A 67,787-nucleotide genomic window follows, 5' to 3' on the forward strand; every position below is an offset into this window, starting at 1 on the left:
CAGAAAGATACAGACGTAATCCAGATAGCTTGGATAAACGACAAGCCTCCGTGCCACTGGAGATTTGCACCCAGTTAGAACCAGAGGTAGAGGTCCCGCTTGCATGGAAAGGGGGCCTGTAAGCCTCATGGAGAAGGCAGGTGGTCTTGTCCGCTTACGTTTTCTGGTATTTTGTCATGAGAATTCCCAAACGTGTAGGGGAGTTGGAAGAGCTTCCCAGTGAACACTACCACCCAGGTCCTAAAGTCGGCAGGTTGCTTTCACGTGATGTCTCCAACTGGTTTCACTAGGCCTCTGCCCCACCGTGCCTGTGACACCACAGTCGGTAGTGACCGTGGACATGGCCCAGCGGCAAGAACTCGCGTGAAAGGAGTCAGAGGTCAAGGCGGGACTGTGCAGGGGGGCATATGCAGGAAGGCACAGCTCTGCTCCTGCCACGTTTGGGCAGACCTCACGGTGCTTGTACGCACCTGCGAGCTTTCCCAGAGCCCTCTGCGGTCAGCGGGGCCTACTGAACCTTCTCACCTAATCCAAGCGAGGGCCTGCCCGCGAGGTGCCGTGGGTGGGATGTAGTAGCACAGGGCGAGCGGCCAGCATGTCCCGTACGTCCTCGCCCTTCCCGAGGAGCAGGAGTCTGACGAGTGACCAGCTTCTCAGACACTTGGTCGTGTGTTACGGGGCTCGTTGCATGCAGCTTCCCAAACACATGCATCTGGTCTCCATTTCGACCGTGATTTCCTTATTTTTCTTTAAATCGATCGACTTTTTTTAATCGATCAACTTTTTAAAAAGCATGGTTGCCTCACAAAATGAGTCACTGCCGTAAATTTAAGGGAGGAAATTGCATATATGGAAAACTTATCTTTTGTCCAAAGTTAGAAAGTAACCGTAAACATTAACACACTGAAAATGAGGCAATAGAAACAAGCTCCTAAATAAAACAGCAGAAGTTAAAACTGTACCACCTAATTGGCATCTTCGAGGGACAAAATACCTCCCTGGAAAATTCTGCAAACGGGACCTTATCCCGTACGTTCACATACAGGAACCTCCCAGCCATTTTTGGAGTCACTTGGGAAGTCAGTTTTTTTCATTCAACCAAAACGTGATTTTCCCTTGAAGGCGGTGCTCCGTGAGAAATGAGCCAAACGCGTCAGGAACATAGAAGTTGGCATTTTCCAGATTATATCACAGTCCCTTCGATGGTTGTGACATGACCATGGGTTGTTGCTGCTTGTGTTTTTGTAATGGAATTGCAAGACCGCATTAAAATATGTCTTCTGTACTGCACTACCTCACACGCAGTAATCGTGCTACCATTATGTGTGCGTGTGTGTATGTGTCTACACATATCTATGTCATCGATGTTAATCACGTCCTGGACTGGGATTTTTCTCCATTACCTCCTACGTAATTGAGGACAAGTAGCGCTGCCATGAGTACCAGTCATAAGTGTTCCCTTGCATCTGCCCCCAAATGGGAGAGGGATACTGACTATAACAGGACGTTTGAAATACCCGCATCACATTGTACGTACTTTATTCTGTTTGTTTTAAGATTTTATTTATTTATTCATGAGAGGCAGAGACACAGGCAGAGGGAGAAGCAGGCTCCCTGCGGGATCCCGATGTGGGACTCGATCCCAGGACTCCTGGATCACGCCCTGGACCGAAGGCAGGCACTCAACCGCTGAGCCACCCAGGCGTCCCAACATTGTACACACTTAACATGGACTGCCTGCCTCCAAATCCCTGCTCTGGGGCCTTGAGTGTGTGATTGGTACTTCTCAGCCCCAGGGACCTCATCTGTATAACGGGAGACATTAAAAACAGCATTCCCAGGACGCCTGGGATGCTCAGCATTTCAGTGTCTGTCTGCCTTTGGCTCAGGGCATGATCCCAGGGTCCTGGGATCGAGTCCCACATTGGGCTCCCTGCAGGGAGCCTGCTTCTCCCTCTGCCTGTGTCTCTCATGAATAAATAAATAAAATCTTAACACACACAAAACCAGCATTCCCAAAGGATTGGTGGGAGTATTCAGAGTTAAAGCCTGCAGAGTGCTTCCGTGGCTGGCCCATAGTAAGTGCTAGCTCTATGGCCTTGTGGTGACCTCACGCCTGTTGTGATAGAAACTCAAAAATAAAAACAAAAACCACCTCTCAAAACTACAGCCCCATGGTTCTCCTGCCTCCTCCCACCTGGTGCTCGAGCTCTAGGCCATCAGGGTACCTGCACATGCCTCAGTGTGCAGGGTGTCCCGCCGCTGAGCGGTGCAACGCTGGCCGCCTCTGGGCCTCCACCCGGCCCCCGTCAAGGGAACAGGATGCTGTTCTAGCTCCTAGTGCTACTTCCAGGTGGGATGACATCCGTGGGAAGTGGCCAAAATGTCCCCAGACTGGGCTGTCCCCGGACCCCCGGGGGGTCTGTAGGAGGCTTCCCGCAGCCCTGAGGCGGTTTCCAGGCCGCCAGCAGATGGCGCCCGCGCCCCCAGTGCCAGGCCTGGGACCGTGTTCTGGGTGCTACTCCGCCGACTTGCGCTTGTTCAAAGGAGTGCGGGCTCTCCACCTGGTGGTGTTACTAAGCTTGTAAGGTAGTCGGGATTATTCATCCTGCTGGAAGAATATCCTCTGACATTATACACTTTTATCTTTACAAGGATTGATGGCCTCCTTAGGAAATACTGAAGTCAAATCATTTTTCAGAGGTCAGGTTCCTGATTTTTCTACTTAAAATTTAATCCTCCCCCCCCCACCCCCACCCCGCAGTGTCCTTATGGGACATTGAAGTTTTGTTGCCCGTGGTGTGGGCAACTCTGAGTGCCCACTCACCCTCTGGCATTATCTCTGCCCTGCTTTGGGGAGGAAAGAGTAGGAAATGCAAATCTCCATCCCAGATGGGTGCTGGTGGCCAACAGGGCCGCCTTGAGACTAATCTTAGTAACTCTGAATGCTCTAGACCTACGCGTGCTAGTCGGTGGGAAATCCATCCTGGCTGCAGGGCGGAGGAGGCGGTTTCAGCGTGAGCATCCTGTTCCCTTGACGGGGGCCGGGTGGAGGCCCAGAGGCGGCCAGCGTTGCACCGCTCAACGGCGGGACACCCTGCACACGAGGCATGTGCAGGTACCCTGATGGCCTAGAGCTCGAGCACCAGGTGGGAGGAGGTGGGAGAAGGCAGGAGAACCATGGGGATGTAGTTTTGAGAGGTGGTTTTTGTTTTTGTTTTTGGGTTTTTATCACAACAGGCGTGAGGTCCCCACAAGGCCCGTAGATGCTGAGCAACTCATCTTAGAGCCTGTTGTAACTAAGTCTGTCGTGAATTTTGCATCAATATTCAGAGAACTACTAAGGTGAGGGCTGTTTCCAAAGCAAATAAAAGCCTGTTGCTTACTTGCTTAAAACGTGAGTCAGCCCCTAAAGAGAGCTGGCAGGCGAGCTTATCCTTGGAGTTTCCCCCTGGGGTGGGGGGTGAGGAGGGGGGTGGATGGAAGTGCTGAGAAGCAGCTCAGCCACCAGCACCCCGCGTGCCAAACCCACACTGCCCTTCGGGTCATCCAGGCACTGGCAATGCTGCTTCCTGCAGGACGGGTCGGAAACTTGGGGCCCTTCGGCCCCTGGTAGCGGGGTGGGCAGTGTCACCATCACCCCAAGGCCTGGAGGGGCTGGCTGAGACTCTCTGCACCCCAGGGCCTTCCCCAGCAGGGCTGAGCCCCACCCTTCCTGACCTTGGGCCTCCTCCAGCTCCAGGTAGGCCATCATTTCCATTCTGGATCTTTCCGACACTGGGCTTGACCTTTAAAGCAAAAGTGCAGTAGATGATGAGTTTTAGTGAGGGAATTTTTTGAGGCATGTGTTCCCCACTGTCTTTAGGTTCAAGGCATGTCCCGTGATGCCGGGGGTCTCCATCTCATGTGGGACCTCGTGCAACATGACCCCAGTCCTTGGCCGCCTCCTGGGGACTTTGCAGGAGGGGCCCCTTGACCAGCATGGGAGGCCCCAAGCACAATTCTGAGTTGCCTGCAAAAGCGAGGTAGGTATACAGTATGGACTGAATTGTGTCCCCCCCGCCAAAATTCCTGTGGTGAGTCCCAACCCCCAATGCATCAGAGTGTGACCACACTGGGAGTCGGGGTCGTTACAGGGGTGATTAAATTCAGTGAGGTCATCACTATGGCTTCTAAGAAGAGATCAGGACACAGACACACAGGAAAGACCACGTGAGGACACGGGGAGGACAGTCACCTGCAAGCCAAGGACAGGGGCCTCATAAAAAACCAACCCTGCCAATACCTTCATCTTGACTTCTGACCTGTGAGGAAGTAATTTCTGTCTTTAACCCCCGCAGTGTGTGGTCTTCACAGCAGCCCAAGCTGACCAGGACAGTGTTCCCAGGTAGCCATTCGCTTCTCAACTGTGTGACATGGTGTCCCCCACCCCAACACGGACCCCGGGTCCACGCCGTACCTGCAGGCACCTTCACCAGCACACTCCTGGGCTCCCTGGGGACCAGGCCGGCACCCTCACTCCCATGGCACAGACAGGATCGGCCTCTGCCTGGCCTTGGTCTCACGGAGTTCTCGAAGCCACATACACGCCGGGCTGAGGAGCTTCCCAGCACACCCGCTAACCTGTAGAGTGCCAGAAAGTGTGCGGCCTTCAGCAGGGGAATCGCCGGGGAGTGGATCCACGTTTTCAGATCAGCACTGGTCACCTTTCTAGGGTTCACCGAGGCGGTGCCCTGCCCTGGGATGTCCACCGAGGAAACCCCACCGTCAGCTCCAAAGGGGGCCACTGCTCTCCGTGCTGCCCACATGGCAAAGGGTCGTCGCAGAGGTGAGTAAGGCTCCGGACCTTGAGACAGGGAGATCACCTTCCACTTAGCAAGGGAAGCAGGAGGCAGAGGGAGAGAGCGTCCGGGTGGTGTGGCCTGAGACAGACCCCGGGCAGCTGGCCCTGAAGTTGGGGGCAGGGCCCCTGAGCCACGAACCCAGCAGCCTCCAGAAGCTGAGACGGGGCAGGGCTCGGATTGCCCCCCAGAGCCTCCAGAAGGAGCCAGCCCTGTCAACACCTTGACTCTATCCGGAGAGACCCCCTTTGCGACCACAGCCCCCTCACAGCCACCATCGGCTCTTGTGGCTTAATGCATCAGCAAAAGAGCACACGCCTTCCTATCTCACACGCTTATGGTTTTTTAAAAATATTTTAATAGCTGCATTTTATTATTTATTTTTTAAAAATATTTTATTTGTTTATTCATGAGAGACACAGAGAGCGAGGCAGAGACACAGGCAGAGGGAGAAGCAGGCTCCTCGCAGGGAGCCCGATGGGGGACTCGATCCCAGGACTCCAGGATCACTCCCTGAGCCAAAGGAGATGCTCAACCCCTGAGCCACCCAGGCGTCCCTAATAGCTGCATTTTAATGTGATTATTTTCCTTTGCATCTCTAGCCACTTTGCTGTTTGACACCATCGTCGGAGGAGGGGCCTTAGGCCTCAGCTGACTGCCCAGGGTCCCCGAGAGGGGACGTGGCCTGCAAGGGCAGGATGGGCTTTTCCAGCTGGCTGGGGGCAGGAGGCCATCTCCAACAGCGGGATTTGGGACTGCATCCCCCAGGCAATGGGAAGGCCTGAAGGAGCCTGCGTGGGAGGGGCTGGCACGGCCCCACCTCCCCACCTGGCCCCAGGCTGCTGTGTAGGCTGGAGCCGAGGCGTGCTGGAAAAAAACCGAAAATTGCAGGAGTCTGCATTTACTGAGTTCCCACTCAGTGTGAGGATGACCTCAGCACTTTCTGTGTTTTCCTCCTGCAGCTTCCCATGGGCCCCTGTGACGAAGCTGCTACCATTACACCCATTTTAGAGCTGAAGAGACTGAGGCCTGGGGACGTGGCTGTCACCGGCAGACGTGTGATGTGTGCAGGACACGAACGTAGGGCTGTCTGGCCTTGGCCTGCCCTCTCTCTCCCCGCCTGGCCCCCCACAGCCTGCAAAGAAAGTGGCTTTCATCACCTGTTGAGGGGGGCCGAAATAGGCCAATCGGGCTTAAGGGATGTGTGAAAGTCGCTGGCCAGCGGAGGTCCCCCTCGCTTCCTCTTTTTGTTTGTCATGTTGATGTTTTATTTTGGGGTCCCCCAAGCCTCCAGTTGGGGCCGAGGTGGCAGCAGGGGACCCGCACGCTTCCACCTTGCAGCCTGGCTTTGAGGTGAATGCACCCCTGGCCTGAGTCCACAGAAACCCCGAGTCACTCGGGCCTCCATGAAGATAAGCAGGCTTTGGGGATCCCTCTGCATGCCCCCTGCTCCCCACCTTCTGGCTGTGCTCCGTGCCCCCCTCCACACACCTCTCCTGAGTGTTTTCCTCGCGCCTGGCACCCTTGGATCCCCACCTTCCCCAGCTGAGCAGGAAGGCTGGGAGCGGAGCTGCCTCCCACGCCTGAGTCCTGGGAGGACACTGGGGGGCCCGCCCCTCCCCCCAAGGCCCTGATGGCGCTTCCCCATCCCAAGAGTGACAGGCTGTGGGATTCCATCTGCTGGGGCTCTGCCTTGCCCGTCCCTTCAGCGCCGAGTCTTGTGGGGCTGCCCCAACGCAACCCTAGAGGCCACGAGTGCAAAGTCACGGCGTTCAGTGGGGCTGTACTCTGCAGCCGGCGCTCTCTGGCCCGTGTATCTCTCCAGCCTCTGCTCTGTTGTCACTGGTGTGTGCATCTTCACGTGGGCTTCTTGTGAGGACAACAGTCATGGTATTAGGCCCCATACTAATCCAATATGACTTTCTCTTAAATAGATTAGATTATTAAAGAAGCCCCTACATCCAAATAAGGTCACATTCATGAGGACCGGAGATTAGGATGTGAACTCATTTTGGGGGGGACACAATTCGAGCACAACAAGGGCCCTCACCCAGGCATGCTCTCAGACAAGGGCTGGCATTTGCGGAGTAGGGTCCTGAGTCTGGTCCTTCCCCCTGACTTCTGTTTCATTCTCGCTTCACTTGACATCTCTGAGGTCCCACCTGCGCAGGCTTCAACCAGAGCAGACAAGTCTTCCATTAGAGGCTGTGCGAAGAATAAATGGGACAGTGGACTGGCCACCATTTGCTGCCCTCCGTGGCCTTGGGGAAGCCACTCTGAGCCTCGCCGCCCTCCCTCTTAACACTGGGCTAGTAGTACCCACTGATGATAATGATTATTTTGAGTTTAAATCATCTAATCTGTGTAAGTCACCTAGTCAAGGACCCAGCTCCAAACAAAGGAACTTTATCATTATTGGCGGTGTGTGTGCCCAACACTCAAAAAGTGTTCTGAGCCTTTGCATTCCCTTCTCTCTGCCGTCCCCTGTCCTCCAGGGGCCCTGGCTGTCACCAATCCCACAGGCCTTCCCTGACTCTCGAGAACAGGTATCACTGTCTGCTCCTCTTCGGTGTCCCCCTTCCACCCCTGGACTAGAAAAACCTACCCAAACCTAAACCTACTATTCACCATTCTATTCATTCATGGTCTCTCCACTCCCCGGAAATGAAATGTAAGCCCTGGAGGTGGTGGTGGTGGTGGGGGGTGTCTGCTTGTTTCCTGCCCGCCCTGTCCTGAGGCCTGGAGCCCTGGCCTGACACCTGATGGGCCATTAATAGGGATGTGCTGGGGGAAGAGCTGATTCCCAAGGCGAAGTGGGAGCCCGTGGGGCCACCTGGCGCGAGGAGAGGTGGGGAATGCAGAAGCCCTACTAGGGGCCGCAGGCTGAACCGGTGAAGCCCCCTCCCGCCCCACGCACTCCAGGCACCCGCGCGCTCGGGCGCACGCGGCCCCGGGCCGGGCAGGGGCGCGAGGTGCACGCGGCCGCCCCGCCCCGCCCCGCCCGGCCCGAGCCCGTGTTCCCGCCCCGGGAGGCCCCCCCCGCCCCCCCTCCCCCGGCTGGGGAGCCCCGGACCCCGCGGCGCCAGCACGTGCTCCGCAGCCGCCGCCGCCCCGCGTGCAGCCGAGCTCCAGGCCGGCGCTCCTGCCGCGCGGGGCTTTCGCCGGGAGGGGCCCGGGGCGCGGGGGCGGGGCCGGGGCGGGGGGCGGGGCCGGGCGCGGGCGGCTCTGGGACTTGTAGGCGGAGAGTCTCGGCGGCCGGCGCCTCGGGGCCAAGGCGCAGCCCGCCCCGCCCGGGTCTGTCCGGCCAAGGCTGGGTGGCCTCCGAGAGGCCCTGTCCGCCGCGCAAGGGGAGGTTGAGGCCGGCGAAGGCACTCAGCGCGCCCCAGATCACGCGGCCGGCTGCTGGCCGCCCTCCCTGGCCTCTCGGAAAGAAGTCTGGGCCTCACTTAAAAGTTTCCAGAGGGCGCTCTGGAAAACCCCGTGCAGAGCTTGCCTCACCTCCGTTCCATCGTGCATTCACTCAACAAACACTTGCCGAGGGCCCCCTGCTTGCCAGGCCTTGCCGCTTGAGCAAGACGTCCAAGGTCCCTCCGAGCAGAAGGGGGAGGCCGTACAGGCAGGTGCAGGCAACCAGGGCTTCGGGAAAGAAGTACAGCGAAGGGGATGAGAAGGCAGGATGAAGAGCCCAAGAATGAGGCCAAGGGCCTGGAGGAGGCAGGACTGTGCCTGGGGTGTGGGAGGAACGTGAGCCGCAGGGCCGAGGCAGGAGTTAGATGGGACAGGGAGCTGCTGAAGGCGGGCGAGGAGGGCCAAGGGGCCCAGGGCCTGGACTCAGCAGGTGCCGGGTAACGCCCGAAAGACCAGGGGACGTGGTTCGCCTCCCCGCCGCGCCACCCCCAGTCCCGCAGGCCCCGGCCTGTATCCCTCGGCCCCAGAGGAGGCTCAAGGGTCACAGAGTCGGCCCGAAGGGACCCCACTTAGCGCCGCAGGTCTCCACCGTACAAGTGGGTGCACAGCTGTGCCCGGACGGACGTGCGGAGTGTTTGGGGCGCCCAGAGCCACGCTCTGCACCGCGTGGAGGTGGGATCCCCCGAGCTCAGAAGGGCCCCACGCTGGGTTTGGTATGAAATTTCTAAAAACTTGGAACAAGTTCTGTGGCCGGTCCTGCCTGGTGTGGAGCTCACAGAGGCCCTGGCATGGCCTGCTTCCGCGGCTGGGGACGGGGACGGAGGGGCCGGACTGCCGCGCGGCAGGGTCGTCCACGCAGACGGAGGAAGGAATCCCTGATGCCGGCCGGGCTGGAGAGGCCAGAGCCACCTCCTCCGGGGACCCTCCGGGATGGCGGGTCCCTGGTTTGCGTCCCTCCCGCTTGTGCACTGTGGGCTCAACGTTGCCTGGTCCGCGGAGCGAGGGTGTGGTGCCGGGCATCCAGGTGGCCCCCATCCTGCCGTGCCCGCCGCACGAGGGGCCCTGGGAGGCTTTCGTCGAATGAATCTTGCTTGTAGACGAAACCAGGGTCATCTCAGCTTTTAAATTTTTTTTTTTTATTTATTTATGATAGTCACACAGAGAGAGAGAGAGAGAGAGAGAGGCAGAGACACAGGCAGAGGGAGAAGCAGGCTCCACGCACCGGGAGCCCGACGTGGGATTCGATCCCGGGTCTCCAGGATCGCGCCCTGGGCCAAAGGCAGGCGCCAAACCGCTGCGCCACCCAGGGATCCCGCATCTCAGCTTTTAATACACGTTGCCGCATCCTGCGTGGCTCGTCCCGTTGGCTCGGGACACCTGATGCCGGTCGCCGCTTACCTCTGGTGCACCAGGCTGTGCGCGCCACGAGGGCGGGGGCCGGACTCCGGGGGGCGCGCACAGGGCAACCCCCAGCCCCGCTGCGAGCCGCGCCCCGCCCCGCCCCGCCCCGCCCCGCCGCGGGGCTCCCTGGGCCCGGCCCGGACTACGGCTCCCGGCGGCCCCTGCGCGCCCGGGGCGGGGCGGGCGGCGGCGGGGGGCGGGGCGCGGCGGCGGGGGCGGGGCCGCCTACAAAGCCCGGGGGCGGGCGGCGCGGCGCAGAGTGCCCCGAGCGCCGGCCGGAGCGCAGCGCAGCGCAGCGCAGCCAGCGCGCAGGCGGGAGCGGCCCCGCGAGCGGACGGGCCCGGGGGCCGGAGCGGCGCCGCCGCTGCCCTGCTCGCTGCTCGCTGCCCGCCGCCGCCCATGAGCGCGGCGCCGCGCGGCCCGGGTCCGTAGGCGGTGGGGCGCCCCCCATGCTGCTGCAGCCCGCGCCGTGCGCCCCGAGCGCGGGCTTCCCGCGGCCCCCGGCCGCCCCCGGCGCCATGCACGGCTCGCAGAAGGACACCACGTTCACCAAGATCTTCGTGGGCGGCCTGCCCTACCACACCACCGACGCCTCGCTCAGGAAGTACTTCGAGGGCTTCGGGGACATCGAGGAGGCCGTGGTCATCACCGACCGCCAGACGGGCAAGTCCCGCGGCTACGGCTTCGTAAGTGGCCCCGCGCCCCGCCCCGCCGCGCCCCGCCGCGCCCCGCACCTGCCGCCCCCGCCCGGGCCCCGCCGAGGTGCGCGCTCGGCCGCCCGCCGCCCTGCCCCCACCCACCCCGCTCCCGGCTTCAGAGGCGGAGCCGCTGCGTCCAATTAGCACTTGGGAGTTTGCGGGGAGCTTTTGGGGACGGTCGGACGCTGCCGGGACTTCCTGGAGCAACAAGCAAGCGGGAGCTCAGGCTTCCCCCCCCGCCCCCCCCCCCGGGCGCCCTGGAGGCCGCGAGCACCCCCTCCCTCACCGTGTCCTGGGAGTTCCGCTCAGGGCCCCAAATAAACAGCAGCTCAAGTCGGAGACGACCTGAAGACTCGTGTCCTGTTCCCCTTCTAACTAGTGCCCCCCAGGCCCCCGCAACAGGCAGGCAGGAGGGCTGCCCCGCCCCTCCCCCTTCTGGGGGAGGGGGAGGGGAGGGGAGGGGAGGGGGGAGGGTGCCGTGTCTACCCTGGGGAGCTCTGCCCTTGAAGGCAGGTTCCCCAGCGCCTGAGCTCGGAGGGAGCAGAGGAATCCAGGAGCACCTTGGTGGGAGGGCCCCGAGGGTGGGAGAGCCCCCCCCCAGGGGGAAGTGGGGGCCCCTCCCCGGAGCAGGCAGCCCTGTGCTCCTCCCAGCGCCTGAGGGAAACCCCTGATGCCCCTGTGCTCCTGCAGGTGACCATGGCCGACCGGGCGGCGGCCGAGAGAGCTTGCAAAGACCCGAACCCCAACATCGACGGCCGCAAGGCCAATGTGAACCTGGCGTATCTGGGCGCCAAGCCGAGGAGCCTCCAGACGGGTGAGAGAGCCCGTGTTCTCCTTCCCTGGCTCGCCTCGACTGCTATATTCAGTGCTGGTATCTGTGCGGTGGAGGAGGCCCCCCCGCCCGGCCCGGCCCCAGGAGTGGCTGTCAGCTATCATGTGCTTGCAGAGCCGTCACAGGGCCGCCATCCTCTAGCTCGGGAGCTGGACCCCTGCGTCTGGGCACATGGGCCGGTGGGGCAGGGGGAGGAGGGCGCATCGGCTGTCCCCGAGGGAAGGAGGAAGTTGGTCCCCGGGGCTGGAGACGAGGACCCACACCCAGAGGGTGCTGCTGCCCTGCTCCCTGGGCTCGCTTCGGCAGGGAGCTTTCCGGTGGGTGGGAGGAGGGTGGCCTGGGAGTGTAGGCAAAGCCCGTTATCTATCTCCAACTTTTGTTGGGGGGTGGGGGGGTGGATGGGTAGGGCTGTGTGTTTCTGCTCCCCTGGTGAGGCCGAGCCTCTAACTGGTGTCTGGTTTTAGGCTTTGCCATCGGCGTGCAGCAGCTGCACCCCACCTTGATCCAGCGGACTTATGGGTGAGTGGATGTGGCTGCTGGGGGCAGGGCTGGAGGAGGGGTGGCAGGCCAGCCGGGGCAGGCCATAGGCGCCCCTTGGTCCCAGGGAGTCTCACCCCAGGACCGCCAGCCCCACAGCTTTGGTTGTCATGTTCAAATCTGCCTTCCTGTGTCTGAGAACCATCCCTTTCTCTGATCTTCCAGAAATGTGATTGCGTTCTGGGGGTTGGGAGGGCGGGGGGCACTTCTCCACTCCCGACAGCCTGCCAGCCTGGTCTCAGATCCTGGCTTCCCTTTGATGAGTTGTGTGACCTCTGGTAGCTTACGTGGTGGCACGGTTCCGTGTGTGCCTCAGTGTTCTTCCCTGGGAAACGGGGGTGGTAATGGCATCTGGGAGTTGTGTGGGTGGCGCGCTTAGGATGGGCCTACTGGGGGCACGTGAGCTCTGGGAGTGTGCCCCACATTCCGTGGAACCGCGGCTGGGCTCTTGTCAGGGTGCCTGGTGACCCGCTCTGGTGGGTGACAGATGGTGGCGGCAGGTCACTGCCATCCAGGGTCTGGTGTTTATGAGAGCTGCAGCAGGTGAGACCGCACCGGGGCCAGCTGTCCAGCCCGAGTGGCCCGGCCTGTGGGCCTTGTGTCAGGCGTGCTCATCCCACCCTTCCTTCGCCGTTTTTTTTTTTTTTTTTTTTTTTTTAAACTTCTAATAAGTCTTGGCAGCTGCTCGTGGAAAGACACACACGCTTCAGGGGCACAAAGGAGCCTGCCATGCGGTGTGACTTCCCGGCCCCATGATTGATGTCGGCTGTGTGCCCCAGTACCGGGAGCAGGTTGATTGTTGGGGGTGGGGGGCGGGGGTGATGAGGGCAGTTATAAAACAGGTGGCCCCTGTTAGGACACTAGCACTTGAGCTGTCAGAGACCACATCCCAGCCTCTAGGTCGTGTGCTTCAAGTTGTGTGAGTGTGTGTGTCTGCAGGAGTGTGTGTCTGCCCTGGAAAGAGGAGCAACCTGGCTCACTGGCAGGGGTGGGAGCTGGGCTGGGGTGGGTGGGGACACGGAGCGGGTCAGACAGATGGCCGGGGAGTTGCTACATGCCTCTGATTTGGGGGTGCTGGCCCAGACAGGCAGCATCTGTGTCTGCGTGGTGGCCTTGGCGTGGATTGGCGTGTGTGGGAGCTCAGCTCTTGGTCTGTTCTCCGGAGACGGAGCCCGGGGGCGGCTGGGAGCAGGTGGTTCTGGGTTTCCTTCTGGCCCCGGGATCAGCTTCATCAGTGTCTGGAGCCGTCTTGGAAGGTATTTGGGGACACCTGCCATCACCCTAGGTCCTTCCTCTTTGGAGTTTAGGTCACAGGGGGAGGGCGTTCCTCATTTTCTGTAGCCTTGGCTCTGTTCCCCAGGTCCATCCCCGGCGCCTGGGGTGGGGTGGGGCGGGTGCTGGCCCCACAGAGCTGGGGCACAGGCCTGGAGCACCTGCAGCTCTGTTGCTTCAAATGCAGCAGAGCCTTCCCCTCCCAAGTTCTAGGTCGTCACTGGTCCTCTGAGCCTGTCTCTAAGGCTCCAGTAACTGTCAGGACTCGGCCTCTGGAGTCTGCAGACCTGGGTTCAAATCCTGGTTCCCTCTGGGGCTGTTGGGCCTTCTGGAGCCTCCAGGTGCCTCGTCTGTTGTTCCCCCAACCGAAACCAAGTGCGTCCCATGGTGCGAGCGTGGGGCTCCGTGCCCCTGCCCCCCCTTCCCTCCTGCCCTCACAGCAGCCTTCTGAGGTCAGGACTGACGTGGTCCTCACTCCGTAGATGAGGAAGCTGAGACAGGTTTGCAGACCGCCAGGGTGCCCTGAGTGGCGCGATCTGAAACCGGGCTGGCTGGCTCCGAGGCCACACTGCACCGCCGCTCTCTGGGGTGGGCGGGTAGGAAGGGTGCCCCGGCCTTGCCCTCATGGTGCCCCCAGTGCCACCCACGTGAGGTTGGGGCGGGGGTCAACCCGGCTTTTGCCGCGGCGTCTTCCCGACTTCAGGTGACGGTGTTTTGTAACTAGATCTCTGGCTGGCACCGGATACCCGTGACGAGGAGGCGGCCAGTTCTGTTTGCTGGTTGCCAAGGGGCGGGGACCCAACCGGCACAAGGGGTCAGAGGGACCGTCCAGCTCCTCGTTGCCAGCGGCCAGCGGACCGAAGCCTCTCCGGGTCACGCCGCCTCCCACCAGGCCTTAGTCTGGGTGGCAGGGTGGCGGGTGGGGCCCTGGGGGTGCTGGCCCGGGGGTTGGGGCCGGGCGGCCCGGGGTCAGCTGTCCTCCCCGCAGCGCCCCTCAGCTGGGAGAGTTGGGCCGTCAGCGTCCCTTTTGTCTTTTGTCTTTGCGGAACAAGAACAATCGGGCGGGAGCGCGGCCGGCCTGACTCAGCAGTCGGCGTGGTGCGCTGCGGGCTGGTGGCGGGGCAGGCCTGTCGCTGGCCAGGGCGCCGTGGGACCCGGGGGCACGGTGGGAGCTGGCGCCCGTTAACCCCTCTCCTGCCCGGCTGGACTTCCCCACAGCCTTCCTGGCTCCCATCCCCTGCCTTGGGCGGCTCCAAAGAGTCCACGGCCCCACTTTGGGGCTGGGCCACGGCTGAAGCCTCGCCCGCTGGGCCGGACACCTCGGTGCGGAAGGTTCGCCCGAGACGTTTTACACGTTAGGCTTCTTGCTGGGATGCCCCTGCCCTCGGTTTTTCCAAGTGGGTCGGGGTCTTTTGGGACCTGCCCTGGGCTCTGCGTCATGGAACTATACGTGGGGGGGCCAAGGCCTGAGGCTTGCAGGGTCCTTCCTTGGCAGGTGACAAGGGACTTAATGACAGGACTCCGGCCTCCACATAGGCCTCCAGCGAACATCTCAGCTGCCCTGGTGGGACCGTCCGCAGCCTGCAGGCAGGCAGGTTCCGGGCTGTTGGGAGAGGGCGCATGTGTAGGCAGAGCTTGGGTCTGGCCTGGAAGGGACCTCCTGGCGTCAGAGGCTGTGTCCACGCCTGGGCCCGAGGCCTGCCAGGATCTGAGGTTTGTCCTGGGCCTGGCTGTACTTGGAGCCTCTCCTTGGGTTATTTTTGAAGGGCCAGCTGCTTCTCTGGGCACAGCCCCCACCCCCGTTCTTAAGGGGGCCTTGCTGAGGCCTTCGTGCCGGTTGACCACAAGCCCCGCTCTGTGCCAGGCGTGCGGCCAGGCCCCGGGTCCCACATAGCAGCGTCGCCGGGTGCTGGAGGGAGGATCCCGGGGCCTGCCTGGGCTCACCTCCCCGTCCGCGAGGTGGGGACCAGGATGCTGCAGCCACACAGGGCGGCCTTGAGCACTGAGCGGCCCCCATGGGCAGAGCCAGTTGGGGCCTGGCCTTCCCGGGATGACTCCGGGTTTGTCAGTGACCGTCTCCCGCAGCGCCCTGACAAGGCCTGTGGCGGTGGTGGGTGAGGAACCTGCCCGAGCTCACACGGTGTCGGGGGCAGGCGGGGAGGGGGGTGAATGGCTGCCTCCCCCTGGCCAGCTCCGAACAAATGGGAGCCAGGCGCCCCAGGACAGACCACTGTCCCGGAATCCTCTTGGGGGCGGCACGTGCCCTGACTTTCCGGGAGCCCTGCGCCCCTTGTGACGCCCCCACTGCCCTCGCCATCACGGGGCCACGGGTGTGTGCACGCTGAGGCAGGGGTCTGAGCCCATCCCTGGGTTACCAGGATAGGAGAGGGGCTGGGGAGTGACGGGAACGTACCAGTGTCCCCAGGAGTAAAGGGTCATTCATTTATTCATTCATTCACTCCTCATGTTGGGGGTGTTGTACGCCAGGAGCCGTGTCCAGGATGCTTTATGTAAGAGAGACACAGAGTCGGTTCCCCACTCGTGGGCGCTCCCTTTCCAGTGGGGACATCAGACTATTAAAAACTCTTCTGTGCCCCCGAGGGTCCCGAGGCGGTGCCCGGTGTCGCGGCCGGGGTGGCTGGCCGGGGGCGGTTCCCCGTCGGGGAGCGGTTCTGTGTGGTGCGTGTCGTGGTGGGCGGGCCGCCTGCACATGTGATAGAGTGTCCTGGGCTGACACCAGGACACACCAAGAAAACACCTGCCCGGGGCCCGCAGCCTAGCTAACGGCGTGCCAGCATCGGGTTCCTGGTTTTGGTAACGTGCGGGGTGATGTCACCACTCGGGGGACAGTGCAGGAGGTACACGGGACCTCCCAGCGCCGTCCTTGCAACTTCTGGGGCTTGTACCATTATTTCATAATCCGGAGGAAATAAAGGGTTGGGTGGGGAGGGAGTGGGAGAGGCTGGGGGGGTGTCAGCATCTTGGGGGTGCGGCAGGAAGTGAGGTCAGAGCCGGAGGCCGTGGGGGCTGGGAGGAAGCTGGTGCCTGCTGTGGCGTCACCTGGCTTGTTTTTACTTTCAGGGTGCCTGGGGTGGCCCTGCTCCCCACACTGTAGCTTCCTGTTTGGCAGCCACTGGAGCGAGGCGTGGGCTGGCGTGTGGCCCTCCCCCGGGGGCGGCCCGCGCGCACCTGTTGTTTGCCCCACGGCTGGAACAGAAACCAGCCCCTCGGGGCGGCTCTGGGGCTCCTGGAGGATGAGCCCTCGCTCCGACCCACTGCCCTGGCAGGAAGGGCCTTCTGCTGAGGCCCGGAGAGCCCCGACCAGCAGGCTCGGGCCGAGGCATGGGGCCTGAGCACAGACGGAGGAGGCCGAGGGGTGTCTGAGCACCCCCATGGGTGTGTCCTGGGGGGGGAGGGCTTCCCAGGGGGCCTTCTTCACAACTGGCGAGTGCGATGCCTCGTTGCCGTGACTTCTCGGGGAGCCCCAGCTTCCCTGTTGTCCGTGTGGACGTGATGAGGGCCCTGGAGGGTTGTGGGGGTCTCTGCCTTCGTGCCCCCACCCCCATGTGGTGGGAGGAGGAGGCCGGGAGTGCGTTCAGCCAGTGTGGTCAGCAGATGCTCCGTGGCAGGGCCGAGGGTGCCGTGGGGATGACGGGGAGCAGAGCCAGGTTAGGGGTGCGGAGGGGCCTGTAGCAGAGGAGTGTGTGCAGGGGGACCAGGTGGCAGCAGGCGGGGGCGGCGACTGGGCTGCAGCACCAGCGTGAGCAGCGGGAGGAAGTGGGCAGTGGGGGCCCAGGGGTGCCTTTAGATTGTTCTGAGGGCTGCGGGCCTGAGGGGGCCCCTGAGCGGAGGAGGGCTGGGTCCCTTGTGTCCTGAAAGCGCCCTCCTAGGCAGGCCCCCCGCGCCCCCCCGCAGTCCCCGTGCAAGGCCGTGGTGCTGCTGGCTCCGGCGCCAGGGTGAGCAGCTGCAGGATTCCGAGTACATTTTAAAGAATGTGTGGAAGAGGAGCCGGGAAGCTTCCAGAGCTCCGGGCTGAGCACATGGAGGGGTGGCTCGGCCTTGGGGAAGGGGGGCAGGTGAGGCTGAGGGTTTGGGGGAACGGGAGGATTTCAGGTTCGGACAAGTTGGGTGGAGATGCGAGCCAGGGCCTGGCACTGTCCCACACCTGCCGCCCCCACCTGGGCCTGCTGTCTGATGGCCCCGGGGAGCATTCGTGTCCCCTGTGGGGGTTCCTGCACGGCCCGGTTTCCTGCCTGCGCTGGTGGCCTCTTGGGGCCCCTCCCTGCGCCCCCAGCGCTGCCTGCGCGTCCAGCACGGCAGGCGAGGCAGGCGAAAACCTCCAGACGGCAGAAAAAGTGAAACGGGCTCATTTGCCTTTCTTGCTTTTATTTTTGGGGGTGGCTTTGTGTTCAGAAACGGGTCCCTCCGGGGCCCTGGCGATTCCCTCCCGAGTCTTGCTCTGAGTGTGTGGCGTGCGGCCGTTGTCCCCGGCCGTTGTCCCCGCCGCTGCTGCCCTTGGCTGCGGTCGGGTGCTGACCCCGTGTGCCCAGGCCTTCCTGGCCCTGCTGCTCGGAGCCCTGAGACCCCTGCCTTCTATGGGGGCTCCGGGGACCCAGGGCCGCTCTGTCGGGCTCAGTGCAGCCTCGGCTTACAGAGGGGGAAACAGGCCAGACGCCAGGCCTCAGACTCAGGGTTCTCGCCTCTGGACCCCGGGGCCTCCTGGGGGCCAAGTCAGCAGCGTCATTAATTGGGGTGCCACAGGCGCCAGCAGACTCACGGCCCCCGGGGGATGGGAGTGAGGCCCCGAGACCCCCATTCAGTAGGTTGCACGGGGCAGGAGCAGCCCTGGTGGGCATTGGTGACCTGACCTTTAGCTTCTGACCCTGGGCCTGACTGTCCCCCCGGCCAGTCCGCTTGTCGCTCCAGGGCTCCCGGCTGCACTCCTAGGGGCTGGTCCTCACCCTCCCTCAGGCCCCCGGACGGCTCTAGGGCACGCAGAGCCTTAAATCCTCAGGGCAGCCCCTTGGGGGGGATCCCACCCACAGAGGCAGAGCTGAGGCCGCCAGGCACAGAGCAAGCGCCAAGGCCAGCCGTGAACTGAGCCGGCAGGTCTCACCTCCCCAGAGTCCCCCAGCTGTGCCAGGCAGGGCTGCCTCTGTTGCCTTCAGAGGGTCCAGGAAACGGTCGGCAATCCTGGGGGAGGCTCCTTTGCCACCCGGGTGCCAGCAGTGCCAGGAGGGGCCCTCTGCACTCGACAGGTGATGTGCTCAGTGGTTGGGACCCAGTCCCTTTCCTCATAGGGCTTATGTTTTCATGGAGGAAACAACAGAACAAGACGGTAAATAACCAGATTTCAGGTCATAAGAAGGCAGTAGAGCTGGTGGTGCATGGGGTGTGCTGGTGTTGGCCTGGGGTTTGGTCAGGGAAGGCCTCTGAGGAGGTGAGGTTTGAGGGAAGGAGGAAGAAGCAAACGAGAGGGAATAGCAGGTGCAAAGGTCCTGGGGTAGAGGCGCTCGTTGAGTCTGGGGAACAGAAGGGAGCTGGAGGTGGCGGGAGTGAGGACACTGAGTGAGAATAATTGGGAGAAGTTGAGGCCTGGTGCCGTGGGAAGCCGTGGGGCGAACAGCTTGGTCCTGGGGGGGACCTGGTCTCCTTCATGCTCTTAAGATGATCCTCTGGCCACCAGATGGGGGCAGAGGTGGGGACAGTGGACCTGCTATGATGTGTTGTGGGTGGAGGCTTGACCTGAAGAGATGGTGGGGAAACTCGGGGGGCCAGGGTGGGAGTGAGGAGCGCCTGGCGGAGCGTGGGCAGGGCCGACAGGCCAGCCTTGGTCAGCACAGGGTGTTGTGAGGCCCGGGCCCTTTCCAGGGGCCTGAAGATGAGGCGTGTGGAGGTTGGCAGCGCCCCGAGTTTTCTGGGCAGCGAGGTGGGGCGGCAAGGAGCCGCCTGGACACTCCCGCCCTTTTCCCCCGGGTGCCCGGCGGCCAGGAGCTCGTGTGCGGGCCTGGGAGGGGCCCTCCCACCGGGAGCTCGGAGGGTTCCCCGTGGGCTGTGTGCGGCTCACCTGCACCCCTGCAGCTCCGCTTCTCCGTCTCCACCCGGGCCAGGGCATCTGGTCACGAAAGCGACAACCAGGAATGTTCCAGGATTGGAACATTGTTCCTGATGTTCTGGAGGGGCACAGTTGCCCAGGCAGAGAGGAGCCCGCTCTTGGGGTGGACGTCCCCGGCCTCCCAGTGGGCAGAGCTGAGGGTCCGTCCCCTCCTGGGGGGCTTGCGGCTTCCTCCCCCACTCACCTGTCCCGGCCTCGCTGTGTGGCAGGACCTGCCAATCCTCCTTTTCCTCTGGACCCCGGTCTGGGCGCACGCACCTGTCTTGGGCCCAGTCTCTGGAGATGCTGAGCTCCTCTCTCCAGGGGAGAGGCACTGGGGGCTGCCGGGTTGAGGACGGGCGCCGCTCTGCCCTCTGGGTGGCCTCCCGGAGACCTGGGCTGGCCCCCGAGGTGGGTCCGGGGTCGCAGGCTCCAGCCAGCAGCCCGTCCCTGGGGGCACAGGGCCCAGGCAGCTTTGCCACACCCCGGCGTGTGATCGTGCATGTCACCCGGGCCTCTCTGAGCCTCAGCTTCCATCTCTGGGAAATGGGGTAACACGGCACCTCTCGTGGCGTGAAATCTAAGTTATCGGGCTTTTTGCAGAGGGCAGGGGCGGTGGGGGCAGAGCTCTCCAGGGAAGGGGGTGAACAGATGCCAATGTGCACCGTCCCAGCGCGTCCGCGAACGGGGGCTCCCTTCCTTCCCGACCTAAACAGTATTTGCTCGCACCACGTGGCAGCGTCCCCGTGCTGGCCGGGACAGAGGTCTGGTCCTGGCAGTGGATGGTGTGGAACCTGCATCGTGTGACCACGGCCCTCCCGGCTGACCTTGGGGTCACGTGGCCAGAGACCTGGTCCTTCTGAGCGGGCGGCGGCGTGAGGCGTGGGTCTGGGCAGCGCTGCTGGCGTGAGGGTGGGCATCAGAGTCCCCGGGGGCCGCCAACTGCAGATGCCCAGATGCCATCTGACTCCTCGTCTGCAGGGGAGACACATTTTTAGCAAACGCTTGGGGGTGTCTCCGGCAGGGGTGTCCCTGCCCATGTTTGGAGAAGTTCTGGGCTTTAGGCTTCCGTGGCCTCAAACTCAGGAATGTTCATGAGGTTCCAGGAGCCAAGCAGGGGCCCTGACGGTGCCGGGGGCGTCCCGGTAGGCGCTGTACCAAGATCCGCTCCGTCGTGGCTCCGTTCTCCTTTCCTGACAGGGGCATGGGCCAGCCTCAGGTGGGGTCAGGAGGACGCCTGGGGGTGGGGACTCCAGGGAGGCAGAGGCACGTACAGACCCTGGTAGGGCGGTGTGAGCACGCAGGGTGCGTGCCGCTGGGGCGGGACAGGCCGACCTCAGAGGACAGGCTGGCAACTTGGCCTGCTCCTGCAGTGCACGCACCTGCCTCTTCCATGCTCTTCCCCTTCTGGGAATGCTGTTCCCTGCAGCCACCTCCGTCTTGTCTTCCGGGCTCTGTGCAGATGCTTCCTCCTCCGAGAGGCCTTCCCTGACCACTCTCTGCAGTCTCATCTCTGGTTCATGGGTCGGATGGTTGGGGTGTCCGTCCCCCAGGCCTCCTGACAAGCACAGCAGAGGGTGGGGCGTCGGGGGGCACAGCCTGTGGTCAGCAGGGGTGTTGCTGCCCCGGCCTGCCCCTCCCTCCCCCCAGGGCCCCGGGGCTGCAGCCCTGCCCACACCAGGCCCTGTGGGCGCTCTGGCCTTCCCGGGGGCTCACGGGTGCAGGATTCGTTCCTCTGGATCTGCCCTTGGGGGGAAGGACGGGTCCCCGAACATCCACCATCTCCAGGCACAACGTGCGCTCGCAGACGCGGGTGGACGCTGGCACGTCTTCCTCCGGACCTTGTCTCCCCAGGAGGAGCCCCGATGGCCCTTGTTCTCCGTCCCGGCCCCCTCGCAGAGCCCCCGGCGGTTAACAAACCACTCTTGCCTCGGGTTTGCAGTGCGTGCGACCTGGCTCACTGCGCTGGCGTGCGCAGCGGCCCTGCTCGTCGCGGCCTGGGCACACCCCGTTGGTGTGTCTGTGCCGCTGTGGGGGGCGCCCGCGGGGCTTCTGCTTCACGGCCCCTTTTCCTGCTTATGCCTGGGAAGTCGTGCGCCCGGTAGCAGCCGCAGGGCCCGGCAGCACCCTCCGGCGGCCTCCAGATCCCCCTGAGCGCCTGGAACACGATGCCGAGAACGTTCCATCAGCTCTTGGACCCGTAAAAGCAGGGGTTTCATCCGGGTCAGCCTCTCCTCTCTTCGCGTGGTCGCAGATACACATCTGTTGGTTTTAGCGTCCACGATGTCACGTGGAGCACGCACGTCGAGGTTTTGCAGAGGCAGCACGTCTGTTCAGCTGCTGGTTCGCTCTCCTGACGGCGTGGAGGGCGGAGGCGTGGGCTGAGCGCGGGCCGCCTGGTCGCCCCCGCCACCGTGTGCGGCGGGCCCTGGAGGGACGTGGGGTGTTGCTCGGTGGCCTCGGGGGACGCTCGGCTTTTTCTGCTTGGTCGCCGGTCCCGTGGACACTGCCGTGGCCCGCTCCGTACTTGGTGCCGGAGCGAGGGCGAGGGGGGCGCCTGAGTCCTGTCCACCTGCTCCCAAGGCCGCCCCAGGGTCCGCCCCTGCTGAGTGTCGAGCGGGAGGGAATGGCAGGAGCCTGGTCTTTCAAAACTGCTTCTCCTGGCGGGGGCGGGGGCGGGGGGCGGTGGCTGATAGGTGCTGGGAGGAGTTGGGGTTCCCTGTTGCCCCAGGTGTGGCCCTGTCCTGTGCCCCTTGTGCGGGTGTGAGGAGAGGCCGATGCTGACAGCCGCTCCATCCTGCCCGATGAGGCTGCTGGGACCTGACAGGCCGGGACGCCCAGGGAGGCCCCGCCACCCGCCCAGGGACGCCCAGCGCTGGTTGGCACAGCAGGCCCGCGCCGCGCCGATCCTGCCTTCCTGAGCGTCTCCCCGCTGGCGACGCGTGGGACCCCGTCCCTGCCTGGAAGGCTGGCGTGCACGGGTTCAGAGGGTCCCCTGTGTGGGATGGCTGTGTGGCCTTGGGAGCCCCCGAGCCCCTGAGCCCCGTCTGTCATGAGACAGGATGAGGACCCGAAGGGCAGCCTGACCGCAGGTGTCCCCACTCAGTGTGTTGAGGGTGTTTGGGGCCCAGGGCTGCCTGGGGCCTTGCTTCTAGGGTCCCTCCTGTCCTCTTTGTCTTCGTCGACACCCTCGGTGCATCGCCCTCACGTGGTGCTCACTCAGCCACGTTCGCCGTGCCCTGGGCTGGGCCCTGCTGTCAATGACCAGGTGAGGCTCCCAGGTGCGGGGCAAGGCGTGCTAGGCCGCACATCCTGCGGGTGTCACCCGGCAGGTGGCAGACACTGGGGAGACAATCGGGGACATGGAGGGGTGGGGTCCCACAGGACCCAGGCTCAGAAGCCCGTGCCGGACTCGATGTTTGCTGACACCATCTGAAAATCAGAAGTCATTTTTAAACCTGGGCCCCCTCGAAATCACATAGCTGACCCTGTGGGGGATGGTGGGAGTGTGGAGCGTTGGGTTGGGCTGGGGGTGTCTGGGAGGGGCTTTTTGAGAAGGGGAGCTCTGGACAGCCGGGGAAAGTGGGTGGCAGGCAGTGGGAACAGCCAGTGCAAAGGCCCTGGGGTAGGAGCACATCTGGTGTGTTGTTGCTGTCCCCATTTTACAGATGAGGAATAGACCGGGCGGGGGAACGGAGCCTCACCCCGCTCCCTCACTCCCCACTGGAGCCCGCTGTCCCCAGCTCTGCCGCCTGACCCTGGCCCTGACCCTCTGTGTTTGGCCCACAGGCTGACCCCCCACTACATCTATCCGCAAGCCATCGTCCAGCCCAGTGTGGTGATCCCGGCTGCCCCGGTCCCGTCGCTGTCCTCGCCCTACATCGAGTACACGCCGGCCAGCCCGGCCTACGCCCAGTACCCGCCGGCCGCCTTTGACCAGTACCCGTACGCCGCCTCGCCCGCCACGGCCGCCGGCTTCGTGGGCTACGGCTACCCGGCCGCCCTGCCCCAGGCGCTGTCGGCCGCGGCCCCCGCGGGCACCGCCTTCGTGCAGTACCAGCCTCCGCAGCTGCAGCCCGACAGGATGCAGTGAGGGACCCACACGCCGGCCGGGCGGCTGGCCAGCTGCGGGCTGCGCGGCCCCACGTGTGTCTCCGGGGACCCCGCGGGACCCCGGACGGACTGGAGACCGCTTCTTTATAAATCCAGGCCCCGCTGCGTCTCCAGGGCGGCCTTAGGGAGGAAGAACGCCTGGAAGGTCTTCGAAGATGCAACCCAGACCTCGCACACACCGCCAGCCTTCTTCCTGCACCTCTCGCCCGTCCCCGCTCCCCCCGTGCCCCCAGGCCTGTCCCCCCAGCACCCGGCCGGGCCCTCTCACCCTCCACAGACTGGCTGCCCGCTGGGCTGCGGAGACACCGCGTCCTGCTCAGAGATGCCTTAGCCCGGGGCCGCCCGAGAGCACCACGGGGGGCAGGCCGCGCCGCAGGTGCATCCACGAGCCGCCGCCGTAGGAGGTGTCGGGGGGCACCTGCCTCCGGAATCCGCATCTTCTAGACCGCAGCCCGCACCCCACCCCGCCCGGGGCTCCCGGGCACAGCAGGGCCGCTGGCGACGTCCTTTCCTGTCAAAGCTGCAACTCTTTTTCTTACCGTCGTTGTTTTGCTACTAAGATGATTTCAGAATGTCTAGTCTATTTTTTCAACCGGAACTCCCACCACCAAGAATCCAGAACCTATTTTTGACTCGGAGAGACACCTTTGTCGATGGCTCCGCCCGAGGAACCCGGTGACAGTGTTTCCGTGGGATAAAGCCTCTGCCAGCTGGGGGGCGGGCGTCTGCAGGCGACGGCAAGTCGTCTCAGAGCTTGGTCCCCTCCTTGTTCACAAAGGGCAGGAGGAGCGGGGCCCGAGGTGGTGCCGGCTGAGGGGCCGGAACGCAGCATCCTGGCCAGCGACGGGGTCCCCGAGTGCAGAACCACACGGCCGCACCTGCCCTGCCCCCCGTGTGGTGTCCCCTGCTGTATACCAGCCTGGGTGGTGGGGCTGAGCTGAGACACCCACCCCTCCCCTGGGGGCTCAGTCCTGGGTGGAGGTGAGATGTTCCGGGGGCCATCGGGGGGGGGGGCCCCGCTCAGCGGAGGAGGGGAGTGAGCCGAGGGCCAGACTGGCAGAGGGATTTGGGAGGGGCGGGCCGCAGAGTGGGGGGCACTGGGGGTATTCCTTTGGACCTACCTCAGGGAAGTGGGGGGTCTCAGGGGCTGACTGACGTGGGCAAGCACTTCGCGGCACGCCTGGTACAGAGTCAAGGCCCAGAAGTTAAAGGTAGCTAATATTATAATAATATTTTTATTAGAACGTTCTGATTATAAAAATAAAACTTGTTTTCTTTAAAGAAAAAGTTGGTCTCTGGTTTTTCTCTGTCAAGTGGGAGCCTTTAACACTGTCCCCGCCCTCTGCCACGGTGATCACGGGGGTGTTGCTCTGGGGCAAGGTCACACCTGGTGTCACAGCTTGGGGGTGGGGGGATTCCATCAGTTCCTTGAGCCCCCCCGCCCCCGCCCCGCATGGGCCTAAGGGCCTCCAGAGGGAAGGGACAGACCATCCCCCCCACCATCACCACCCACCTCATCGCTGAAGCTGGCAAGGGATGGATGCTCCCCCCACCCCGGGCGCTGCTCATCTGTGGCCCCGCTGCACATCTGGGGGAGGACTGGACACACCCCCACCCCCACCTCGGGTGCTGCTCACCCGCTGCACGTCCAGGGGAGGACTGGAGCCCCCCACCCCCACTCCGGGTGCTGCTCACCCGCTGCACGTCCAGGGGAGGACTGGAGCCCCCCACCCCCACTCCGGGTGCTGCTCACCCGCTGCACGTCCAGGGGAGGACTGACCAACTCAGTGTCCTGGGAGCGGCGGCTGGGGGCAGAGGTGGGCGTGGTGTGATGGGCGGCTCCCCAGAATCCCATGGGATGAGGGTCAGTTCCCCAAGAGGAGGGAGGGTGTTTACAAGAACCTGGGTAGCTGCCCGAGGGGTACTGAGGCAGGGGGCAAGGTCCCAGGAAGGGTGATCGTGGTCTGGGGCTGAGGGTCCGGCCCGGGGATAGTCCCGGTGTTTCACAGAACTTGGCTGGAGCCACGACTCCGTACTGGAGAAATCACGGGAGACTCACAGAGGAGGTGTTAAGGCTGGAGATACGTTCACTCCAAGAAACACGGACCAGTATAGAAGCAGAGCACTGGGGAAAGTCCTAACAGACACGATGCTGCCCATTGGGGCTTACCGTGTAGCAGGGGACCGTGACAAATGTGTATGGGGTGATCTCAGAGACTGATGGGCCCTATGAAGCAGGTATCACGGGGGATGGAGAATGACAGTTGTGGGCCGACAGCAGCAAGTGCAAAGGCCCTGGGGTAGGGTGCACGGAACAAGGAGGCCAGTGTGGCTGGAGAAAGTGGCAGGAGACAGTCAACCCTGCAGAGCAGAGCCGGGCCCCCTCCCATGCCATCTGTCCCCTTGTCCTTCCATCGCCTCCCCAGGTGTCACCTCCCTCACTGGCTGAGCCAGAGATTCGAGTTGCTCTCACCTCCGTTCTCTCCCTCACCTTCACATCTGACCCACTGCTGGGCCTGGAAGTTTCCGCCGGCTAAGCCTATGCGGAACCTGCCCCCCACCCCTTGCCAGGCACCGCCTCTTCTCTTCTGCCCCTGGCTATGGCCCCTGCCCAGCTGCTGTCCTCGTCCTGCAGTCCGTGCTCCACACGCAGACAGAGAGATCACGCCTGTCAGCTCAGAGCCCCCTGTGGCTCCCTGTGGGCCTTGAAGGAACAGCCAGTGCCATCACTGTGGACTGGGACCCACACTCACCTCCTCCCTGTCAGCTGGAATCACCAGTCCCAGCTCACCACAGGCCCTTTGCACGTGCTACGGAGTCCTCTAGCCTCCACCAGCTGAGTCCCTCCTTCAGCTCTCAGCCCAAAAGTCTGAGTTCGGGGACCCTGGAGCCTGCCAGCGTTCTGAATCTGATTCAGGGAGCGATGAGTGGGCGTCAGAGATTTGTGGCAGGGGCTTCAGGACCACCCATTCCAGGTAGAGTGTGTGGTGGGGCCGACCTGAGCCCGGAGAGGCTGGGCCAGGGGACGGAGGGAGGCACGGAGAACGTCACGGCGACGTCCGCTGGAATGGGGCAGAAGGAAGCGTGGTGAGCCCGACCCTGGAACCCGGCGGCCGTCACTGCATGTGGTCGGCTCTGGGCCGGGGAGTGAGATGGGGTCTCACTGGGGTGGGGAGGGGGCCTCCCTGGGACCCCCCAGTGACCTCCTCAGGCCTCTTCCACTTTGAGGTCTACTGATTCCCTCTTTTCTGTGGTTCAGAACCCCTGGCCTCTGCCCAGGAGGAGTCGGGGCTCCCAGGGTCAGGTCAGGTGAGGCCGGCCAGGCAGGGTGGCTTTTCTCACCAGGGACCCGGCTCTGTCCCCGTCACCCCCCCCCCGCCCCCCTCCCTGCCCGCACCGGCCAGGGGTCAGGGAGGTCAGCGTGGGGCTCCCAGCTCGGGGACACATTTGCTGCGGCTGATAAGGGCTTGGGGGCTGGGCAGGGGCTGCGGGCGCTGCCAGGGTTATCTGCGGGGCCACACGCTGCCAGCCCACTTCCTGTCGCTATCGACGTGTGGCAGCCTCGGGGACAGGCCTTGGGGCCTTGAAAACACCCGCCTGGGTCCCAGGCCCGAGGGCTCCGGGGGGTGGCACACGGAAGAGAGTTTCCAAAGTCACCGGCTCCAAGGGGAGGGCAGGGCGGCCGCGGCTGAGCCGGGGTGGTGGGGACCGCAGGGACCGTAAATAATGACGATGGGCACAGCCGCCGACCTCGGGGGGCTGCCCTGGGCCGGGCACCGTGCTGGAAGCTCTTCACGGATGGTCTCCGTTACCCTCGCAGGGAACATTCGGAGTGTCCGCGTTGCCCTGGAGGGGGGCTGCCCCGAGGGTGAGGGACCCCAGCCCCACCCAGGCCGCCAGGGAGAGCGCGGCTGCCTCCACCCCCGTCTGCCTCTCCGAGGACGCGCAGTGACTGTCCTGCAGGGGTGGCACCCCTTGTCCCTTCTTGGCCTGTGTCCCTAGCAGCCAGTGTACGGGGCCAAGGGGGCCCCAGCTCCTTCCTCAGCTGCACCTGTGCCGTCATCCTGGGTGCTAGAGGGCCAGGTGTACACACACACTCACACTCACGCTTTCTCCTTTTCTCCCCAATCCCCATACAGACACATACACGCTCAGAGATGCACACACACAGATGCACCACACAAGTCACACACTCACCCCTGCATCTCTATGCTACACACGGACACTCACACCCATATATACAGGAACAGGCCCCCGTGCACGTGTACACAGGCACGTATACGTGCACACACCCAGACACACACAGTCGCTCATGCACACAGAGCCACCTCATACACGCTCCACACACCAGACACACATGTGTGTATGTGCAGAGACAGACATACAGATGCACTGTGGACACACAAACGTGCCCACTCACAGAGGTGCGCACACATTCGCTCCCAGACACGCGTGCTGACAAGCCTGGAGCTGCCACCGTGGTCCGAGGGCCACACTAAGTGTGTCAGCAGCATCCAGGCTTGTGCAGACCTTGCAGGTCTGGCCCACCAGGGCCGCATGGCTTGGGGGTGCAGGCGGGGACAAGGGTGGTGGTGACCGGGCCTGGGCTCAGGGGACAGCAGAGCCATAAGTGTGAGTGGTGAGTTGTCCCAGCCAGCCTGGCAGGGAGGAGAGGGAGAGAAGTTGTGCCCCGGGGGCAGAAGAGGAAGGGGGGGATGCGCCCAGGTTGCGGCTGTGGACACAGGATGTGCCGGGCACCGTGTCCTCCTGGCACACCCGAGGGCCACTGGCTGCACTGCCCGCTGCCCTGCTCTCTCCCTCTGACCTCGGGGGTGGGGATGAGCCCCCAGGAGTGGCCCCAACAGGGCTGGGTGGCGGTGGGGCTGGGGTTGGGGATAGCTGGGGTGCAAGCTCCCTGGGGATGGAGCTCTGGGGGCCCGCAGCGATCACTGGCTCTGTAACACACCACATGGCCCCACTCTGTGCCCAGCTCCTTGGGGTCCTGTGCCCCGGACACGCTGCTCACGGGGGGTGCCCATCTAGCCAGCTGAGCGTGATCCTGAGCCCCACAGTGGGGGAGTCAGGGCTGTGCTGAAAATCCCCTGGGCCCCCGCTCCCCACCAATCCTTCGGCCGCTCCTGGAAGGGGGGATGTTCCTCCCCTCCCGGAGGTGGAGACAGGTGCGAGGCCCACAGGTGCAGTTCGTGCGTGGGCAGGTGTCTGAGCTGGCAGGGGGCGGGGCCAGGGCAGGATGCCCAGGCCGGGAGCGGCCCCCCTGGACTTCCAGGCTGCCACGTGAGCCATGGGGATTCCAGCCAGCAGTGGGGGGCGGGGGGGTACTTCCTTTACCAGATGGAGCCTCATTATCCCACTTTCCTGATGAGCAGACTGACGGCTAAAGAGGAGGGGAGGGCTTCCGAGACCACTGGCTTGTTGTTCGCAACCTGGGGGCATAGTCACGAGGGACTGGGCCAGGGCCGGGGCCGCACGGCGTCACCTCCACGCTGGGGTGGGGTTGGGGCCCACCAGCCCCAGGCCTCCCTGATCCTCGGCTTCTTGCACAGATGAGGTGATCCCTGGTGGCACCGGCTGGTCCTGCCTCCCAGGATTCACCCCTTCCTCACTGAACACCCCCCAGGTTTTCCTTTGAGGAGCTGGCCTACCTCCCTGATGGATGAGCCACCCCTCACTCAGCCCCACAGCTCAGACGGACCCCCCCCGCCCCCGCCGGGCCCCTGTGATTGGCTCCCAGGGATACGCATGTGACCTGGTTTGGGTCACCGAGAGTCAGTCCCGGACTTCTACTAGAACTCCTGGGGAAGGAAGCGCTTTCTGCTGGGAAGCCAGGCTGGGAGCAGATAAGCCTAGAGCCGCAGGGACCCGGTGGGGATGGGGAGGGATGATTTGTGCTTATGGAGACACTGCCTGACAAGGAAGCCAGCACAGGGGCAGGGAGAGCTGAGGAGCGGAGAAGAGAGAGGGTCTTGGTGACACCGTTGGGGGCCCCTTGATCCAGCTATGCCTGAAGCTAGATCCTGGGCTTTTCTGTTAAAAGCACTAATAATTTCCTCCTTCTGCATAAGCCTATTTAATTTTATTCTTCTGTCCCTGGCATCCAGAACTCTGGACATACACCGTCTCAACGTGCCTGCATTACTTAGAATTAGCCTGAGTGACACACAAGAGAAAACCACAAAATAACACTGGTTCTTAGCTACTTACACGTTCATTTCTTTCCCCATGTAAAAAAAAAAAAAAAAAATCTGAAGCAGGCGGTCCAGAGCTTCAGTGATGGTGCTGCAGTCATCAGGAACTCATGCTCCTTTTAACTCCCCATTAAACTATCTTACTGCGAGGCTTACTTTCTCAAGACCGTCTCATGGCACAAAATAGCTGCAGTAGCTCCAGCCCTCATGTGCAAGTTCCAGGCGGCAAAAGGAAGAAGAGGAAGGTGAAGGGAGTACCTCAAGCTGAGATGTCCCAAGGAGACTTCCCGGGCGTTGCACAGCGTGTTCCTCGTCCACCTCATCGTTCAGAACGTAGTCACTCGGCCGGAGCTAAGTGCAAGGGAGGGTGGGGAGCTTGGGCGGGCAGCGGATCAAGGCTGCCTGGAATACGGGAGGCCGGACTATTCCCAAGGGGAGACAGAAGCCCCTCACCCAGACTGCTGGCGGGTTCCCCGCGTCCCGGGGCATAAGGGTCACATGGGGGTTTGCGGAGACTGTCCCTGGTGGCCTGGGGCCTCTCTCTCTACCTTCGGGCCCCCCCGGCAGAGCCAGGCCTGTCATCGCTGGGCGCCCATTTCACCCCCGGGGAAACTGAGGCTCGGCGTGCTCAGGGACCGGGGTGCCCTGGGTCGCCTGGGTCCCTCCCTTGGGGGCAGCTGGGCTTCCTCACTGACGTGTTCAAGTCTCACGGGCGCCCCCACTCAGCGGGACTTGGGACCCGAAGCGCCTCCACGCAGGGAGAGCTCGGGTGGGGCTTTGGCCCGGGGTGCCCGAAGTGCCCTCGAGGAGTGGGTCGATGTCCCGTTTGACAGAAGGGATGACTGAGGCTCCCGTCTGGGACAAGGGGGCGGCTGCCGGTGGCTCCAGGCTGCCGTGTCACCGGCCTCCGCCACCTGCCCCCTGGAAGCTCGTGGTGGACCGTCTGTGCCCCAGGGCCCCCCGCGCCCTCCGGCCCGCACCCCTGCTCCGGGAGCCATCGCGGCGGTGCGGAGGGCCAGTGCTTGGGCACCCCGGGCTGTGCGGCCGCCTGGTTCCCGCCTGTCCTGGGGTGGCGGCTGTGTCCCCTGCCCCTGGGAGGATGACTGTGGCCGCCTCCCCCTGCACGGGGCGGGGGGGGGGCAAAGGGCAGGCGGGGCGGGCGGGGGACGCTCATGGGGGGGCCGCAGGGAAGCCGGGCAAGCAGGATGGTGGGGGTGAGAGAAGCGCCTTAAGGCTACGCCTCTGCCCCCTGCCCCTTGGCATCGTGCGTGTAGACGAGGTACCCCGTGTTTCGGGTCCAACATGATGGCCTCTGCCAGCCTGGGCCTGGGGTCCTTGAAGCCCCAGGGCGCGTGAGAACTGGGCTCTGGGGCTCCTCCCTCCCTGACCCCTCCTGGCTGCAGGGCGGGGTGGGGAGGGGTAGGGGGAAGGTTGACAGTACCCCTGCCCTGGCTCTGGGGCCCCTCCCTCCTTGACCCTCCTGGCCGCAGGGTCGGGGGGGGGAGGTTGACTGCACCCCTGCCTGTGCCCTAGGGCCCCTCCCTCCCTGACCTCTCCTGGCTGCAGGGAGGGGTTTGACTGCACCTCTACCCAAGTTCTGGGGCTCCTTCCTCCCTGACCCCTCCTAGCCGTGGGTGAGGGGAGGAGGTTGACTGCACCCCTGCCCGGGCTCTGGGGCTCCTCCCTCCCTGACCCCTCCTAGCCGCAGGCGGGGCCAGAGGTCGACTGCACCCCATTCACAGACAGGAAACCAAGGCTGGGTGGGCGCAGCCACTTGGGGCAGAGCCAGGATTCGGGAGGAGAATTCCGCATCAGGAGGCCCCATGCCGCCCGCCCGAGGCCTGGGCCCGGTCACTGCCTCACCCCACAGCCCGCCTGGGGTGGGACCTCCCCGTTCACTGCCCTGGCTGCTGAGTCACACTTGTGTTTGTGTCCCAGACACATAAACAGCAGACCGGGAGCCCCTGGCTTGGGGGCCACCCAGGCCCAGCCAGGGGGACAGGGGGGCCGCCCGGGGTGGGGGCTGGGCGTCTGCACGGGCACGTGTGCGGCGGGCACCTGGCCCTCCCGATACCTCCGGGGCCTGCTGCGCCGGCCGATAAGTGCCCGGCTCTGCTTATCGGCCGCGCCCCCTGCCCGCTGTCGCCGGAGCCCGGCCTGGGCATCGGTGCGCTGCAGCCTGGCCGCCCCTGATGGGTGAACCTCCCCAGGCCCGGCCCTGCGGCCCACTGAGCCCGGGGCCTCAGGCACGACCCAGGTCGTCTTTCGCTGGGTGCTGGGTGCCGCCTGCTGGCTTCCCCGTCCCGTGATGGGGGTAGTTTTAGAGAAATAAAAAAATAAAGTTTTTTTTTTTTTTTTCAATTTTAAAGTTAGTACTGTTGCGGGAAAATCCTAAAATAAAGTAAATGTATTAAGATACTCTGCACACATGTAGAAACACGGAAGGAAACAGCCCGTGTTAATGGCATCAGGACTACAGGAGAGGCTTCGTTCTTTGGTTTTGGTTTTTTAAAAAATATTTATTTATTCATGAGAGACACAGAGAGAGGCAGAGACACAGGCAGAGGGAGAAGCAGGCTCCCTGCGGGGAACCCGATGTGGGACTCGATCCCCGGACCCCGAGGTCACGCCCTGGGCCTAAGGCGGACGCTGGACCGCTGAGCCCCCGGGCGCCCGAGGCCTGTTCCTAGCAGAGCTGTGTGTGCTTAGAGCTGGGTGACAGTCGGGATGGAGCCCGTGTGAGCCTCTTGCAGACACTAGCGGGCAGGGGTTCTTTCTGCGGCTGAGTTGCTCATTCTGATCCGGGTGCCGGAGCCCAAGCCGGGGAGGGGGGGGTCCGGCGGCTGTTCTTACCCCCTCCCGCCTCTCATCTATAGCAGCGGACTCGATTGTCTGAGAAGGTAACTCCGAATCCGCTGTTCGCTGGATAGAGCCCTCTGTGGCTCCCCACTGCCCTGGAAGAAACCCCGGTCCCCGTCGCAGCCTCCGTGGCGGGCTTGAACTGGCCCTGCCAGCCCTCAGGTCCCTTCTCCTGCCCCATGTCCTGCCCTGGCTCCTCCCCGTCTCTTAGCCCTAGCTCCGGGGTCACCAGGTGTCAGCTCAGATGTCACCCCCACCCCCAGACCCCCGGACCTTCCTGGGTCTCCTTGTCCACCCCCATCCCTGTTCTCTCTCATTTTTCTTTCTTTTATTTCCCCTGAGCAGCTGTCTCTTCCTCTGTTGGCGGCGTCCCGTAAGAGGGCCCGGGCCCGGCCTCAGCACATCGGGGGGTGAGCCTGAGCCCCTCTTGCTCCTCCTTGAAGCTGACCTGGCTCTCTGGGCCGCGTGCCCCCGATGCCCCCGCCCGCGGAGGGTGGGCCTCGCCCCTGCCCGAGCCTAGGCCTTCCACTACCCTGCTCGTCCACGGTCAGCGCACCGGTGGGGCCCAGTCGCCGACCAGCTGGCGGCCTGAACCCTGCTGGGCCAAGGCAGGGGTGCACACTGCAGGAGGCTGCGTGGCTCCCAGGGGCCCGGGCTGGGAGCGGCTTGTGGGTAAGACCACCGCCCTGAATCTGCAGGCAAGGTGTTAGGAGGTGTCCGAGGTGAGCAGGGGTGTGGGGCAGCCGTGCTCCTCCTCCTGGGGCGGGCAGGTCAGACAACCCTGTGCCTACTGAGCACCCAGCTGGTGCCAGGCCCTGTGCCCACCGCCCAGCGGTGTCTGCTCCTCGAATCCACACAACTCCGTGCAGGACGTGTGTACCCTGTCCCTGTTGTGCAGATGCAGAAGCTGAGTCTCGAAGTAGCTGGGGGGCGTGCTCAAGGCCAGGGGCCCGGTAGCTGGCAGACCCCAAAGCCAGCCCCTCGGCCAGCTGCAGGCTCCCCGCTGGAGGGAGCAGTGACACGATGCCGGGTGCAGCCACGAGGGACCATGAGGTGGGGGCGTATCTCTTGGGCTGCCTTCCCCTACAGCGACCAGCTGGTGCACTCCCCGGTTTGCCACCGTCTCCAGCAGGCCCTGCCGAGCCTCTCCCCAAGCTCTTGGGGCCCCGCTTGTCGGCCACGAGCCATGGGAGAGGGGCCGGGGGACAACCGGGGCCGCATCGCATCCGCATGGGTTTCGTCGGCCCGACGTCCAACTAGGGATGGTTTGGCCCTGAGTGGACGGAGGGAGGGACGGACAGGTAGATGGACTGCCACACCTGGAAGTCGGCTTTGCCTCCGGAGGTGGCTGGGTGCATGGGTTGATTATTCAAGGGTTTGGAATCAGACCCCAGCTTGAATTGGAGTCCCTTTCCTTACACGCTGTGTGACCTTGGGCGAGCCACTCACCCCCTCTGGTCCTCGGTTTCTCCATCAATTAAAAAAAAAAAAGGATAGTCATAGCTCGTTGTGCGTCATGGGACACGCGTGGAAGGAGCATTTAGGGCCGGGGTTGAGGGAGGAGCCCCAGGGGGTCCTTGGTTGCTCCCAGGCTGCTTGGGCTGCCGTCCTGGCTGCCCCGTGCTGAGAAAACAGGGCAGCTCCGGGGAGCTCAGCGCCTCCCACCCCTCCAGTTCTGGGGATCTCAGGATCGCACTGGAGCAACACCACCGGCAGCATCGCTTGCTGGCTGGCTTCAACCCCGCGGGATGGGAGTAAGGCACCCAGACGCCCGGTCCATACTCGGCCGTGGAATCTAGAAAGGCCCTTGCAGCCCCACCCCAAGCAATCCCTGTTATCAGGGCTCCAGTCGCGGTTGCACCTCAGGACCTGCCTCTGGGAGCTTCTCAAAACAACACTGCCCAGACCCCACCCGGGCTCCCAGGGAGCAGGGCCTGGGCATGGCTATGCGTTTAAGAGCTTCTAGATGATTCTACGGTAAAGCTGGGCCCAAGAACCACTGTGTTTAGTGCTTGTCAATTTTGTATGTTGCCACCTGGCCATTCCCCGCCCCAGTTTTTCTCTTAAGCTTCTTCAGAGATTGAGAAAGACTCTGCTCCCTGTTGCCAGAGGAAAATTTGAATTTGTTTCCTTTTTAGGGTCTCGATGGTTCAGTTTAAAAAATATTTTTTGTGAATCCTCTTGGAGAACAGCCGGTTAGAGCTGGGGAGATGGGGGCCCCGTCTTTTTCCTTTCTGGGGCTCTAACATCCGCCTGAGGGTAGCCTGGGCTCCCTCCCAGGACAGCTTCACCTGGCTTAGGAGGATAACGCTAAGCGCGGGGCGCCTAGGGGCTCCGTCGGTTGAGCATCCGCCTCCTGATTTTGGCTCAGGTCATGATCTCGGGTCGGGAGATCGAGCCTTGTGTCCGGCTCCTTGCTCAGCACAGTCTGCTTGACGTTCCCCCTCTGCCCCTCCCCCCACGTGTGTGCGTGCTCCCTCTCTGCCTCTGTGTCTCGCAAATCAGTAAATAAAATCTTTAAAAAGTAGAATAACACTAAGTGCAAATCAAAGCAAAAAAAGTAAGATTCTACTTCACGCCCATAGAATAGCTGGAATGAAAAGCCAGACGATACCACATGTGGGGGGTGTTGGCGGGTGCTGGTGGGTGTTGGCGGGTGCTGGTGGGTGTTGTGGATGCTGGTGGGTGTTGGTGGGTGTTGGTGGGTGTTGTGGATGCTGGTGGGTGTTGGTAGGTGTTGGTGGGTGTTGTGGATGCTGGTGGGTGTTGGAGGGTGTTGGTAAGTTGGTGAGTGTTGGTGGGTAGGAATATGGAGAGTTGAAAGCCTCCTACTGGAGGGAGTGTCAGACGGAAAACAGCCTGGAGGGGCTTCAGGTGATCAAACATAGAGCTACCATATGACCCAGAAATTCCGCCCCAGGTGCCCACCTGAGACCAGTCAAAGCAAACATCCACACAGCAGTCTCGACCCTGAGTGCTCACGGCAGCACTATTCCTAGTGGCCAGAAAGTGGGAACAACCTAAATGTCCATCAGTTGAGAAATGGATGAACAAAAACGGTCCAGCCGCACAACAGGTATATTATTATTTGGCCATAACAAGGAATGAACTTCTGATAGACGCCACAACGCAGACGGACCTCGAGGACGCACCTAAATGAAAGAAGCCCGCCATGGGGGCGTCCTGTGCGCCCCATTCCCACGAAGCGTCCAGACAGCGAGTTGTGTGCTGGTTGCTGGGGCTGGGGCCGCCGGGGCTGCGGGCACAGAGGGCAGGGTGGGTGCCGGCGCTGGGGGGTTGGGGGGTGTCCGCCGCTCACCAAGCAGCTCCTCGGAAACCAGGATGGCAGTGGCTCTGGAAAAAACGAGGAAATACTGAAAGAATATTCCAGAAAAGAGCAACAGAAACCACCAGGGGGGAAACCCAGAACTCTGGGGGCCCTCCCTGCACTGATTTATACCTACCTGTCGCTTCTGTTTTGGAAGACGTGTTGGAGAGTCACCCCGTCCTTCTCGATGTCTGTACCCAAGGTCACAGGGTAGAGGCCGTGACCGGGGGCAGCACCAGCCCTCAACAGGGAGTGGGTTGCCATGGGGGGCGGTGTCCCCAGGACGCACAGGGAGGGAGGTGGCTGGCCGTTTAACAACACTGCGGATGGGCTCGGCCCTCCCAGGCCCCCGCCCACACTCACCCCCCACCCCGAGCCCCTAGCTCTGTGGCCCGTGGGTGGACACGGGTGGGGGGGCAAACTCCTCCCCCAACCTGCAGGCATGACCCTGGGAGGTCAGGGGGTCTGATGAAAGGTGCATTCCGGGAATTCAGGGCAGGCTGAGGCGCTGTGTCTGGCGAATATGAACTTTTCTTCTTACTTTACACCTTGTTTGAACGTGGTGCCACAGACGCATGTTGCTTCTGTAATTACAGAAAAACAGAACAGATTAAAAATAAATAGAACCTCACGGTAAAACGCTGGGAGCTGGCAAAGTGCAATGAGGGATTCCCTGCAATGCCAGCCCCTGGAGATGACGCTTCTGTTTGCTCCTCTGGCCTTCTCTCCTAGAACCGGGTGACACGGCCATAAATACTTTGTCAGTGGAACCTCACCGGTTTTCTTTTTTTTTTTTTCCAAAGATTTTATTTATTTATTCATGAGAGACACAGAGAGAGGCAGAGACGTGTGGGGAGAAGCAGGCTCCGTGTGGGGAGCCCAATGTGGGACTCGATCCCAGGACCCCGGGATCATGACCTGAGCCAAAGGCAGAGGCCCAGGTGCCCCCTGGAGATGGACAGTAAACAAGGACACGAGTAACCAGGATAATCAGAGAACCAGGGAGGAGCTGGGAAGGAAGTCCCAGGGCCTTTGCACGAGCAGCTCCCCCTGCCCTGGAGGGCGCGTTCCTGCGTGTGCCCACCCTCGGCCGCTCCCTGCCACCTGCCCTCGCCCACCTCCTCCAGAGCACCCACTGGGCGGGGGCTTCTCAGTGTAGGGCGTTGTTTGCTCATGTAGTCCCTGTCTCCCATCTCAGACTGGTTGCTGGGGTGGATCAGGAGCGTGTCAGAGCCGCCTACGAGCCAGCCACTGCGCGGGAGCCGGGCACAGCAGGGTGACTCATAGTTCTTGCTGAACGTATGGATTCTAAAGTATTTAAATGAAATCATCTTCCAAGCTGAGAAGTCACCTGAGGCAGCGTGGGGGTGTGTCCTCAGGAGAAAGTTCAGGGGGGACATGGGGACCCTGCCCACGGGCCCGGGACCCGGGCAGCAGCTGACCTGGGAAAGGTCTACAGGAATCCAGAGGTGACCCCCCCCTCACCCGGACCTGTCCTGGGCGATCAGAGGCGTCTGTGGGAGTGTGGGCTGCGGACACCTCCCACCGGGCTCCTCTCGGGACAGCCTCGCTCTTCCCCGAGGGCCTCCGAGCGCAGTTTTGACCATATTTGCCTCCGCGCCAAGTGGCCACCCGATGGGGCCGTGGTATAAATATCAGTTTATTTACTCTTTGTCCCAGTAAAGCGTGCTTCTGAGTCAGGAGAGGCCTCCCTGTTTGTTCTTGCATAAGTTTGGGAACGAGGCTCTGGGGCAGGAGACCGGGGCTCAGCTGGGGAGCCGTCTGGTTCTAAATCACCCTCCCCAGCCTGGCCTGGGGCTCTTCCTGCCCTGGGGCTGCTTCCTGTAACCGCCCTTCTTTTCCTCCGGGGCACCTGCCCTGGGTCCCCGGTGGCTCCAGATCCTTTTGCTCCTTCTCCGAATGCCCGGGCCAGGCAGTGCCCTGACTGAAGCTTGCCTGATCAGGAAGGCGAGCAAAGAAATCACTGAGTCACAAATTTGTGAAGGAGACGAACAGGTGAGTGGATGGAGAAGAATCAGGAGGGTCCAGGTGGGAGGTGGGCCCCGCGGAAGGCTCACTGGACAGAGATCCTATGCAGAGGCAAGCGTGGGAAGAGCGTTCCCGATGTGGTCACAAGCACGTGCAAAGGGCCTGAGGTCGGATGTGTCCAGCCAGGTTGGCCGGCAGGGAGGCCTGCAAAGCAAGAGTGTGGCCTGGGAGCGGAGGCTGAGGTTGGCACAGGGGATATAGGTAGGACACTGGGTGGGGATGAACGCATGGAGCCGCTCCTCCCCCCAACCCCAAACAAAAGCTGGCACCTGGCGTGGCTTTGGCACAGCCTCCCGCGGGTTGGGAGGACTCACGGGCGGACTGGGAGGACTCTCTGGCATCTTTGTTTTCTCCCCTCCCCCCAGGCACCACTCCCCCAGCATCTCTTCACTTGCTCCTCACTACAGCCAGAGCCCATCACCAGCATGTCTTCCCCTCCTGCTTCTGTGCGGCCACCCAGGATAGCATTTGACACCTCCCTGAGGTCCCCACCTGCCGCTGGTGGCTGTCTCCACCCAACCGTCCTCCCCGGAGAGGAGGGGGCGCGCTGCTGTTCTCTGGTGGGGACGGGTTGCGGGGATGGTTGGTTTAGTGGGACAGGAGGGGACAGGCAGGTCCCCCTGGGGGGCGAGCCGCATCGTCCCAGCCTCCATTGCACCCCAGCCCGGCGGTTTCTCCAGCCTCCCGCTCGGGCGGTCACCTCCCTGCCATGAATCATGGTGGCATTTTTATCAGGAGAGTCGCACAGCTTGTGTCTACCAGCGCACGGGCTCGGCGTCACGGAGGCAGGTCGGACCCATCCTGTCCCACAGCCAGCATCAGCGCCTCCAGCTTGGACACACCTGCGTCTTGCGCCCAGGGCCCTCCGTCCTCGCCCGGCGGAGCACGTGCATGCGCTCGACGACGCGCCAGCCCCTGGAACCCTCTCCAAGGGCTCCCATCAGCCCCCACACGGCTTGCTCTGGCTCCCTTGCTGGCTGTGGGGTGTCCCGCCAGGTGGGTGGGGCTTCTCTGTCACCGGTCCCCTGGGATGTGGGCGGAAGGGGAGGACGTGGTCTGGGTCGGTGCACACCTGCTGGGACCCCCCTGCACGCGCCTCCCCTGCTAGGCGGCCACCTGGAAGCGCACACAAGGGGCGTCACGGCCACATTTTTAAAATTCATTTTCCAAATTCAGTGACCGGGCAGGAACCTGGACCCCCTCCCTCCCCCCGCAAGTGGTTTCCCGGTTCCTTCTGGGGTGTCTAAACGGGGCTCACGGAAGCCTCAAGCCAAGCCTGGAGAATGTGGAGTCTTCCCTGTTCTTCTTTTCCCTGCTTTGCTCTCAGCCGCTCGTGCCTGCCGCCCCCAGGCTCCTGAAAAAAGCTGCCTGCTGTCCCTGTCGCCTGCCACTAGTGCCTTGGCCTGCAGGTGCCCGCAGAGCTCCAGCCTGTGAGCTGCCCCTGCGCCTCAGGGTGGGGTGAGGCTCCACGACAACTTCACCAGCCCCAACCCCTCCCTTCAAATAAAAACACGCGTAAGTCCTTTCTCCATTTATTTAGTGAACAAGCACCGAATACAAGACCCTAGTGGGTATGCCAGAAAGTGTGTAAATCATCACCGGAATGATTGTTTAATTTCTGGCTGGTAAACACCACAGAGAAGTGCTGAGCCCTCCCAGGTGAGCCTCTGCCTCAGGGCCTTTGCACATGCTATTCCCTTTACCTAGACCGCTCATCCCCAGGTGTCCACCTCCTACCTTGTTCCATTAAAAATTACAGCCCCACGCTCCCCGCTCATTTTCCCCTGCAGCTCTCGTCACACCTCAAGCTGACATTCGTCAGTTATTATTACTCGAATATTCCTTATTTTTCTGTCGATTGCCTGTACCCCCGGGGGATCGTAGGTCCACGGGGCAGGCATTTTTGTCTGTCTTGTCCATTGGTCTGTCTCCAGTGCCTAGAACAGTGCCTGGTACAGAAGAGCTGCTCAGTATGTATGTGTTGAATGAATGAATGACCTAACAGGGGACCTACTCAGCTGACCCGGCAACCGGGGAAGAGTGTCAGGGGACATTTTCCCACCACTGGGGAGAGATGCGGGTTTTGTGGGACCGTCTTTAAGAAAAAGAATCTACATACAGTTACACGTAGAGCATTAGGGCAGAGACCCAAAGCCAGACTGGCGTCAGTGAAAGCAAAGATCCTCCAGACGCAAGAAGCAGCTTGTGGGAAGGGCTGGCGGTGACCGGGAGCCAGAGAAAGATGAAGGAGAAGGTCTGCGTGGCCACAGCTTTGCAGGGGATCCAGGAGGGGCCGCAGAGCCACCGCGCACTGGCCAGGAAATGACGGGCTGTGACACAGCGGTGCCCTGGTTTCTGCGGGATTGCAGGGAGAACGCCCAGACGGGTGACCTTTGGGTTCCAGCGGGATGGGGCCCTCTGCCAGCCACCACGGTCCCCCTCGTCCCATTGAGCAATCAGAGGGTGGCCCCAGCCTCAGCCTTCCCTGTCCGCCTCTGGAAATGGGTCCCCTTGCCTTGGGGTCCCTGCTCACCCCTAACCCACCTGGGAAGGTCTCTCGTGGCTGCCTGGGGAGGCTCCCCTCCCTCCCTGCCTCCCTCCCTCCCTCCCTCCCTCCCTCCCTCCCTCCCTCCCTCCCCAGGCTCCGCTCAGAATAAAAGCTGGGGCCCTGGCTGGGGACATGTGCCCTGGCCCCAAGCCACGGCCAGCCATTTGCATCACAAATGAGACCCAGGCTGTTGGGCTCCAGCCAGCCGGCCTGGTGCTGCCCTCGGTGACTTAAGGACACGAGCCAGGATCCAGCTGCTGCCCCTGCTGCCCCCTCCCCCAGGGAGGTGCGGACCCTCCAGCCTGCCCGGGATCCTCCTGGCCAGCCTGCCCCCTCAGCGCCGGTCAAGGGCAGGGCATGGGGTGGGGTGGGGGGTGCTCTCTGAATGTGGGCAGTGGGGGGGTGGACGGGGCTCGGCACTTGACATCTTTTTCTCTGAGCTCATGCCAGGCCGCTCTACAGAGGAGGGGCCGAGCCTCAGAGAGGGGGACTGATATGCCCAAGGCTGCTGCTCAGCGAATCATGCCCCACAGGACACGGACAGGAACCCACGCCATTCTGCTCTAGAAACTGCACTGTGGACGTGGGATCCCCCTCGGGGGTCACCTGTGTGTGTCCACCCTGCAGGGAGCAGCAGCAGCTGTGTGCTGGGTGAGTGAGCGGCCTTCTCGGCACAGGTCAGGGGGCGCGGGGAGCTGCTTCTCCTTCTAGACTCGGAGCCCCGTGAGGCCGGGGCACTGCCCATGCCCACTTATGGTTCTGGCCTGCAGCAAACGCTCACTAAGTGTTTCCGAGGTAAATATTGAGCAAATCAACCCACAAACTTTGTTTAGAGCCTGGGTTGTACCTTCCCCCTGCAGCTTCTTATAAGGTAGAGGTGGATCATGTCTATCCCAGGGTCCCCAGTGCTGAGCACACCGTCTGGCTCTGCCTGGAAGGTTATGGAAGGTTCTCAGAGGTTCACCAGTGACTTATGCACTGTGGGCTGGCTGGGGTTCCCACCTCAGAGCCTGTGATCCTGGTGCATAGGGAGACCCCTGACTAGCCCCCCTGTATCTCGCTGGCTTGTCCCTTGGGGTTCTTCCCACCCCAGGGCCTTGGCTCAAGTTGCCCTCCTGCCTGGATGTGTCCCAGCAGTGGCTGCTTTCCTTCCTGTAGGATTGACTTCATCGTCACCTCCTTGGAGGGGTCCCCGGGGCTGCCCCATCTAGCTGGAACCCTCAGACATTCTCTGTCCCTACCAGTCTGTCTCCAGAGCCCCCAGCTTGCCCTCTGGTTGCTCTTTATTTGTTTTCTTGGCTTTGCCTGTGTCCCCTTCAGAATGAAAGAGGGAGACAGATGCAGACACAGAGAAAAGTAGAACGTGTGTGAGAGCAACAGCGTGACTCACAGGCAGAGACACAAACAGAAACCGAAAGAAAAGCAGGAACAGAGTCGCGGAGAGAGGGAACCAGAGAAAGTGCCATGGCTGGCGGAGGGTGGGGGGTGGGGGGTATGGGGGGGTGGGAAGGGGGCCGGGGCCGTCCTCCTGGGGTGAGGGAGATGTCCTGGGGCTTGATCGTGGTGACTGTTGCACAATCTTGTGCATACCCAGAGCCGCGGCGTTGTACGCTGTAAGAGGGTGCATTTTGTGGAATGTGAATTATGTCTCATTTTAAAACACAAGGGGACATCTGACAAACCCAAATTGAAGTAGAATCTACAAAATACAGGACTGACACTCTTCGAACAGGGCAAGGCCATGAAAGACCAGAAAGGAGCAGAGAACCTCCCCCCTGCCCCCCCCCCCCCACCGCTGCTAGAGACGGAGGGTGGATGCCCAAAGGCCATGTGCATCCGGAACAGAAAGGAGACGTGAGGGGGGAAATTGGTGAACTCCAAATAAAGTCTGAAGCTCAGTTAACGGTCCTGCATCGATGTGGAGTTTCTTGGTCCTGACAGTTGTGCCATCACATAGACTGTTACTATTAGGAGAAGCTGGGGGGTGGGGATACGCACATTTTTCTCTGCACGTTTTCTGCAAGTCTGAAATTATTTGTTTTTTTTTTTTTTGAAATATTTCAAAATAAAAAATTAACCAAGAAGACAGAAATGACAAGGAGTGGCAGGGGGCCGGGGGCTGCCTTGCTCCCCAGCAGGGACCACCAGCCCAGGCCTCGGCAAAATTAAACCCTGGGCTGGGGGGATGGGCGGGTGGCCCTGACTGGGGTCAGTTTCCCCATTAGCGCCAGAGAGGCTGCCGAAAATTCAGGGGGATGCCTCTCATTCACCTAAGGGGCTCGGCAGTGGTGGGGGCCGCCCCGGGGGCTCCCCTCCACCCACCCGAGACTGGGGCTGAATGTACCTGCTGCTGCTGCCCACAGCCCTCTGTACCTACCAGGCTCCTGCAAGGCTCCCGGGCTCCTTCTGCAGGAGGCAAAAAACACCGGGTGCCGCTTTCCTGTGAAAGTAGCCAAGTGGCAGCCCCATGCCAGGGTCGGGGCCGTGTCGTGTGGGTCCCGTCGTGTGGGCACAGGGCAGGCAGGTCTCCTTTCTGTCTCCCCTTGCTGGGCCCTGGGCTCCTGAGGGGCAAAATGCTTGGTTTTGCCTCCCTGCCTACGGGGCCAGGCAACGTAGTAGGTGCTCAATTAATGCTTGAGAGTTTCTGAGGCCCCTTACTCACCGGATGGTAGTAAAAGAATAGATACTTTCTAATCTGAGGGTTTCCACATTTTTAAAAGTGGTGAAATCTTTTAAAACTGCAAAGACAAGGGAAAGCTTTCAGAAAAATAATACAACCGCCACCACCGCCACCCAGTTTTTAACATGCTTATGACGTCACAGTAGGTGCTGAGCTTTTTTTTTTCTTTAAGAAATAAAATGTTACAGATACAGGTGAATTCTGCTCTAACTGCACCCCGCCCCCGCTCTGAGCGAGCCGCACGGGGAGAGGAGGTGGGAGCCTCGGCCTCCTGCCCTGGTCCTCACCCAAATACGTATGATGAGTGTCCACTTACTGCATCGTCCTGCGCGCGCCGCCTGGTGCTGTGCGTGGCGCTCTGATGCGGGATTTTCCATCTGACCGCGGGCTGAGGTCTGCTGCTGATGGTCGTGGGGAGGGATGCATCCTTGTAAGGAGCAGCTGCCCCTACTCCCACCCCACCCCCCTCACCCCTCGGGCCACCCTCCCCAACCCCGGGGTGTGCAGCCCGGGCAGTCACGCGGGGCTCAGAAGGGCCCTGCCCCACTTAACGCTCTGCTGTCTCCATCTCGAAGTTCTCAGTTTCTCTTGAGCAAGGGGCCCCACATTCTCATTCTGACTGGGCCCCGCCAATCTGACGACGGGAAGCGCCGGCCGAGCGCTCATCCTGTGCCAGACCCCGTCCTGGGCCAGCTGGCGGCACGAGCCTCCCCCCTGAATCCTCCCAGAGACTCTCTGCAAGGCGGGGTCCCCGTCAGCCCATTCTGCGGTTGAGTAAACTGAGGTCGGAGAGGGCTCCTGACAGTGGTGCCCCTGCCTGAACCCCCGCGGGACAGCCCCCTCGAAGATCAAATGTGGCCCGGGTCCCTTTGTCTCAAACCAAGGTGCAGAGGGGGTGAGGCTCGCTCACGTGGACAAGCCGCGGGAGGCAGAGCCGGCTTCCGGCCGCCCCTCAGCCAGGAACCGGAGGCCCCCCGGCCCGGCGGCTGGGTTCATTTCACAGGTTTCCTCTCCCCGTGGGGACTGTCTCAGTGAGGGGTGAACAAACCTCAGGGTGTTAATCAGAGCAGCCACTTCCTCTCAGACCTGCCTTCTATAATTAGGCCCCGGGCCTCACCATCCGAGCCGGGCCCTGGTGAGTAGGGCCGGGCCTGCGGCTCCTTAAGCCCAGGGGACGGGTTTCCCCTCTCGTCTCCAAGAACCCCAGAAAGCCTGGGTCAAGGCTGTGTGTGCAGGGCCCGAGGCCCACGGAAGGGGCCCCCTCTGGCTCTCCTGGCTCTCCCTACCTTCGCAGCCCTGGGGACACACAGGATCCATTTCTAGAAGCCGAGAGAAGTCCACCCAGCTCATTCATTCAGTCATGAAACTCGGGTTTCCTGATGTCTGCTGTGCAGCCGGGGCCGCTCGCGGCGAACGGGACATGCAGGCCCCTGACCCACAGAGCCGAGGCAGAAATAAGCTCATCCGTAAACGACAAAACAGAAACAGAGGGATTTAAGAAAAGGCAAAGAGGTTGATAAATCAGGGAGAAGGATGGAGAGGCTGATGGGCGGGGGTCACTCGAGCAGCGTGGTCAGGGGTGCTCTCCGCTGGCCCCCAGGGTGTGAAGGGTCTTGAACGGGACCGGAGATTTGAGGGTGACCGGAGACGGAGGGGACAGCGCGTGCCCGGGCTGGAAGACAGAGTGGCTGAGGTCAGCAGGGCCCCCGGGGCCACCAGGACAGGGCCCAGCTCCCAAGGTCAGGAGAGGCCACTGCTGGAGTCTAGGAGCAGAGGTTCTCCGCTGAGGCTGATTCTGCTCCCCAGGGGACACCGGGCAATCTGCAGATATTCTTTGGTGTCACGACTGGGGGGTGGTGAGGGTGCTCTGGTTCGGGGGGCCGGAAGAGGACTTTCACTGGGAGCTTCTAGTGAAAGGGGAGTCCAGACCTTGAGTTTCAGCTTGAAGTGGGGCTAACTGGCCAAGTGACTTTGGAAAAATTACCCTCTGGGGGCCTCAGGTCCCCCTCTATCAAAGTAGGGGCCGTGCTGCCATCCTGTCCTCCCAGGGGGCTCTGGGCAGGGTCAGCAAGGTGCTAGATGTCGGGACCTAGGGTGTGTGTAGGGTGCAGGTGGGGCACGTCACTCTGCTAAGTGTTGAAAGGGTGACCCCCGAGAGCCATGAACTCAAGTCTCGAGTATGGGTGACCCCAGGCCCCAGGCAAGGGCTTAACCAGCTCAGACGTCCTTGCCCAATGGGCAAAGGTCTGCAGGACTGTTCTGGCGCCGTCTCCAACAGCCACCCCATGCGGTGGCAAGATGTCATAACAGCAGGGACGTTCGCTGGGGAGCCAGTGGCAGCTCCACCTGCTGAGGATGACTGTGGGGTCCTTGGATAATTCGGGGGGAGGGAGGACCCAAGAAGGAGCTCTGGGTGTCTTGCTAATAGGACACCAGGAACTGAAATGATTAAGGGATATAGAGAGTTGGGGATCCCTGGGTGGCTCAGCGGTTTAGCATCTGCCTTCAGCCCAGGGCGTGATCCTGGAGACCCGGGATCGAGTCCCACATTGGGCTCCCCACAGGGAGCCTGCTTCTCCCTCTGCCTGTGTCTCTGCCTCTCTCTGTGTGTGTCTCTCATGAATGAATAAAATCTTAAAAAAAAAAAAAAGGAATACAGAGAGTCATCACCTTATCACGACTCGGTGGAGGGGTTTTGCTCTGACCTCATGGTTTGGAAGGAAAGTTTCTTGGGACCCAGGGGTCCCTGGAGGAGCGTGGAGGGCGGTGCAGGAGGGCAGTGGTGGGAGGTACAGGGGTGGCGTCTGTTACCCTTCTGCCTCACTGGCTCACTTGTTAGCTCCAAGAATGCAATCGACTCTTCCTCCTCCGGCCTCCATGCCTGCAGCCGCAGTCCCAGGAGAGGATTTCCTCCATTGGGGAGGCTCTGAGGATAATCAGGTGACGGGAAGGCACGGGTTGGGGTAGGCAGGGGAGAGGCTTTCACTGCCACCCCGAGCGACAACCTCTCCTGTCTCCCCTGCTCAGAAGACGCTTCTAAGGTGGACCTGACAAGGGGACTTTGGCATCGCAGATGCCACTTGAGAAACATTCCAAGGAGGCCGCCACACCGTGTATTCCCAAGGAAATAGCAGTTAATTGTAACATGAAAGAATGCACAGACTTGTAGACAAAGAAAGAAAGAAATGCGGACAAAGCCCCTCTCCACTTTGATCAAATTAGGGAACAGTTATAAAGTGGTAAAACCCAGTGCTGGCAGGGATGCGGAGAAAATGACACAATCGGCTCTTGCTGTAAACACATTCCGACGTGGAAGGTCAATCTCCGTGCAAGGAACAACTGCCGTGGAACCGCCCGTGCCCTCTGATCCAGCATTCTGTTGTTTGGCAAAATGTTTTGATCCTCGGGGACAAAAACATTTACAGTTGCCTTATTTAAAAGTGGGAGAGGGTGGAAAACAAAGACCAAAAACCCCAGATGGCCTGGGCCAGCCTTCGTGGAGGGCTCGCACTATCTGAAACGCAGAACGTGTTTTACTTCTTTAGTCCTTGGAGAGTGGTGTGTTTTATGAGCCCCCAAGTCACAGACGAGGATCTGGGGGTGCAGGGAGCCGGCCCCCGTCTCTGCGGTCACTCGGGCGGTTTGCAGCAGAGCTGAGGTGTGAGCGCGGGCTGCCGGGCCTCACCTGGCTGCGGGGCGGGGGGGGGTGGGGCGTCCCAACTCCACGCTAGGGTTCTCTAACCCGAGGGCAGAATTGTCCCCCAAAGAGAAGGTGACACGCAGCTCCGTGGGGGCGTCTGTCACCGGGATGCCACCTGAAGGCAGAAGGGCTTCTTTCTGCCTTTGCCCGGTGATAAACGCAAGCCGGCTGCCTGGCAGGCAAGCCCCGGCCTGCGGTTCTGGAATGTGGGCGAGCCACCCCCCCGGAGGCCGGCCTGGTCGGCTGCTCTCGAGACAGAGGGTCCCAGCCCGTGGACCGGCCGGCAGCCCCACGGCGCGTTGAACGCCCCAGGGAACCAAGCCAACACCCTTCATGCCGCCGCCTTCCTGGGACTTGAGCCGTTGAGCCGCTGCCTAGAACCTCTCAGGGTTGCCGCTGGGCAGAAATGCCAGCGGCCTCGTGGGCGGAAAATGCTGGAAGCACAGTGACAGTCTAGGCACCTGCGGCGTCAGGGAGGGCATGACATTTTGGAGATGTACTTGGCACAGGGCAGAGCTTGGAGTCCCTGGGCCTCCTGAGCAGGGGACAGGAGGGGACACATCCTGGTGGCACATTTGAGGCTGCTGTGGGTGCAGACGTGCCCCAAACTCTCAGGGAACAGTGGCTCCTGCTCTAGGGGCCCGGCCGCCCCATCTCTAAAGGATGGGGCCGGCCCAGATGGGTGTGTGATAAATGTGGCACCCAGGCTGCCACGGGGTTGGCATGGGGCCCGGGGACGAGGCCATTCCCTTTCTTTCTTTCTTTTTTTTTTTTTCCCCAAGATTTTATTTATTCATGAGAGACACAGAGAGAGGCAGAGACACAGGCAGAGGGAGAAGCAGGCTCCCTGCGGGGAGCCCAGTGTGGGACTGGGATCATGCCCTGAGCCCCCCAGGCACCCCCAGGCCATCCCGTCTCACGGCTTTCCTATCCTTCTTAGTTCAGCTTGAGGCTTGGTGCGTCTTCACGGCCAGCAGCCCCTTCCGAACCCCCTTTGTGGCAGAGAAAGAGCAGCCTCCGGCTCAGGACCACGGGCAAACAACAGTATTTAGCGACCCGGTTCGTCTTCACCGTGCTCATGTTCAGGGGCATCTTCTCTTAGTGGCAGGTAATAGTGGTTTTCCATTGACCTCGGTGATAGAGAATTTCCTTTTGAAATAAACTTATTTAGGTAAAAAAAGAAAAATAATAAGGCGAGTCATTCTAAATACAGATACGAAGCAGCTGAAGGTCAGAGGGAGGTGGTCAGAGTCATAGAACCCGCCTCTGAAGGTCACAAGTTCGTGACCCACCGACAAGACCCCTTCCTGACCGCCGTCCCCCAAGATCAGCCCGGATGGTGTGGGTCTCGACAGCCTGGCCCCTCCTGGCCTCCCCTCAGTCCCGGTGTCCGGGAAGCCGATTCTTGGGCCTAGGGTCAAGCCCCTTAGCTCCCCACCTCTGCAGAGCACCGTCTGCCGCGCTGGGCCTGGGTCTGAAGCCAGATGGTCCCCGGCTCACATCCCTGCTCCAGTTTCCCGCTGTGTGGCCTGGGGTGGCTGTGTCAGCGCCTCTGGGCTTTGCTGTTTGTCTGCACAGAGTTAACAGCCCTTCCTTCCAGGACGGCTCGAGCGTTCCAGGAGGTGCCGCCTGGCACGGGGCCTGCATTCAGCGAACCTCCGGCCGTGCCTGCTGTCCCTGCGTTCCCATTTAATAAACAGGCCGACTGAGGCCCAGAAGACGCTCGAGGTCACAGAACCTCTGGGTTCAAGGCAGGCCTCCTTGACTCGGGACCAGCCTGCCCTGCTAGGCCGGTTCCCGGGCCTGCTCCCGCGCTCCGCGTCCCTGGCCCGCAGCCCCAGCCCTGCTTTTGTCCTCCTGCCGCCCGCTGTCTGAGAGCAGGTGGTGTTGCCCTGGCGCCGGTGGGAGGCCGAGGCCTGCGAACACACCGGTTGCTATTTGCTTTCCTCTCTGCGGCCCCTTCCTGGTCTGGGCGGGGGTGGGCGTGGGGCCAGGTGTGCGGGCGCGGCGGCCCTGGATGTCTGCGCCCCAGTCTAAGCAGCCAGTGGGGCCCCGAGCCCCCGAGGACAGGTGACCGACCATCCCATTGTGCCTGCCACCGGGGGATTTCCTGGGAAACAGGCGGGGTCCCCGGCTCTGCAAGGGGGCAGCGGGAGGGATGGCAGGTGGAAGGAGGCGGGGTCGGCCCCCCCTCGGGCCCTGCTGCTTTGCCGGGTGGGCATGTGGGAGGGTCTGTACTGCCCCGGCTAAGACCGAAGGCAGGATTCCTATCCCATCCGTATTAAGGACACAGCGAGTCATTTCAGCTCTCAGAGCCTCAACTTGCATCTGTAAAATGGGGGTAAGGATTCCACTCCCCTCACAGGGATGTGGGGGGATCAGATGAGAAAATGAACATACAGCACTTAGCCAAGCGCAGACTCTCATGCACGGTAGCACATGCGATTATATTAGATCTCTGCTTAAAACACAGCTTCCCACTGCTCGGGGGTAAAACCCACCCCCCTCCTGACGTGAACCTTTGAAGCTCCTGTGATCGTGACCTGTGACTGCAACTTCTGCCCCAACCACCCTGGCCTCCTGGCTGGCCCAGGCCTGATCATGCTTCTCCCTGCCTCAGGGCCTTTGCACGTGCTATTTCCTCCGCCTGTGACACCACCTCTGTTACTCCCAGGACTGACTCTGTGTTGTCTTTGGGCCTCAGTTTAAAGATCATCTGCACAGAGAGACCTTCTCTGGGTACCTTACTTGACAGGATGTTTCTCTTGGGGACAAGCCATTTCTTAGCTGGTTCACTGTGGTCCCCCAAGCCTGGGATGATGCCCGGCCCAGAGCCGAGCTCAGGACACGCTTGTGAACGCGTTTGTGAACAATGAGCATTGGCCTGATGAGGTCCCCACAGGGTTGAAGGAAGAGCCCGGAGTCCTGAATCCCCTTCCTTCTCTGGGCCTTGGCTTCCTCGTCCGTCAGCAGGGACGACAGGAGCATCCGACTCCTTGGGGCCTAAGAGGCGTGGACCCGTCCTCTTACTGCAGCCGCACGCAGCGGGACCCCGGGCCCGGCAGCCCCCCGGTGGCGACCTCCCGGGCGCCCCTCCATGCCCCCCCCGTTCTCAGGGCTCCACTACACTCGCTGCACGTCCTCCCCGCCCCGAGCCCCGAGTGGGGCAGCCCCAGGCCCGCCGCCGGAGCTCACCCGCCTGGTGATGGGCCGCGTGCCCTCGGCCCTCGGGGCCAGGCTCCTCGCGGAGACTCCAGAACACCAACACCGTCAAAGCTGTCAAACAATTTCCCTGCCAGGATTGTACAAGAATCCAAGCCTCCCTGCCCGATGCCAGACACCCTCTTAAGACAATACCTCCGGGGCCCAGGGGCCCGGCCGAGCGCTGCCGCCTCTCCTCGGCCATATATAGGCAAAAGCCGGGGAACCCCTGTCCCCTCCCGGCTGGGAGCCCAGGGAGGCCGCGGTGGCCTGGGCCTGACCCTCGCCACCCCGCACCCCCCGAGTGCCCGCCTCCGGCCAGGGGGCCCGGTGGGGAGGTGGCGCGGGGCCTCCCCGGTGCCCCCAGCAGCTCGGCCAGCGGCCGGCGCAGCCTCTGACCAAATAAGGCTGGGGCCGCGGGGCCTGGACAGGCTCACCGGGGGCGGCGGGCCTCCCCGTCCGCCCTCCTCCCCGCCGTCCTGGCCACGCAGCCGGCCCGCAGGCCTGTCCTTACGCTGTCCCTGGGTGCAGGAGAGCCCGGCCCGAGCGGAGCCGGGGGTGCCCCCGGCGTCACCCGGGAGAGGAGGTTCACTAGGTCCCTTGGAATGTTCCATTTGGAACCTTCAGAAGCTCCATTTAGGATCTCGAGAGGAAGATTCCTGCAATTCCTGGGCAGCTACAGGGGGCCCCCCCACTCCTCCCTCCCAGCTTGGCCAGAGCCGCGGCCTGCCCTCCCCTCCCTGCTCTGCACGCGCACACCTGCCCCTGCACCCTGGGGGGGGGGGTGTCTGCTGCTTCCCCTCCCCTGTGGCTCACCAGGCACACCCGTCAGCCCTTCCTGGGGCCCGGTCCGTGAGTTCCGAGGGCGAGGCCAGCCAAAGGGCTATAGGGTGGGGGCGGCCCGGGAACCCTGGGAAAAACTGACCCCTGCTTCCCTGGTTCCACCTGTGCCCATGGTGAGGTGGGAGTGGAGCCCCGGAGGGAGGACTCCATCTGTACGACCCAGCTTGAGCAGCCCCCTGAGGAACAGGCACCCTGCAGACAGGGACCTGGAAGAGGGGATACACCTGCCAGAGGCACAGAGGAGGACAGGGAGGCTTGTCCTATTTCAGGAGCCACTGCGTGGCATGGAGCTCCTGAGCCTGCCCGCCTTGGTTCCAGCAAGCAACTTCTTCTCTTCTTGGAACCTCAGTTTTTCCATCCTGGAAATGGGTATAATACACACCCTACCTACATCAGGGGCAGCTGCAGGGATTCAATGGGATAAGGTGCAAAGGGCTTGAGTGGGATCCTGGGCCAGGGAGGGGGATACCTCCTTTCCTGGGAGACTGGGGGAGGCAGGAGCTCTCTCCCTCTGTCCCCGATGCCCCCTCCCCAGTTTTGTGCTGCCCTATTTGCTTTCTGGGTGTGCTCGAGTGGCAATTTGAGTTCCCCCGAGCAGGAAGTTTGTGCCTTGGTGTGATCTGCTGTTGCACACGTGGGCGGGCACGCATGGGTGCGAGTGAGTGTGTGAGCCCCCATGAGCCCAGCTGTGCACTCAAGGAGGTTTGCAGAAGTGGGGGCTGGGGGGCACCCGGATCTCTAATCATGGAGAGCCTGTGTCTGAAGCCTCTGCATAAAATCTGAGAATCTCAGGAGGCAGGGGCTCACCTGCCGGGCCCCTGGGCCCCCTCTTCCGGGACTGGCTACAGAATTGGGGGCCTAGTGCAACATTAAAATGTGCAGCTCCTATTCAGAGAGAAGCAAGAAGTTCAAGACGGCAAGGGCAGAGCATTAAACCAAGGGTGGGGCCCTCCTGAGCATGAGTGGGCCTGTGTGACCGCCCGGCCCCTGTCCCCTCCCTCTCCCTGGCAGCTTGGGCATGGGGCCTTGACCAGGCCTGCTGGCCCCTTGAGCCTGGCAGCGCTGGTAGGATCAACAGGAAGGGTCTGTAAAGTCTGTAAAAGTGCCCCTCGTTCCCACAGTCATGGCAGCAGCCAGGAGCTGCACACCAGGGCATGGCACCCCACACACGCACCCTCCCCACTGTCCTGTTTGAGCCCAGAGCGAGGCTCGCTCCCACAGACTGCAGGCCGGTGGGTGTGTGCGGCGCCTGCTGTCAGCCGGCCCAGCAGGTGCTGGCCAGGAAGCTGCGGGCACGGCTGTCTGTGAGCTGCACACCCTCTGGGTGCCCAGGATGGGCTCCACTGGACGGCGCAGCTCAGCCGAGCTGGGGAGCCCTGGAAAGTGGAGGGCAGGGGGCCCCAGATGTCCTGAGAGCCCGCAGCCTCTCCTTGGTGTATGAAGAGGAGGCTGCCACCTGTGAGTTCCTGCAAGGGACTTGGGGCCCCCCTGGTGGGTGCCACCTTTGATGCTGGCCCTGGGGGTGCAGTCTGCTGCAGGCACCCCCACCTCTCCGGAAAGCACTCTGGGATCTCCAGAAAGCACCCACCTTGGTGCTTGAACGTGCTCACTGGGGACTCGTGGCTGTTCTCTTGGAACCTCAGGAATTCCGCTCTGAACCTTCTGGATTGCTGCCTCAGGGTCGGGGGAGTGGGCTCAGCTTCTCACCGGAGTCTCTCAGAGCCTGGCGCTGCGCTGGCGCACAAGGGAGGAGCGACCGGCCTCCAGTGGAGGAGGATGGTGGGACCTTGCTCAGCCAGCCCCACAGAGCCGGGAGCTGGGATCACAACCAACGTGGCATCTAGTCCTTCAATGTTTCATTTTAAAGAAAGCTTCTCACGCACTTGCCTACTTTTCGATTAGAAAAAAGATCTTTTTTTCCACGGGTCTGGGGGGTCTGCACACAAGGGATCCCCCTCGTCCTTCCCCCATAAACCGAGTGCCCAGTGGCTCTCCTACCATTTGCCGTTTCTCTTTCTTTAACGTGGAGAGAGAAGAAATATGTTCCCGGAGACCATCAGCCCCGAGCTTCTGGGCAGACTCCTGTGCTCTAAAGTAAACTTGTCTTTTCAATTAATTAATCGACAGAGATTTATTTGGCCCCGACTGCATGCCACAGCCAGCCCTAGGTACCGAGAAACCAGATGAAAAATGAGCTGAGGGAAATCCTGCCTGGGTGCGGCTAGGTTGGTTTCCCGTTTCACAAATGCAGAGTCCAAGGCTCAGAGAGGTTGCGGAGTTACCTAAGGCCACACGGCGTGTGCACGACTGTCTGGATTGGAGGACGTTGCACTGGAGACGTCAGCTAGGAGAGGTAGGAGAACGGGCAAATCATCGGCTGTTAAGACTCAGGCTTTGGGGCCAGTGAAACTGGGTTCGAATCCTGCCCGTGGGAGCTGTCACCCACCCAAGCCTGGGTTCCCTCAGCCCCCGAGGGTTGTGCTTTGCTACATGCTGGCTGCCCTCTCGGAGCCTCAGTTGCTCATCTGTAAAATGGGAATGGTGAGAATACGGCTGGATCCTCTGGTCCCTCAAGAAACATTGCTGGAGCACCTACTATGTGCCACACTTCACTCTGGGTGCCGGGATTTGGCCGGGAACCAAACGGCCCCCCAGGGGTTGTTGTGAGAGTTGACAGAGTGGGGGGGGGCAGCGTGCCTGCCCGGGCTCCCCCTGCGAGCCGGACATGGGGCGAGTCCCAGCAACTGGCTGGGCTGCAGGTGGAATTCAGTAAGACCGGCCCCGGCTCCGAGCCTGCCGGGCGGGGGGCAGGACAGGTGCCCAAGGGCAGCAGCCGGAGGACTGGGGGCCAAAAGGAGGGTAAGGATTAGGGAGAGAAAGAAAGGAGGGGTCGCCATCATTGCCACCCTTCTCAGAAGGAGCAACATCTGCCAGGCACTGGCTCATCGGCCAGTCGCTGCGCCTGCCCTGTCTTCTGGACCCTGAGGACCACGCAGTGAGGCGTGGGCTCTGGGTGGCCAAGGAGGCTGAGGCTCCTGGGGTGAAGCCACAGCTCGTGAGGATGGACCTGGGTGGCATCCCTCCACAGCCTGATCTTTAATTTATGGAGGCAATGAAGTGGGAAGAGAAGAGCAGAAGGGGAGAGAGAGCCTTGATGGAGGGGGGGGGCAAGATGAGGCCCCTGCTCTGGAGGACTCTCTGGACCCTGCCTCGACTTCCCCGAGGAGAGGGCCTGGCTCCCCGTGCATGCCTCTCAGAGGGGTGTTGCTCCCAGGGACTGGGGCTCTGCTAGGCCTGCCCGCAGGCAGGTTTTTGGGCCTGGCCCAGGGCTCTCCTGGGCATTTGGCAGGTGTTATTCTCCCCAGAAGACGGTGCCCCCACCTTGGGGGTGATTCTTCTCCGCAGCCAAGAACCTGGCATCTCTGGCAACTTGGGGAGGCTATTTTTAGGCCTTACAGCTGGTTTTTATCACAGCTGCTGATATGTACGTGTAGAAACCCTGGGTTCATTCTGCCAACACTCCGAACGAGCTTTGCAGAAGAGCAGGGGGGGTGTTCATCAAGCGGGAGCTCGGGGAGGAGGGGGGGCGGCGCGGAGGATGCAGGGCTGAAAGGAATGCTCTGTCCCCACCTGCACTCTGGGAAGAGGAGGAGGCAAAAGGGCTGGACCCAGCCAGGAGGTCTTGAGGCGGGTGACAGCAGGGATGAGGCATGTTCCAAAGAAGGTGTAGACTGACATTTGGGAAGCCAGAGTGGGATTTTTAGCAGCTTTGGGTTTTCTTACTTATTTCCCTTCTGGGGGAGCTGGCTGAGTATAGGGGTTGAGATCATAGAGCTTGGAGTCAAACAAACCTGGCTTTGGGTCCTGACTCTACCTTTAACAGCTGTACAATTATGAGCATGTCAGGTAGCTATTGCTGTGTAACAAGTGATCCCCAATTTTTTTATTTTTTTTATTTTTTTTAATTTTTATTTATTTATGATAGTCACACACACACAGAGAGAGAGAGAGAGAGAGAGGCAGAGACATAGGCAGAGGGAGAAGCAGGCTCCATGCACCAGGAGCCCGACATGGGATTTGATCCCGGGTCTCCAGGATCGTGCCCTGGGCCAAAGGCAGGTGCCAAACCGCTGCGCCACCCAGGGATCCCCCCCAATTAAAAAAAAAAGATTTTATTTACTTATTCATTAGAGACACAGAGAGAGAGGCAGAGACACAGGCAGAAGGAGAAGCAGGTTCCGCATTGGAAGCCTGATGCAGGTCTGGATCCCAGGACCCTGGGATCATGACCTGAGCCAAAGGCAGAGGCTAAACCACTGAGCCACCCAGGGGCCCCCGATTCTTAAACTTAGTTGTTTAAAATAACATGACTTGGTGAGTCAACAGTTTAGCTTGAACCATCACCTGGATGGTTCTTGTGGCCTGAGCTGGGATCTCTCACGCACTTGTAGTCAGCTGCTGGGTCTGCTGCAGGCTCTGTTTCTGGGGAGTGGCTGACCATCATCCAGGGAGATGGAAACAGCTGGGTAGTGTGTCTCTCATTCTCCGGCAGGCTTGTTCTCCTGATGGAGACAAGAGTCTGAGAGAGAGAGAGAGCAGAGGCATGCTGTTTGAACCCTAAGCTGAGGTATGGTGCAACACCATTTCCAGAAATGATGGAATCCAAAGCAAGTCACAAGACCAACCCAGATTCCAGAAGTGGGGACATAAACGCTACTTTTTTTTTTTTTTTAAGATTTATTTATTTATTTGAGAAAGAGAATGCAAGCGAGGGGAGGGGTGGAAGCAGAGGGAGAGAGAGAGAGAATCTTAAGCCGGCTCCCAGTGAGCACAAAGCCCGATGTAGAACTTGATCCCATGACCCTGAGATCATGACCTGAGCCAAGACCAAGGATGGGATGCTCAATCAACTGAGCCCCTCAGGTGCCCCTAAACACTACCTTTGATGGGGGCAGCTGCCAAGTCACTTGCCAAGCGTTCTGAATACAGAGAGGCCTGGATAATTACAGTGTTCTTTTTCAAAACAGTATATCACACCGAGCCTTGTGCAGCTCCTTGAGCCTCAGTTCTGTTACTTGTAAAGCGAACGACATGGCTGTTGGGTGAATTATGCGCGTGAAGTCAGTAGCATTGTGCCCAGTGGAGAGTGAATGCTCGGGGCTGGAGCCACCACAAGCCCTTGGAGGGAAGGATTGCTCCCTGCCCCTCCCCACCATCTCTGTGAAGCATGCCTGGAGGGTGAGCTGCTTTCTGGAAGAACACTGTGCAAAATGAGAACCTATGGTTGCAAGAAACCCACCAGGGCCGGGAGCCTTTTGTTAACTATTTCTTCCACTTCCCTTGTTTAGCTGGACTGAAATTGTTCAGACATAAGGACTCACTGGCCTGTCTGTCTGTCCCCCAAGCCATGTAGGTGTCCTCACTTTTCCATTCAACACCGCCAAGCACATTTGCACACGCACACTCCTATTCATGTGTGTGCATTCACATACACACTCACCTGCACATGCACATGTGCACACATACTCGCAGGCACATATGCCTGTTTACATGCAGACACACTTGCCATCTCTCACACTCACCCTTGCCCATGTACACCCTCCTGTACACTCACACTTGCATGCACACTCATGTGCACACTCTCATGTACACATTTGCACACATGCATTCTGTAGCACACCCCATGCTCTTGCAACACAGGTGCTACACACAGCTCTCTGGGTTTGAGTTTCCCAGCCTCAGTTGGCTGTGGCCCTGCAGGCAGAGAAGCTGTGCAGGTCCAAGGCCAGGGTCAGGAGACTCGTTTCCATCCAGCTCAGCCACCAGGGCGTGTGACCTTGAGCACATTCCTCTCCAGCTCTGGCCCGCAGTCTCCTAACAATGACACCCAGTGTTTGTTGAGCGTGCCTGACACATTCTTATCTAAAACTCACAGCAGCCTGACAGATGGAGAAACTAAGGCTCAGAGAGGGGAACAGTCTGCCAAGGTCACCCAGGCTGTAACCAGAAGACTTAGGGTTTGAACCAGTTCTGGTTTGACTGCAGAGCCCATCCTTCCAGCTACTTCGCTACAAGGTCCCAGGGCCCAGTTCATCATCACAGTAAGGGAACGTCATTGTAATCCCACTTCACAGGTGAGGAATCTGGGGTTCCAAAGGCTTGGTGATGCCCCAAGTGCTCTGCCCTCCAATCACACTGGCCTTCGTTCGCTTCCTCCCTTCCTCAGACCAGGTCCCCTCTGGCCCCAGGGCCCTTGCATCTCTGCCTCCTTCCTTTGCTGGGCCGATGTTTATTCATTCTGTGGGTCTCAGCTCAAACTCCACTCCTTTGGCAGCCTCCTTCCCTGACCCCCAAACCACACTACACTATACACACTTTCTACTTCCCATCACAACACATTACCACGGTTTACATGTGTCACAGGTGCAGAGTCTCACCTGGCTCTGCGCAGGGTCTCACAAAGCCAGATGCGAGGAGCTGGCCGGCTGCACTCCCGTCTGGAGGCTCTGGGGAGCACCTGTTTCCTGCTCATTTGGGTTGTTGGCAGGATGCGGTGCCATGGCTCCCGGCCCCTTCCTCTGTCCTCAGGCCGGCAACTTCGAGGAGGTCCTCACTCGGCTGTCTCTCTGCTTTTAATTCTCTCTTCCCCGTCTTTTTCCTTGAGGCATAACTGACGTATAACATTAAATATATGCTATCTTCCACTTTGAAGGCTCTTTGTGGTTCCGTCGGACCCACGTGGATAATCCAGGGGAATGTCTTCACCTCTGGGTCAGCTGTTTAGATAAATAAGTCCTGGGGATGTAATGCCCAGCACGGTGGCCAGAGTTAACAATACCACATTGCATATTGCTAAGTCGCTAAGGGAGCAGACCTTAGAGTCCTCATCACCCCAAGGAAAAAAAAAGAAAAAACATTTTTTTGTAACAATGTATAGCCAGGGCCATTAACCAGACTATTATCGTGATTGCTTTGGGTGCACACGTGCATCGAATCATTACGTCACACACCTGAACCTCACATAATGTTACATGCCAGTCATACCTCAGTAGATAGATGAATAAATACATAATTTTAATAATTAGATATATTTAAAACAATAAAGATTTCCTCAGTGTAGACTGAAAACATAAAAGAAAATAAGGGGGTAGGAATGTAAAATTGAAAAGGAGGCGAACACCGACTTTAACCTGCTCCCTTAGAAGTGGATTCATTCTAATTTGCCTAGATGTTCTCACTCTGTCATTCCCCGTGCCTTTCTTTATCCTGTCTGCTGCCTCAGTGACCCCGCAGCTTTAAGGCCTTCTAATCTATGCATATGGAATTGTCACGGGTTGGGGCACCCGTATGGCTCAGCGGTTGAGCACCTGCCTTCGGCCCAGGGCGTGATCCCGGGGTCCCGGGATCGAGTCCCACATCGAGCTCCCTGCATGGAGCCTGCTTCTCCCTCTGCCTGTGTCTCTGCCTCTCTCTCTCTCTCTCTCTCCCTCTGTGTGTCTCTCATGAATAAATAAATAAAATCTTAAAAAAAAAATTGTCACATATTTAAACTGTACCTTATGTTTAAAATCAAGAAAAAAGAATCTAGTTGATACATAAAAAAATAAAAATAAATAAAGGTCAGCTGTTCAGCGACCTTACTTCCACGTGCAGCCCTAATTCCCTCATGCCACACAACCTAGGGTGTTCCAGGGTCTGGGGATTGGGGCGTGGACGGGTTTGGGAGACCATTATTCTGTCTTCCACACTCACCTTGTTGATATCTTCCATCCCGTCCATGTGTCAAACTTGTTATTATATATTCATTTGTGAGATTCTTTGTTTTCTGTCTGTCTCCTTCCTGAGACCATCAGGCTCCATGACTGGTGGTTGGAGGAACTGAGCACAAATTTCCTGAACGGACAGTAGGACCAGGAGTCGAACCTGCACCTTTGCATAGTTATTTCTCAACAAAGGAGGTTGGATGCTCGTTCTCTCCCGTGCTCCCATCAGGGCTGCCGGGTCCAGTTGCACACCTTAAGGACTGCACAACTGCAGGGCTCTGCTCACCCCTCAGGCCGTGTGATCCTTGCAGTGGAGTGGGGCCCAGCCTTCAAGCCTGTGGGCCTCGGCTCTGCTCCTGAACCTGGAGCTTGTGTTCCCAACCTCGGCTGCCCCTGGAGTCATCCAAAGGGCTTCCAAAATCCTGATGCCTGGGCCATACCTAGAACCTCTGGAGATTCTAAGGCAATTTTTTGTAGGCTCCCGGGGTGACTCCAAGTGAGGGCCGAGGTGGGAGCTCCGTCCAGAAGGGCCGGAGAGAGAGTCATGTAGCACAGAGGGACGGGAGCGTCACAGAGGCCTGGCAGCTGCGATGACACGTGGGCCTCCCCCCACTGGCCCGGTTCCCCCACCCCGTGTGGCTGTGACCCGGCTCGGGGTCCCGGGGTCGGGCAGCTGTAGGGCTGATGTACGACCGGCCAACACGTGGCTGTCAGGGAACAGGGGCCCCTCTTGTCCATCAGCCCCGCTCCATCGAGGGTGGCGCTCCTTCCTCCTGGGCGACAAGCGGGCTGCAGAGACGGGGGGGGGGGGGGGTGGGCATCCAGCGCCCGGCAGAGAGACCCCGTACTTGGGGGCCGCTGGCAGGTCGCCCGATCCCGACTGTACTTGGCCGCTGTCAGCCCGCTGGCAGGTCCCCGGGGAATCCGGGATCCGTGGGCGGCTGGCTCTGGGGCCGGTGGGGCGGGAAGGCAGCAGGGGCTGCCGGGGGCAGTGCGCCGTCCAAGGCTTCCAGGTCACCTCTGCTCCGCCCTGTGCTCCCACCGGCTGGAAGGAGCAAGGAAGGGGTGGCACAGCCGGGCCTGGGGTGGAAGCCAGCGAGGGACGGGCGCGGCTTGCACAGGCCTCCGCTGTGGGACACGCACACGCTCCTCTTGCCCTCCTGCGACGCTGTGGCTCTCGCCGCCCCCCACCCCCGACAGCTCTGGCGTCCCTGCTGGGACCGGTGTGGTGTCACGCCAGCGCCACCCAGTCCATCTGCCTGGGGCCCGGCCACCGCAGCCCGTGGCCCGGGCCCTCTTCTTCTGGAACTCAAGGCTTTGTCCTCCCCGAAGGGCTGCCGTCCCCTCGCCTCTTGGCTGGGAGCTGGGCATTCAGTCTCTGGCGGTGTCTTCCAGAACCCAACAGGCAGTGGGGATGGAGAGACTCAGGGTCTGCTCAGGGCAGGAAAGGGGGGGCACTTTGTCTGGGCAACTCCCCCCACAGAGGTGAGGCCACAACATGATGAACCAACTCCCTCGACTGCTGACACGGCCCCTCTACCCGTGGCCTTGGGACATCAGCGTGCTAAGCGTCTGTCGTGTGCCCTGCTCTGGCCTGGCCGTGCCCTCATCAGGCCAATCTCATGCCACACCTTGCCCCAGGAAGGTGGGCAGGGGAGGCATTGGTGGGAAGCCACTCTCCTCCACGGCGCTGCACGCTTGTGTCTGTGCCAACGCCTGCTGGCTGGACACTTGCTGGAGCTGTTCTCAGCCTGCCCGCGTAGGACTCCATCAGTCCTGCAGCAGCCGTGGGAGCCAGGTGGACCCTTGCTGTACCCATTTTGTAGATAAGAAGACCAAGGCACGGGGAGATCGGTAAACAAGCCCAGGGTGCAGAGCAGGGGCAGCAGGGGCCTCGGCTCACCTGGGGCCTCTGGGGAGAAGGCTGCCAAGCCTCCTGTAGGCCTGCGCCGTGAGAGGAGGAGTCGTGGGGCCCTGGCCACAGGGGTCATGGGGAGTGCCTCAGCTGCTCAAGAGGAACCGGAACTTTGGAAACCGCAGCCTTATCTGCTCCCCACAAGAGCTGCAACTTGGCAGCACTCGTGGGCAATTGAGATGGTGGCTCTTCATTCACTTCCTTGTTCACTCACTCACTCTCTCACTCACTCACTCATTTGTTCAGCCAGGGTTCACCGAGGCCGTCTCATGGCCTGTTTCTGGGCACCGGGGCACGGACAGGGCAAGGCCCCTTCCCTCGAGTTCCCGATCCAAAGGGGAGCTGGCATGGAATCAGCAAGCACGTGGTGTAGACGCGGCGGTGGGTGGAAGGGCCATGAAGGGTGTCGAGGCGGGTAACAGGGCGGTGGGTGACGAGACAGGAGCCCACCTGACACGGGGAGGTCGAGGAGGGCCTCTGGGGAGGTGACATTTGAGCAGAGACCTGCGTCGGGAGAGAGAGCCAGGCGAGGAGAGGTGTGTTCGTTTTTAATGCTGCACACTTCTCTCCAGTCCTCTTCTCTTTTTTTTTTCGTTTTTTCTCTTCCTTCCTTTCTTTCACAGAATTTTCTTTAGTTTTCACACTCAGTGCCCCACACGGGGCCGGATCGCACCACTCTGCGGTCATGACGTGAGCCGAAAACGAAGAGTCAGACGCTCGACCAACTGAACCATCCAGGCGCCCTGGGTGCTGCAAAGCTTCACGAGCTCAGAGGCTCACACAACACCCATTTATTATCCCAAGATCACCCAGGAGTCAGCACTGTTTTAGCTGGGTTCTCTGCTTCGGGTCTGACAAGGCCACAGACAAGTTGCGGGCTGGGTGGTGTTCTCACCTGGAGACTCAACGGGGGAAGGACCCATCTCCAAGCTCCGGCGGGCTGTTGCCGATTCAGGAGCGAGACCCCGTCGTCCCGCTCGCTCTTGGCTGGGGTTGGTGCTCAGCTTCTAGAGGCCGCTCGTAGGTCTTTACCAGGTGGCTGCCCTCCTCAGGCTCCCTCATGCTTTCAGCCTCTGATTTCAGGAGGGCCTGGTTCCTTTTAGGAGCTCACCTGATTTGGTCAGGCCCATCCAGGATAATCTCCGTTTTGGTGCGCTCCACATCACTGAATCAGTACCTTACTGGTGGGAGTGACCTTCAGTTATATCCACAGTCCTGCTCACATTCAAGGGAGGGGAATTCTGCAGGGGGCCCGCACCTGGGGCCCAGAGTCTCCCTGCTATGAGGGGTGTAGCCTCTTCTGTGCTGCAAGAATACACGAGAGCACTCTTTGGAAGGACTGCGGGCCGAACCGCCTTAGAAAGAAAAGCCAGTGTGAGGCGCAGACTACTTTCCAAAGGGTTCCTCTGGCCAGCTTTAGGAATTTCTGCAAGTCCTGGCAACTGTGTTGGGGAGCCAACTGTGGGTTCTAGTCATGCACAGCTGTGTCCTTCACAACAGAGGGAGGCTCTTTTTGGCATGAGTGGCACAAAACTTGACTCAGCTGACTCAAGAAAAACAATGTTTGCATAACTGAAATGGTCTTTGCTAGCTTCAGGCATGGCTGGATCCAGGGGCTGTTATCAGGACTTGATTTCTCTCCAGCCCTGGCTCTGTCTTCTTCTCCAGTTGGCCCCTGATGGCTCAAGGTTTACATCTCCCCACTTCCCTTTCCAATAGAAAGTCAGATTCCTTCTTCCCAACACTTCCACAGAATTAACTCAGATCCTATCAACTTGGGTCCTGCTCTTCACCCTGAACCAGTCATGGAGGTCCAGAGGGTAGAATGAGCTAATTGGCCAGGCCTGGCTGCATATCCACCCTTGGATTCTGGGAGTGGGGTTTTCTCTGCCCAGGCCACAGGGATTCAAGTGGGGTTGGCATCGTGTAAGAACATTCTAAGTGCTCTTTCCAGAAGATGTGGGAATGCACACTGGGAGATGGGAAGGAGGGCAGACAGTGGTGGCAAAGGTGACAGTTGTCTCTGCATTTGGTGAGACAAATGGAGGAGTGTAAATACCTCCCAGGGGCAAGCAGCCACCTTGGGAACTTCTACGGCCTGAGGATGTGCGTGCTTGTGTGCAGAGGGAGATGGGTGGGCCCTCCCTGAGGTGGGTGGGTCAAGGGACAAGCCTGGTGGGCAAAGGAGGTGCAGACATCCCCGGAAGAGCAACACTGCCTCAAGCCTGAGAAGGGTAGGGTGACTGGCTTCCCCTTGAAGTGGGGGGCTGAGGGGTAGACAGCAGGATGTTTGGGGGGACCATAATCCTGGGGCACCTAGTAAGGCCCAACTCATCTTGGGGAGCTCAGGCTGCAGCCAAGTTCCCAGCTCTGGCGTGGCCAGAGGCTGCAGATCCACCCCATTGGGGTGATTTGGGCTCCAATAATGAGCCCACCCAGGCACTGAATGTGGTCTGGCCAGCCAGCACCTGGAATGTTCCACCTGGGCAGGACCCTGCCTTTGCACGACACCCGGGACAGTGGGGCAGGATGGGAGCTGAATTTGTAGGGCCCAGTGCAAAATGAAAATGCAGGCCTGCTTTCAAAAATCATTAACAATTTCCACGGGCGCCTGGGTGGCTCAGTCAGTGAAGTGTCTGCCTTTGGCTCAAGTGGTTGACCTCGGGGTCCTGGGATGGAGCCCCATGTCGGGCTCTCTGCTCAGCGGGGAGTCTGCTTCTCCTTCTGACCCTCACTTCCTCACTCTGCTTGTGCTCTCTCTTTCAAATAAATAAATAAAAGCTTTAAAAAAAACCCACCCAAATTCTTAAAAGAAAGAAGAAAAATTCCCAGATGCTGACAGCGGAGCATTAAACCCAAGGGCAGGCCCTTCTGGGTGCACACGGTGGGGGGGGGGCATGTGATCCCCCCACGACAGCCCACCTTGGAAGCCCACCTACAATGGGGGAGGGAGCCCAGCAGTTCCCTCAAAACCCAAATGTCATTTGACTTCGAAGAATTGAGTCGAGTGATGCCTCCTGCCCCCACTGCTGCGTCCTTGTCACCCCAGGCTCTGCCCTGGCCCCTGTCTCCTCTCGGCTGGAGTAGGAAGAGGGACTCTGCTGTGTACGCCGGGGGCAGCTGGAGGGGGAAAGTGAGTGTGATTCAATCTGGGCGATTATACTGCTGCTGCCATTGGCCAGCTGTGTGAGCCCAGAGAGCAGGTTCCTCTCCGACCCTCAGTCTCCTCCTCTGTAGGGCATGGCTATTGATAGTGGCATGTCACAGAGCTGCTGCCAGCTTAGTTGAGACCGTGCGGGACAGCATCAGGGGTGGCTCTGTGGTTGGTCTCCGTGCCCGTGGGGAGAACCGTTGCATGGCATGGAGCATGCTTGGAGGGCGGGGGGTGCTGCTGTCTGTAATCGCCCCAGAGTCTGGACACCCTGAGAACGGGGCCTGGTCTCTGTCCATGGCCACCTCTGCTGGCGCCGCTTCCGGTGTGAGGTGAGGAGTTGATCCCTGAGCCTGCACTCCCATGTTCCTCCTGCCACCTGGCCTCTGCACCCACAGGCCCTTGCCCGCTGCTGTGGTGACACCTCTACTAGAATCCTTCTTCTTCTTCTTCTTCTTTTTTTTTTAAAGATCTTATTATTATTTTTAAAGTAATCTCTACATCCACTGTGGGGCTCGAACCTACAACCCTGAGCTTAAGAGTCACATGCTCCCCCGACTGAGCCAGCCCTGCACCCCCAGAACCTTTTTGCTTTGTTTCCTTCCCTTCCCCATGTGCCCCCCTCCGAAGGCCTCCAGAAGGTCCCAGGGTCTCAGGCAGGGGCCCTTGCCTGTGTGGATCCCCCCAGTCTGCAGGCTCAAGGTGTGTTCTCCTGGCTGCCACCTGCCAGAGGCATCCCAGGGCGGTTCCGGGAAGGTCCCCTGGGCAGTGCTGGGCTCCACCCGGCAGGGTGCCTAAGGGCCCGAACCCCGGGGGCCCCCACACTCGGTTCCGTGCTCTGCACTCACGGTCTTGAAATTCTCAGAACTTTTTTTTTTTTTTTTTTTTCTCAGAACTTTTCAAACAAGTGCCCTGAATTTCCTTTTTGTCACTGGGCCCTGCCCTTGGATTCGGGAGCTTTCGGCGGCCCTGGGGGTTGCCCCCACGGTGGGAAGAGCACTTGTCTCCACTTGTCTCCCCAGACCCTTGCCTGAAGCTTCCCAGCCCTCAAAGGGCAGGGGTCACAGGAGAGAGGGAGGGTCCACACCCTCCTCCCCAGCCGGCTCCGTCCCAGCGCTTGCTCTGTGCTGGAGGTGGCATAAGTCCCCGGAGCCCTGGGTGTCTGTGGCTGCATCCCTGGGAAGGTGGGGGGCTGGGGGCGGGGAATCAGCCGCCCACGGGACTCGCATGGGAGCCATGTGTGGTAGTACCAGAGGCAGCCCGGGGCCTCTGCATGCACACGTCCCCCGGCCCTGCCCGGCCTGGCAGAGTGGCCTCCCCAGGGACTCGAGCCACTGGCCATGCCAGGGTTCCCAGGGCTGGGTTCTAAGGGAGCTTTTTAAAGGCATTTCCTGGGCCGGAAAGAGGAAGATGCCAATTAAGTGCCTGGCTGAAGCGTGAGACCCGAACGTCCTTGAGCCGAGTCACAGAGCTCCTGGCACGGCTGTCCCCGCTCTCAGCACGTGTCCTGGAGTCACAGAGCCTCTCACTGGAGTCCCTTTCAAGGGGAGAGGGTCCGAGTGCACTTCTCAGACTCTATGTGCCCACCAGTGCTCCAGAAGCTCCTCTGGAGGCACAGCCTGGGGCAGCTGGAGGCATTTGTAGCCAGCTCCCAGGTGCCACTGATGCTGCTGGTGTGTGGGCACCCGGAGCGGGAGCGGGGCATGTACCCCGGTAGGAGAGAAGCCCCAGGACGTGCTGTGATGTGTGACCGGCCTGGGTTTGGCTACCAGGCTCTAGGCCTGAATCTCAGCTCCATCCGGGCTGGCTGTGTCTCTGGCCCTCAGTCTCCCCCTCTTGGAAATGGGGCTAAGGACAGGCTCTGCTTGATGGGGTGGCGTGAGGAGGCAGAGGGCCTGGCACCAGGGGGAGTCTCACACCATGTGGGTTTTATGTTATTTGAAATATGACCAAGTGTGGATCTTTCCAGAGACACCTCCCACCCCACTTTAGGACTCTTCCACAAGGATAGGTCATCCGCCATTGGAAGAGTCTTTTAAAAGAACTCCTGGGAGTGACTGGGCGGCTCAGCGGGTTAAGCATCTGCCTTCGGCTCAGGGCCATGATCTCAGGGTCCTGGGATCAAGCCCCATGTCTCCCGACTCAGTGGGGGAGCCTGCTTCTCCCTCTTCCTCTGCCCCTCTGCCCCCATCTCATGCTCTCTCTCTCTCTCTCTCTGTGTCTCTCTCAAATACATCAAAAAATCTTTAAAGAAATTAAAAAGAAGGAAAAGAACTCCCAAAGGCAAGGAAAAGCCACACGTCACATTTGAGCTACTAGGGAGGGGATGGATTTGGGGCAGAAGGGCTGAAAAGGACGTTAGAACGTTTTGTTTTGCCCATTTCTGTATATCCAAGCTCCCCGGGGCTCTCTGTGCACTTCAAGGATGCCCTTGAACTTTGAAGAAAAGTTGCAAAGACAGTACAGAGAGTTCCCATCTATTCCTCAGTCGGTTTGGATTTCCCGTAGTGTTATCATCCTCCATGACCAGGGGACATTTGTCCCAGCTAAGAACTTGACACTGGCACATTATTATCCACTAAATTCTAGGCTTTGTTTGCAGCTCACCGGCCTGTCCCTGCTTTTCTGCTCCGGGGCCTGGCCCAGGATGCAGTGCATCTAAGCCCCCGAGTCCTTGTTCCTCTGGGTCCTGACACTTTCTCTGTTATTCCTTGTTTTTGGTGATCTGGCCGTTTTGGGGGGAGCACAGCTTGGGAATTTGGTGACACATTGTCCAATCAGGGTCTGCCTGAAGGTTTTTCATGGCTGGACCAGGGCTTTGGGATTTTGGAAAAAGACCATAGAGGTGAGGTGGTCTTTGTCACATGATCTCCATGTGGCATTGCTTGTATGTTCAAGTAAAATTCTGGAAGAATGTCCAGACTGCATGTCGGCTGTAGGAGATGTATCTACAGAGATACGCAGAGGCATATTTCAACCACAAGTGTGGGAGGTATGTCGCACCCTCCTCCCCACCTCCCTTGCTACATGATTTTTGAGGAACTTTCCCGGACATCCTGCAATCTGACTTGGCCAATTTCCTTGCTGAAATCAGACCTCATCACAACACTGAAGCCCGGGCCGCAGACTTCCCGGAGGCCGCGCCTCCCCGCCGTGGGCTCTTTGGAAAGCCGGTGGGTTTGGGTGGACCGATGGGCAGAAGGCTGGTGGGTGGAGGTGTGTTGTCCCGGGGGAAGCAATTTCTTCCGATTCCAAGGAGCCCTGAGGCCTGGGTCTTCCCTCACGACAGCCTCCAGCTCTCACAGACCTTTTGAGGAGCATCTTTTGAGAGGAATTTGGCCAAAATGAGTCCTCTGGGGAAGAGGCCAGTGGGGAGGGAGTCGTTTGTTCTGGAATGGGCCAGAGCTGGCTGTCGGTGCCCCTCTACCGTGTATGGCTGGTGACCAATGCGCAGGTTGCGCCACCTGTCACCTCTCCGACCCCTACCCTACTCACCTGCCAGAGGGGCTAATCCTGGTGCTGACGGCACAGATCAAGGTGGGAAGCCGACATTCTACGGATGCCACAGGTTGCTGCCTCAGTGGCTGTGCGCCGTATGGCTCCAGACACCAAAGGAATGTGTGCGAAGGTGATGCCTGTGAGCTGGGGTGACTTGCTATGGTATAGGGGACCCCCCCTGGGGACCTTTGGAGCATAATCACCTGGATCAGACTCTGCTTCTCCTGGAGGAATCTGCTGCTGTCCAGGCCAGAGAACGACTTGGCCATTCCCGGCTCCGTCCTGCTGCTGACCAGGACCTGCATGGGGTCCCCATGGATCCGGAAACTCAGCATGTCCGAAGCCAAAATCTCTGAGGTTGCTGGCTGCTTGTCCCCCTTCCCCCCCATGCCCTCACCAAATCCTCTGCTTTCTATTTTCAATTCGGTTTCCTGCGTCCAGGCCACCCTGCAGTCAGTACCTGCCTCCCCCCAGGCCTAGACCACCCTACGTGCAGATTGTCACCTCCAAAACGGCGTGTAGCGTGGGTGCCAGAGGAAGGGGTGCTGGGCAGCCTGGGGAGGGGGCTGCTGGCGGGGTGACTGCTCTCAGCTGCTCTCCCTGCCGGGCTGGGGCTTCTCTCTCACCGGAGTGGTGAGAGGGGAGCTCCGTGCTGGGGTGCGGGCGCGCGGCCTCCCCAGCCAGGGCCTCTGCACTCTCGGCCACACTGCGTGGGCTGTCTGCTTCCAGAGCTCCTTCCTCCTTTCTCCACGCCTTGCCCTCCAGGGGCTCCTGCACCTGAGTGTCATGGATTTTCTCAGCCCATCCCTATCCTCCAGACGCACTGCAGAGTAACGGGCAACAACCCCAC

General features: G+C 60.8%; 1 protein-coding gene and 4 long non-coding RNA genes across 13 annotated transcripts in view; 3 read left to right on the forward strand and 2 right to left on the reverse strand.

The window, feature by feature from the left end:
- The first annotated feature begins 4,115 nt into the window (after positions 1–4,115).
- LOC140617926 (uncharacterized) lies at positions 4,116–6,517 on the forward strand. Its single transcript, XR_012018075.1, has 3 exons — positions 4,116–4,387; positions 4,715–4,828; positions 5,804–6,517. It is a non-coding gene; the product is annotated as an uncharacterized lncRNA (long non-coding RNA).
- A 3,540-nt stretch (positions 6,518–10,057) lies between these two features.
- On the forward strand, positions 10,058–24,483 carry RBM38 (RNA binding motif protein 38). 2 transcript variants are annotated; one of them, XM_072801532.1, is made up of 5 exons: positions 10,058–10,336; positions 11,039–11,162; positions 11,645–11,699; positions 22,215–22,351; positions 22,873–23,010. In XM_072801532.1, the coding sequence occupies exons 1-4, from the start codon at positions 10,100–10,102 to the stop codon at positions 22,345–22,347; spliced, it is 549 nt and encodes a 182-aa protein (XP_072657633.1). In that variant the 5' UTR covers positions 10,058–10,099; the 3' UTR covers positions 22,348–22,351; positions 22,873–23,010. The 2 variants fall into 2 exon arrangements, with proteins under 2 accessions (XP_072657633.1, XP_072657632.1); XM_072801531.1 differs by lacking the exon at positions 22,215–22,351 and having other exon boundaries at positions 10,066–10,336; positions 22,873–24,483.
- Positions 24,484–35,311: 10,828 nt separating this feature from the next.
- LOC140618683 (uncharacterized) lies at positions 35,312–52,780 on the reverse strand. Of its 8 annotated transcripts, XR_012018747.1 has the most exons (12): positions 50,282–50,472; positions 49,762–49,842; positions 49,315–49,569; positions 48,005–48,243; positions 45,699–47,696; positions 44,153–44,538; positions 43,183–43,267; positions 42,849–42,924; positions 42,564–42,747; positions 39,758–39,993; positions 35,726–36,173; positions 35,313–35,615 (listed from the first exon to the last, which is right to left on the reverse strand). It is a non-coding gene; the product is annotated as an uncharacterized lncRNA (long non-coding RNA). The 8 variants fall into 8 exon arrangements; XR_012018743.1 differs by having other exon boundaries at positions 35,312–35,615; positions 43,183–43,264; positions 44,153–47,696; positions 50,282–50,473; XR_012018748.1 differs by having other exon boundaries at positions 35,312–35,615; positions 44,153–47,728; positions 50,282–50,473.
- A 1,822-nt stretch (positions 52,781–54,602) lies between these two features.
- LOC140618684 (uncharacterized) lies at positions 54,603–59,098 on the reverse strand. The gene is made up of 3 exons (XR_012018749.1): positions 58,363–59,098; positions 57,048–57,386; positions 54,603–55,189 (listed from the first exon to the last, which is right to left on the reverse strand). It is a non-coding gene; the product is annotated as an uncharacterized lncRNA (long non-coding RNA).
- Positions 59,099–66,072: 6,974 nt separating this feature from the next.
- The window catches only part of LOC140618685 (uncharacterized), a 4,176-nt gene continuing 2,461 nt past the window's right edge, over positions 66,073–67,787 (forward strand). Inside the window, exons 1-2 of the long non-coding RNA XR_012018750.1 lie at positions 66,073–66,612; positions 66,729–67,787. The exon at positions 66,729–67,787 is cut by the window's right edge and continues 2,461 nt beyond it. This is a non-coding gene — a long non-coding RNA (uncharacterized lncRNA). The remainder of the gene's footprint in view (positions 66,613–66,728) is intronic.

Source organism: Canis lupus, chromosome 26, assembly GCF_048164855.1.
Source record: "Canis lupus baileyi chromosome 26, mCanLup2.hap1, whole genome shotgun sequence".
Taxonomy (NCBI): Eukaryota; Metazoa; Chordata; class Mammalia; order Carnivora; family Canidae; genus Canis; species Canis lupus.

Bases quoted from the DNA above. Each gene is read 5' to 3' on its own strand.
- RBM38 (XM_072801531.1), top strand. From the start codon at position 10,100: ATGCTGCTGCAGCCCGCGCCGTGCGCCCCGAGCGCGGGCTTCCCGCGG. The intron at 11,163-11,644 runs GTGAGAGAGCCC...GTCTGGTTTTAG, and splicing joins GCCGAGGAGCCTCCAGACGG to GCTTTGCCATCGGCGTGCAG. The intron at 11,700-22,872 runs GTGAGTGGATGT...TTTGGCCCACAG, and splicing joins TTGATCCAGCGGACTTATGG to GCTGACCCCCCACTACATCT.